At 37.5% G+C, this 72089-nt stretch overlaps 2 protein-coding genes and 1 pseudogene across 2 annotated transcripts in view; all 3 read left to right on the forward strand.

Moving 5' to 3' along the window:
- The first annotated feature begins 631 nt into the window (after window positions 1-631).
- On the forward strand, window positions 632-22357 carry LOC141279834 (leukocyte immunoglobulin-like receptor subfamily A member 3; annotated as a pseudogene).
- An 8001-nt stretch (window positions 22358-30358) lies between these two features.
- LOC135733731 (Fc receptor-like protein 2) lies at window positions 30359-50945 on the forward strand. Its single transcript, XM_073813704.1, has 10 exons — window positions 30359-30389; window positions 31623-31658; window positions 36550-36813; window positions 37662-37928; window positions 38114-38383; window positions 49473-49598; window positions 49682-49867; window positions 49982-50260; window positions 50485-50736; window positions 50821-50945. The coding sequence occupies exons 1-10, from the start codon at window positions 30359-30361 to the stop codon at window positions 50943-50945; spliced, it is 1836 nt and encodes a 611-aa protein (XP_073669805.1).
- Window positions 50946-61948: 11003 nt separating this feature from the next.
- LOC135733732 (leukocyte immunoglobulin-like receptor subfamily A member 1) overlaps window positions 61949-72089 on the forward strand; it is a 15642-nt gene continuing 5501 nt past the window's right edge. Inside the window, exons 1-4 of the mRNA XM_073813705.1 lie at window positions 61949-61985; window positions 66464-66730; window positions 67198-67464; window positions 67638-67910. Coding sequence (XP_073669806.1) covers window positions 61949-61985; window positions 66464-66730; window positions 67198-67464; window positions 67638-67910 — 844 coding nt within the window. The remainder of the gene's footprint in view (window positions 61986-66463; window positions 66731-67197; window positions 67465-67637; window positions 67911-72089) is intronic.

The following is a 72089-nucleotide window of genomic DNA, read 5'->3' on the forward strand; positions in this document are numbered from 1 at the left end:
TGTGCATCTTTGGATAACTGTAAGAATACAGTTTCTTTGAAAATAATAAAGTTTTGAGAAATAATAATGTTGTTAGGATATTTATTGCCATATTGCAGTTGAATACTCTCGTCTATAATATGGAAATCACATAGTAAGAAATATATAGGCTAATGTGATACTGCAAAGTTACCCTTCTAATTTTTATTTATGATATAGCCATATGTGCTGATTTGATCCATTCATGTACTGACCACCAGGCTAGAGATTTTAAACATCCTTAATCCAAACTTACTATCAAATAGAATATCAGCTTGATTGATCAATCCGATTGCATATGTACTGCACAGTCATTCGTCAGCGCGACTTTTTACATCAAAGGCCGACAGGATATGCCATTTGGGGAGGGGCCGTTCAATGATCCCCCTATATTTTAAAAAATCCTAAACATGGTTGGACCTGCCAAACAGGTTGAGCACTTTTATATACTGTGTTGAGCAAAGAGGCTGCACAGTTTTACCAGAGGGAAGCGGCCGCACATCAGGCTGCCAGACGGGGTTGCTATATAACTCGCAATGAAAACCTATTATCAGACCGGCCCTCGCAGCCTCAAAACACTACCGGCCCACCGGGAAATGTCCCGACTCTCCCGATGGCCACTCCGCTACTGTCGCGGACATACCTGGAGTTGCGAGGAGGTGTGGAGCTTCCCAGTTTGCAGTTGTTTTCAAGCCTCATCCGCTTGTCTTAGTTTGTATACAACACTGATGTATAACAACCACAGACATAATTACAATGTCCATGGTGTTTGCTGTATTTTCCTCCTTTTTGTTTACTTTTTGGACTCCGCTGGAATTTCCTGCACGTTGATTCTCACCAATTGAGAAGCAGTTTAAGAAATATGTTCCAAGCATGTGGCCAATGAGTGATGTGAATGTATCACATGACCGAATTTTGGTTAATTTCAAGTGGTGCAGACCAGAGCGATCAGTGTGGAATGAAAAGGAACCAAAACTACTAAAAAAGCTATAATGTATAATTTTTTTGCTTTTGGTCCGGACCAAATGAACCGAATTACAGATTTGAAAACCCCCTTAGAACGGGAAGAAGATCTACAGTATTTGAGCTAAGCAGTGATGATACATCGCCACTTGATAAATGGCTATTAACACTCTGGGGTCGACTGCGGTGCGGGCACCGCAAACTCTTTATTTTTCAATCACTCCGCAAAGAGACTTAAATTACACTGCTGATTTTTGACATACAGATATGATTTATACATAATTTAAAACGTTAAAGTGTTTAGTAGGGGTGACCCCGAATAGTCGAAGATTCGATGCATCGATAGGAGAAGCCTGATTCGACTACCAATCTCACAGTCGAATCGTCGCAGATGTGTTATGAAATGAGGATCATTCAATTTTGGCCGTATATGGGTGCACACATTATCTGATTTCACATATAACAGCTTTCTCACAATATATTAATATACTGCATATTATGATAATGCTGCAAATAATATGTGAAGTAGCAGCTTTCAATAAATATTTTTAAAGCGCGTTAATAAATCCAACAACCCCTGTGACCGGGCTACACGTCCATAAGAGGTTTCTATGTTAATAAACCATTGCCTCTTTGTTTCTACATTTAAAAGACAAAGCTGGCAAATTATATTATGCCTTTCGTTATTTTAATAATTTCTTTATTTTATTTTATTTATGAATCACTTTGGGTTATCTGATTTAACTATTTGGCTTGTGTTTTGTTTCCGTGCACTTGAGGCATTTTGCATATTTGTTCTGCACTTTGTTACTTCTGACCTTATTTTATTTAAAAAATTGTATTTATTATAAATGTAAATTCTGATCTAATTTAAGTATGTTAATTTTGGATAGCTTTTCGTTGTATTGATGTTGCGCTATTGCGTGCTGGCCATGCTTGCGCATGTAATTTAGCCGAACGGGCTAGGTGCTCTGTGTCTCATATTTAGGAGTTCATCAAACTAATCATTAAAAAACGGATGTTTTTCGACGAGTATAAGTTTTTAAATGTATTTAAAACAGAGGAGTTATCTTGTCAAAAGTTAAACTACAAAACAGGTAAGCCGTTTTTTTTTTCGGTGATGAAACAGAAACTAGTATCTGCACCGAACCTATTTCTGCCTGACACGAATGTCTTTCTAGTGATTTAATATTATGGTCGGTCGGTGTTCACTTTCAAATGATAGCAAAGAGATTCCTGAAATAAATAATATCATCCGGTCTTTCTGTATCTAAAGTTAATACAGAGATGATCAAAGTCAAAGCAAGCAAGCAGATATTTCTGTGCTAAATAATAATGTGTAGTGTCTATAAAATCATTAATTTCAGTGTTTTTCTTGTTATAAATTAACGTTTAATGAATTGTATATAAAGATTAGTTTTTATCATTTACAGTCACAATCACAAATTATTTGTCATTTCTCATTTGTCGGGTTTTTTTGGTCATGACTGCTTTGACGCGCTATCTTCAAATTAAATAAAAACACTTAATTGTAGCCGGAGTTTCCAAGGAAGGATCACCTTTGTTATTTTTTTAGGTTTAGTTATCAAAATGTATTTTTGTGTGATGTTCTGTAGATCGTGGCTTTAAAATGTTATGAGGAATAATTAAACAAATGTTGCCTTACATTTGACCTTAAAAAAATATATATATAAATGCATCGTCAGTTTTGTCTTTGTTTATTACTTGAAAGACAGTTTTGGTCACTTTATCAGAAAGTTGTTTATGTGTGCTGCTTGTGAAAGAAAATAAAAGTTACCAATTTGTACCTGGTCTGGCCCCCTCTCAACCCATGCACACAAACATACAGGATTCGACTATCGGTCGACTATGGAAAGATTCGACAATTCTGATTAGAATATGTAAATCCTTAATCGAGGACACCCCTAGTGTCTATTTTTTTTCTGTCCACTCCCAATAAAAACAGAATGTTGTGCTTTTCGCAAAATTAAGAAAATAAACATGATGCGCGTTTTGTTCTCTCTCCCTCAGTGAAGTCCTTTCAGAAACGCGTCAGAAAAATTAACTGTAACTTAACGAATACTTGTCATAGAAACAAAAGATAAATGTCTACATAATGCTTGGAATGTCTACTTTTAAATGATGTAAGTGAGATTGAAAACAAATATTGTCATTCGGTGTAACCTGTATGAGAAGTAGGAGAGGTACCGTCTTTCTTCTGTTACCTCATTATCTGTAATGAGATGAGATCGCCACACCCCCGCGCCATTGAAGTGAACGAGCAGAAACATCCATATGCATAACTCGTGCCTCCTGCAGTCAATGGATATGCAATCCTCAACCCAGTCTCTCTATTCCTTGTTATGCTGAGTTGTTTCATCCGAGTGCATCAAACATGACATCTAAATCCTTATTTACTTGCGTATGTGTGTCACTATCTCCAGACACAAGTGTTTTCTTTGTTTTTCCGTCAAACACATCACGCGATGGGAACGCACATACACAAATCCACGAGTCAGGAAACTCGGCGCGCTTTTTGGTATTCTTATAAAATACACGATTGCAAACAGTACAATCCTTATTTAGTTGCGTCTAAGCATATGTGACCAGTTACGGAAAGTAGGGACACAAGTCGGATCTGGGGCATTTTGAGTTATTCATAGATTCTGTAAGTGCAGTTTCTAAGCTTTCTAACGATGTGTAACACATGGAAATCTGATAAGATTTGGAGACGTTGTGGCCATTTGAATGTACTGTAACACATTCAAGAAAGAGAATGCTGAGAAATTTGAGAAAGAAAAAAGTTAACACTTTCCCTTTTCCCTGGCTGGAGAGACAATAGGGCTCATTTACATCTCATTTAGCTAAGCCATACCCCCTGTAAAGCCGTTTTGAGATACAGATTTCTAGCATCATGTAGTATTTTATTACAGAAGTCCGAATGAACAACATGCAAAAATAAACAGGACTTTTACCTTTGTGGGATCACAAGTCGAATCCAGTCTGTTTCAGATGTGTGAATCATCCAATGATTTTTGTCCACAAATGCGTATAATCCGTGAAATATAGATATATAGTCTATTGTTTACATCAGATTTCGCATGAACTTCTGGTAATACAATATAATATACAATTTGAGGACTATTTACATCGTAACATGTAAGGGTATATTAGATTACAGTCCGGTATTTGCGTTCCGTTAAACACATGAACCCGCCTTCAAGTTTTGTATTTAAAATAGGGTCTCTGTGTAACTTATGAGTTTGACTTCATGCTGCGCTGCATGACGTCAAAGTCCCGCGAGAGGGAGTCGAAATTAAACTACTCCGTAAGATTTCTTGAAGAGCTCTCGCGGTACTTTGCCGTCATCCGACTGCGGCGCCCCATAAAGTCAGTGACGCGGCTGACGTACGATGCGGCTGACTATTATTTGTTCCGCCCCAGCTTCTTTTATCTTTCTTTTGTTTTGTGCGCCCGAGCTTCATTTACAGTCTGGGGAGACGCACGCTATAAGTTTGAAAAAATATATAAAACTAAGCAAACATGTCTGAGGAACAGGGCAGCCGCGTCACTTCAAGTCACGTGACTTCACGCTCGAGCCGGAAGAGAAGACAATGCTGAATAAAGTTGTAATTCTTGCTATTTTTGGACCAAACACATTCTTACTAACCCACTGATGTCACATGGACTACTTTGATTTTGTTTTTATTACCTTTCTGGACATGGAAACCATACATAGATTAGATTTTCAATGGAGGAAACAGAAAGCTCTCGGACTAAATCTAAAGTTAAAACATCTTAAACTGTGTTCCGAAGATGAACGGAGGTCTTCCGAGTTTAGAACGACATAAGGGTAAGTCATTAATGACTTTATTTTCAGTTTTGGGCGAACTATCCTTATTCAGTAGTCACGCTGTTCCTTTTGGGGGCGGAGGCGAAAACACAAGCTTATCCAGTATGTAAATATACACACAGACAATGACGCCCCCCGCTGCACGCTAGAATCTCCGGAAAAACAGGCCGATTTCAACCGCAAAATGTACGCTTTTAAATATACATAAACTTCTATCTCAAACATGGAGAGGCTTCTTCGTGATCTCAACTAACAGATTCTGCAATAAAACGAAAATCACAAATTTTGAAAAAAAAACTTTGATTCTCATTTTCTCGAATCTTGTGCTGCCGACTTGTGTCCCTGGTTTCCGTGACGGGTCACATATATCTCCGCACAGCAAGTTTATTAAAAACAGGATCACTCGCATGCGTACACATTCACTGCTTTCATGATCAACACGTGAGGTAATGGCGGTGGCTGTAAACAAACATTTATAAGTTTATCACACGTGTCCCTTGTTGTGTTTCTACTATAATGATTACAAAAACACAAATAAGAGTCCAGACAACAATAGGCAGTTGTTCTTTTGAGCTTTTTACTGCACAAAAGTAAACCTCTCGCTTGCCAACCAAACACTAACCCTGTGTTGAAGTGTGTTCATTTTACAATGGCCAAACAGTATCTTTACCATGATTAGGCTACTATGTTTTTAAAATGTAACTTATATTTGTGAAATTAATAGAAAATATTTTAATAGAAATATATATATATATAGTGTGTGTGTGTGTGTGTGTGTATTTACATTATATTGAAAAGTAAACCTTATCATGATTTTACTACAGAGAAAGTTACATTCCTGTTGAACATCCCCACAAGGCTCATTGGCCCTCATTTATCATTCTTGCGTAGGAACGGGCGTATATGTTGGCGTAAGATTATGCTTACACTCCTCTCACCGCCTGATTTATGAAGCTGTGCGTACCTCTGAAATTCAGGTGTAAGCAATATCTGCCCTTCATAAATGCCGCGGCTGAAAACGATCGTCATTAGAATAACACGCCCATATAAATTCAAGTCTCCACCTCACCCACGCCCTCATTTTACGACATTGACACATGGAAGACGGCAAGGACGAGAAACCAGGGAAGTGGAAAGAAACAAAATTTTTTATTTGGGAGTTTAAAGAGCGGTATTAAAGACACATTAATAATTGCATGACGTTTTGTAATATTTGTATTATTATTTTTTATTATTAAAGACGCTTCATTGATATTTAGAAGAATAATTATTTATTATTATTATTATTATTATTATTATTATTATTTACTGTTGCCTACATCTAAATTATATGTCTGCTTAATGGTTCGGTTAAGTTTTTTAAAAATAATATTTTAAAATGATGTAGTAACTTTTGTAGTGTGTTTTTCTGTATTTACATACAATTGTTTGTTAGCTAAGATCCAGTTTGATACGGAGCTCCGGATTTAATTCAAATTAACAATTTGTTTCCACGACATCCACATGTTTAACTAGGCTAATTCATAATTTGAAGTAATAATAATTGTAATAGTAATTACGAAATATTATAATAATTAATTCCAAGGAACAAACTGTTGAATATTGGGAACGAATTTTATATTTATGGCCATACTTTAGACTAAATAAGAAAAAGAAGTGTCCATAATGTAGCATAAAAGATAATTCGTAGCCATGATTTTGTCCGCTTGTCATCATTCAACACAAGCATTTTACCTTACCTATTCATGTGTAGCATTTATTTATCATCGAATGGTATGTAACTAGCTTACCTTTTGATGCATTATTACCATGTTTTCGTAGCACATCCTTGTGCTTTCTTGCAATGTGCCGCTTCAGATTCCAGGATGAATATTGAATTCCATAACTTATTGTAGACGTTTTTACAGATTCTCGAACTAGAAAATTATTAAAGGGCGTTCTGGGTTCAACGAGCGGTGCTGAGCGAGCGGACTTTTTAGAGTGGCGCTTTGATGGTAATATTACCGCACCGCTCAAGGCTCCGCTCCGCTCACATGCTTTGCCCTGAAACATCAGGTAAAGCGCCCAGGCTCTCAACTGAAGGAATACATATGCCTTCAAATCAAATGCTTTGGTAAAGTCTCTCAAATTAAACATTGAAGTACATGTTGCATAAAAATAAACACTGACGTTTATAATTACTATGTTTTTGTTTTTTTACAGTGGGTCATCATAATATATCATATTTTAGTTTGTCATTGCGTTTTGTGGTGTTAGGAATTGTTTGCGCATTTCTGCACTAACTCAAAATGTGCGTACACCACCTCCTGAGCTGGCGTAGGATTTGAGCGTGCCGTACGCCAACGTCCATATTGATAAATCTCAAAGTCACCGTGGTTTTGGGTGTACGCCAGGTGTACGCTGGAAATTTGGTGTACGTACTTTTGATAAATGAGGGCCATTATGTGGCTCATTATTCAACTCTTTTGTTTCTCATCTGTCAATCACTAATTATTCAGGATCTTTCCCGCCTCCACGCATACGGTCTTTCCCAAGCAAAAGTGTCTTAGAAATTGTAAATCAATATATTGTTTTATGTGAATGAGTAGGCCGAATGATTTTCGTATAATTTTGAAGAAAAAACTCTAAACTACTAGATCCTGTTTAGAAAAGTCTTGGGAAAACATGTTTAGATTGAGTTTTGTGGACTTATATCAGTGACTTAAATATTTCGCTTTTTCAAAAACCACGCATAAACATTTTTCTCTTAAAAATACAAACATGTATATACATGTTGATTATATGATATTGTAGCCCAGTTTGTGCTGAACACAGTGTTGTGAGACTTTTGCCATTAATATGTTTTTAAGCAACTGAAAAAAGCACAAATGTCAGTGTATGTCAAAACTTCCCCAGGGCCCTAAAAACCCTTTAGATCCCAGAGGGTTAACAGTCCTGGATTACTACAGTAAAAGTTTGATTTTGAGTTTGTTTGCCCCCCCCCCAAAAAAAGTTTAGCATCATCCACTAATGCTGCTTGCTTACAATTTAATAAAATATTTTGTGTTCATAAAAAAAAATTCATACAGGTTTACCACAACATGAGGATGACAGAATTTAAATGTTTGGAAAATTATCCATTTAATGTTATCTGCCTGTCGGTTCTTGCTGTGCAAGCACGAATCCTGACACCTTAAGGAGGCTGATGAGTAGAATCTTTATATAAGGAGACATATCAAGCATTCTGGGTAAGCAAGGCCTAGAAATGCATCCTTAAAGTTGGTACTTTGTCAGTAAAACAGAGAAGCGTTAAAACATGGTAAAATATAAATATCTGGATATAAAAATGCAGAATTTTCTGATAGAGAGCGTTGGCCATTATTACAGTCCCTTCAATATTACTGTGAAAGTGTCTGTTTATAGTTATGTGATGTGAATACTGGTATAAATCTTCATCTGATGCAGAGATTAACAGATAATGGCTAGTGTTAGCTATCTAGTCTGTTTGCACACTGTTCTTGATATAATTTAATAATTTTAGTACATTTATGAACAATAAATTAAAGCTCTTAAACACAGCCTCACTCACTGAAATAAATGTTTTTCAAAATTGGAGACAGCACAGTTTAGGTGAGAGCATAAAGGACATTAGCTGATTGTCCGCTTTTATCGGATATATATTTTTTTATTATTGTGATTGCCTTTGGTTGACAGCACAAAGAGGTAGACAGCCAGAGAGAGAGAGAGAGAGAGAGAGAGAGAGAGAGAGAGAGAGAGAGAGAGAGAGAGAGATGGAGCAGGATGGAGTCCAAATCCGAATAGGGTTTGGGAAATTTCCCTTATTTTTAAATCCCAATGTTGATGGGTATGTTAATACCAAATTTAAAGGGGACATTCCATGAAAATTAGACTTTTTCCATGTTTAACTCTTTCCCCGCCATTGACGAGATATCTCGTCAATTAAGAGAAAACGCTTCCCCGCCAATGACGAGATTTTCCGTCTTTCCCCAATACCGCTATTATCCACCAGGTGGCGCACTTCCGAACTTTTTAAAACCGGAAGTATTGCCCTATGGCAAGCTGCTGCATGTCCGTGTCTGTTTTAAAGATCGCTCTGAATGGGATCTCTATGAAAAGTCCGTCACAAAAATGGAATTATCTCTGCTTTTTGCTCAAAATATGGTATTTTTGCAAAAACCTACCCATATTCAAAAGCTGATTGCAAAAGAACCACTAAAGGTAGGATGAAACGGTTTTTTTTTTTTGTTTGAAAGCAGAGGGTCTGTTCTTTCATTTGGTATATTGTATGTTTATATATTTAAAGAAGAAAATTTTCTGGAAGGCATTAAACTTTGGTGAAAATCATTAAAAACGCTGGCGCTGGCTGGCAACTTTTTTTAAAAACGCTGGCGGTGAAAGAGTTAAGTGCTATAATCGGGTCCCCAGTGCTTCTACCAACCCAGAAAACATGAAACATAGCAACCCTGTAACTTTGTTTTGGTAAGGCTCTCTCTGCAAGCATGTGAATATATAGGTCATTCGGATTTTGCTCCCCCCATGACGTAGGTAGGGGATCTTATTATATTGATACCGCCCCTTCATCTGCGCTATCCAACCATGACGCTGCCTCGAGTGCGAGAGTCAGAGAGAAAGAATGACTGACAGCATGACGCGTTTGTATTCCCTGAAACACAAACAGTAGCCTACAATCTTATAACTTGTAGTTTTAATAATCTTTCTACGTTGAATTAACGTTCTAAAGGATTAATTTAACCTTAGTGCAAGAGAGAGAGCGAGAGTGTGAGTGAGCGAACGAACAAGATAGAGAGAGAGAGAGAGAGAGAGAGAGAGAGAGAGAGAGAGAGAGAGAGAGAGAGAGAGAGAGAGAGAGAGAGAGAGAGAGAGAGAGAGAGAGAGAGAGAGAGCAACGCGACGGTTCAATTTCATCAAGTATGTTGTTTAATATGTATCTCTGAAGTTTATATGAATAAACACGAGGATTAATGCACTGCACGAGACAGAGTGAGAGAACAACATGTATTCACTATCATACACAATAAGCATAAATATGTTGTTTAATGTTTCTCTGAAGTTTCAAATGAATACGAGGAGTTACAGTACAAGATAGAGAGTGAGAGACTGACAGAAACGCGAATGTGTTTGTCATGTACTGAAATGATGTTCTGTTTCTTTAAGAAAGAATCCCGATTGGCGTGTGATTAAGTTAATAAGACAAACAATATATATATATATAAAACAGATACACAACAGTGTTCAATCACAATAAACTTAAACATGTTATTTGATCTGCTTCTCTAAAGTTTAAGCATTAAACGTGTTGTTTTATTACAGATCATTTAAATGTGCTCGTGTGGTTTGGTAAAAGTAAACTTCTGAGTGTTTGTGGAAGTGTTTTTTATTGTAACATGCTGAAAATCATTGTGCCTGTTTAAAACACTGGAGCATGAGACCTAAAAGTCTTTATTTTTATCCCACAATGTTCCCCATCTGCTGATAAACATGTATTTAGGATGCAGAAAACAGATGATTGACTTTTTAAACTTGTTCAAATATATAATGCTGAACATCGCCTACTAACTTCTTTTGTGAGAATTTCTCCCTGATGCTCTGTCATGTCTACAGGGCGGGCACTTGAGACTCCGCCCACCTGAGCAGCTCATTTGGATTTAAAGGGATACACACAAAAACGGTGCATTTTTGCTCAGCCCCATATTTGTGCCTATTTTAACATGCCACAATAAATTACCTATAGGGTATTTTGAGCTAAAACTTCACATAATGTACTCTGGGGACATCAAAGATTTATTTAATATCTTAAAAACATTTTGTGGAATATCCCCTTTAAGTAACAAACGGGAAGATGGGAATGGTGGTGGTGAGTTGCCCAGGGTGGGTGTGTGTTCACAAATGCAGTGTGTTTGTTCACTACTCACTACTGGTAAAATGCAGAGGTCACATTTTGAAGTATAGGCTACCATACTTGACAATCCCGTTCACTTTTACAAAGATCTTGTTTGGAAAAACTTTTACAACTCTCAATGATTTTATATTGGCAGATAAACCAACTCTGACTGTGCAGCCACAGACGTCTGTGTTCATTGGAGACTCAGTTACTCTGACCTGTGAGGTTCATCAGTCCACTGGATGGGAGTTTATCTTTATCACACCACAGACTCAATTACCTGAAACAAAAGGAAATGAAACAATCAGATCTGTGCAAGTCTCTGATGGAGGAGAGTACAAGTGCATAGGCAGAAGAAAAGAAAACCCTCAGGTTTACACACAATACAGTGAACCAATAACAGTGACAGTACAGGGTAAGTACCTATACCCATATACTTTGTTCTAAAAACTGGGGGTTGACCGATTATCGATCTGGCCAATTATCTACATCGATATTAAGCATTTTGCCGATTATCAACATCGGCCATTTTAATTGCCGATTTGCTGATAAAGTAATAAAAATTTGAAATGCACTATTTTGGCTCTGATGCAGCAAAGAATTTAGTGAGAGCTGTCGGAACACGGAACAGGGCACTCTAGGAACACGGAAAAGGGCACTCTAGTCATCAATAACCCCATTCACACAGACCTCTGGTCCCAGAAAATACCCGTAAAATTGCCAGACAAGCGTCTGTGTGAACAAAAACTCGTTCCGTTAATCTTCTGGGATCGTTGCCGGAAAGAGGACCTAGTAAGATACGCGGGTAACCCTCTGTGTGAACAAGAATGCCGTAAAGGGCGTGTCGAAGTGAGGACGCACGCGTCATCATCACAACACAAGTTATGGTTCAGCTCCTTACAACGACAGATAACATGGATATAAACATTCACCACGAGAAATGTTGCAAACTAGATTGAAGCAGTTATCAGGAAATGATAAATGAGACGCATAAACAATGACGCACGTGCTGTAGTGAGTAGAGTTCTCAACGGGCCTGAAAATTACAACCCGACCCGACCCGGCCCGTGGCTTTTAAAGCCCGGACCCGATGTAACCCGACACATCAACGTGAATTATCTGTCCGAACCCGACCCGCGGCCCAACGCCGCCGACCCCCCCCTGCCTTTTTTTTTCTCATACACGGCTATTATCATGACCAGCAGACGGGAATTCAAATCAAGCTTTAATGTTCACGCCTTTTAACAATACAAACAACTGAAACAATAAACTTTAAATATAGGCTATATAAATATGCCTAAAAATCACACAATAATAAATATAAAGAACTCAAACATGTACCCAACCAGCGGCTTTTCCTCCTGTAGTAGCAAGCAACGGTGAATTCACCCACGGCAAGTTTATTTTTTTTTCCATCTCTTCTTCTCCAGGCAACAGGCGTGCACGCAGTGATAGCAATAAGCTCCGGGGCGGATCCGCAACGGATCTGTTGCTGATCCGCCCCAGAGCTTATTGCAATCCCCCGCGCCCTCTCTGTGATGCACGTTGCAGCAGCCAGATCAGACTTTCTTTACGTTGAACAGCAGTGATGATTAATAATTTTTTTTCACGGAGCCTAAAAGATTAAGCCCGAGGTCCGACCCGACCCGACTCAGTTGCTTATATTTTTGACCCGAACCCGGCCCGAATTCGCGGGTCCCGTCGGGTGTGTCGGGCCAGCCCGACCCGTTGAGAACTCTAGTAGTGAGGACGCGCGTGTCATGGCAACATGAAGTTGGTTCAACTCTTTAAAATGAGGGATTTACAACATTCACTACGAGAAATGTCAGCAAACTGGACTGAAGCAGATATCAGGTAAGTTAGCTCGTTACTTACTGCGTTGAAACGGAGATCATTCAGCAGCATAAAAGAATATCGCGTCACGTGCTCATTTGAGCTATAATACAGGAAAATACCCGCGCATCATCCTAACAAGATATATCGTTCAGCTCCTCAAAATGCGGGTTTTAAATGCATATAAACAATCACGATGAGAAATGTCTGAAAACTGTATCAAAGCAGAAATCAGGGAGCTTGTCAAATATCCACTCTGAAGCTGAGATCATTCACCAGCGTCCAGCATAGAACTGTGCATTCACGCGCTCCTTTGTAGTCTTATTATAAACAAAAATGCCGTTGTTTCTGGAGAGAGAAATAATATATAATATGCAAACTTCAGACGCTGCGTAGAAGAGAGGGCGGGACTTTCAACATGTCACGTGTCTTTCCGGGACCATCAGATGCCGTGTAATCTTGGCAGTGTGAACGAACAAAAACTCTAACTATTCCGGAAAAATCCAGGATGCATTTTACGTGTATTTTACGGAATTTCTGTGTGAAAAGGGCTAATGACAGCCCATCTGATTTGTTAGGAGTCACGAGTCCGGCCAATCAGCGTAGGAGGCTGAAGACAGCGATGAAAGCACTTGCTAACTGTAGCTCTTTTGTATAGATGGTTTCAGCAGTAACAACATAAACAAACAGCTTTCGTGGAACACACGTAACTCAAACTCAGCTAAGAATCAATAACAACAAAGTCCTTTTAGAGTAGTTTATTTCTAATAACAAGCAAAATAAACAACAAGTATATTACCTTAGTTCATATTTCATAGCTAAAGCATATAAAAAATAACACAGAGCTAACGTTGCTGTGTAAAATGTATATAATGTTAAATACAAACTGGCTGCCAAACCTCCCTTTACATAGTGATGCATGATTGCCTTTTCCCCTTTCTTTAGGAAACCAAAGTTTAGTTAGTTATTTTTGACAAGGTATTTGTTCCAGAGTTAGCCACTTGACCATTAAACAAACAGAAACTGGAAGTAAAGTTCCGACCAGATACGTAACCGCGACAATATATGCGCGTGCGATTAAACCGTCTATAGATGGTATGCAACGATGTCACTTTTCCACGTGACCACACGGGAGCTCGCCCTGAGTGGCAAAACATTCAACAAAATGGCTGGTTTTCATAGCGCAGCTGTAAAACTGAATATTATCAGCTTAAATTGAATTTAGTTGGCCCTAACAGTGACCCTAACCACTTGCCAAACAATCAGTAGTCTTTGGACATTGGCATATGACCAGACATTGCTTTTCCTGACATATATGTTTGTCTTGCCTAATGCTGTGTTCACACCAGCCATGGCAGATGCGTCAAGCGCGAGTGATTTCAGTGTTAAGTCAATGTAAGTCGCGTTGAAGCACGTCTGGAGGTCTCACGGCACGAATGAGGCGTTTAGTGCGGCACAGTAGATGGGATTCACAATACAAATTGAAAAATCTGAATTTGTCATCATACCTACATAAATGTTTAGATAAACACAGATGTATGCATATATGCCTGTATTGGCATGTATACTTAAGGAATAGGCTTTTCTACCAACTAAGTGTGCCTAATATGATATTACTATCATAGTTTCATGAAAACATTTGAGGTCTTTTCAACAACATACACAATGAAGTTTTAAAGCCAATTAAATTATTTACACTTATTATATAAATTCAAATTGTTTAGTAAATCGTTAAATCCATAGGGGAGTTAATCCATTGATGTGCAAGATGATTAACTGAATAGTTTACTATTGTATGTAATGATTAAATAATCAGAAATTAATTAATTTAGTCAATTCAATATTTTTTTAATAGTTTTAAGTAGTTTATGGGTGCTTCCTGCTTTTTTGTTATTATTAATATGATTCTTATAATTAAAATTTCTTAGAGTCAGGATTAAACATGTTTCAAACATTGAAAATTTTTGTCAAAGCCTGTGTCTTAATTTTGACATTAAATTAAATTTTTACACCAGACATATCGGTTAAAAATATTGGTTATCGGTCTACTCGAGCATCAATAATCGGTATCAACCTCGGCCCTGAAAAACGCATATTGGTCAACCTCTACTTAAAATTATGACACTGTGGCAGTTACACTTGGATAATTTAAACCAAAGCACTAAGTCTGTTTATGATAAATGTATTTAATACATTATCCTCAATAATTTTCCATGTTCTAAATAGTGGCAAATATTGAAGAAATCTAAAAAAAGGCCTTAATATTTTGATTACAAATATTTAATGTATGTACTTTTAAATGTAAAAGATAAAATACTAATTTTTACCATTTTATTTTTTATTTTAAAGGGATAGTTCACCAAAAAATGAAAATACTGTCACATTTTTACATCCTCATATGAACCCTGCATGAGTTTTTTTTATTCTGTTGAACCCATAAGGTATTTTGATAATAAATGATGGTAAACACACAGCTGACTGTACTCATTGACTTTCATAGTAGTAATAACAAAATGGAAGTCAAAGGTTACATTCAGTTGTGTGCACATTTATCAAAATACTTTTTTTGTGTTCAACAGAGTAAAGAAACTCATACAGGTTTGTAACAACATGATGGTGAGTAAATGATGACAGAATTTTTTTTGGTTGAACTATCCACTTAAATTCATACACACACATAAGTCATATGAGTTTTTAAGATTTATCTGTGAAATAAAAATATACTATGTACTATAAATTTTATCACCTACAGCAACATCTTGTTGATAAACTTTCACAACTTCTATACTGCAGATATAACCCCGACTCTGACTGTGCAGCCACAGACGTCTGTGTTCATTGGAGACTCAGTTACTCTGACCTGTGAGATGAATCCGTTCACTGGATGGGAGTTTGTCTTTACCAAACTTCCAGACACTAAATACTATGAAACTACAGGAACTAAAACAATCAGATCTGTGAAAGTCTCTGATGGAGGAGACTACAAGTGTATAGCCAGAAGAAGAGACCCTCAGGTTTATACAGAATACAGTGAACCAATAACAGTGACAGTAAATGGTAAGTATTTATACTCACATAATACACTTTGTTCTGAAAACACATTAATTTTTTTTCATATTCAATTCAATTCAATTTTATTTATATAGCGCTTTTCACAATTGTTAATTGTTGCAAAGCAGCTTTACATGAGTAGATGTAGAGGAGAACACTGAAAATCAATACATAGTCTAAGAAGTAGAATAAAGCGGCTAAGGATAAACCGTGTAAGCGAGCGTATTAATAATGTCACATATACAGTAAAGTGCTAAGTTAAGCCAAAGTTGGCTGACTCTCCCTGGGACTAAAAAACCCCCTAGGAGAAAACCCAATGGGAAAAAATCCTAGAAGGACAAAAAACCCTAGGGAGAGATTAATATATATATATATATATATATATATATATATATATATATATATATATATATATATATATATATATATATATATATATATATATATATATATATATATATATATATATATATAGACACGGTAGGGATAGGAGGCAGATAAGCGGATTAAACTGGTTCAGCCGGTGGTCGTTGGTCGCGCATCGGTTGGGCATCACGTTGAAGGACAGCTAGTAGATCAGTGGTGCGATGACCTTCCCAGCAACAGGAACTGGGTCTGTTTGTCTTATTGTCCTCGGGGTCGAGGACGAGACAGGGAGACAAAAACAGAATTCTATTAGCGTAGGGGCCGTTCGCATGTAATGCAAGTGTCATACATTATAGTGGTTTAATTCAGCTCGGTTCCAGACAGGCTAACTATTGCGGCAAGAGTAAATTACCCATATGAGGTATGTGAGTGCTTTGTTCTAGACAAAATAACTACTGCGGGAAAAGTACATTTACTGGACATTCTATGTGAATGCTTTGTTAAAGAAGAATGTCTTAAGTTTAGATTTAAATTGCTCGACTGTGTCTGATGCTTGAACATTTTTTGGTAAGTCATTCCAGAGCTTAGGGGCCAAGTAGGAAAAGGATCTACCACCTTTAGACACTTTTGATATTCTAGGGATAATTAAGTAACCAGAATTTTGTGATTGCAGTTTACGTGGTGTATTGTATTCTGATAGTAGTTATTTAATATATGATACTGAACATGTGACAGGATAAAACTTTACAAGCTTTGAAATAAACGAGACACTTTATAAAACAATGGTTATGATTTTGTTTGTAATAAACAAAAAATATTCTACTAATAATTTGGTAAATGATGGTAACTAAGCACACAATTGATGGAACCCATTGACTTCCATAGTATTTGTTTTTTCTACTATTGAAGTCAATAAGTATCATCAACTGTGTGATTACCATCATTTATTAAAATATCTTCTTTCTGTTCAACATCATATAACAGCTTGAAAGATTTTATTGGTCATTCTTATGAATTTTCAGACTGATCAGAATCGTTTCAACAGTAGATACTTTAAATCTACAGTAGATTCATACTTATTGCACTTTTATTTCAGTAATTTTATATTTTTTTAAATACACTTTAAAACCGTCTTATTAAATCCAATTTTTCCTTTTCTTTTCTTTTCTTTTAAATGTGTATGTATTTCTCAACAGTAATTTTAAATATATTTACTTTCTTTACTGTTTTTATATCTTTACTGTTATTTTATACCTTTTTTCTCTTTGTAAAACCTTTCTATGTAAAGCACTTTAATTACCTGTGATTATGCAGGTAATAAAATCATATAATGTTTTATATTGACAGATACACCAACTCTGACTGTGCAGCCACAGACGTCTGTGTTCATTGGAGACTCAGTTACTCTGATCTGTGAGGTTCATCAGTCCACTGGATGGGAGTTTATCTTCATAAATCCTTCAAACACTGAATCCACTGAAACTACAGGAACTAAAACAATCAGATCTGTACAAGTCTCTGATGGAGGAGAGTACAAGTGCAGAGCCAGAAGAAAAGAAAACCCTCAGGTTTACACACAAAACAGTGAACCATTAACAGTGACAGTACAGAGTAAGTATTTAATACACTTTGATCTAATAGCATGATTAAATTATTTCCTAAGATACTGAAAGATCAAGTAATTGTTTATTCAATATGTAACACTGTTTTCAATGTGAATTTTCCGTCATTGTGCAGAAAGAACAACACCACAAGTGTCTGTTTGGCCTGCTGTACGTGCATTCAGAGGAGAAACTGTCACTCTCAGATGTGTCATCAATGAAGGAGGAGTCAGCAGCTGGCAGTACAGCTGGTATAAAGATTCAATCATCCAGCAGAATAAACTCCAACAATACACAATCAGATCTGTTAGTGAGTCTGACGCAGGTAAATACACCTGTAGAGGAAATGAAACCAGAGGATCACGATACTCACACATCAGTGATGCAGTTACACTGACAGTATCAGGTGAGTCTGTTTATCTGTATTCATCGTCATCCACAATATACAGTTGTTTTCAACGTATCATGACAAACCTTATTTTAACCTGTAGTTTGCCAGGTTATAGACAGTTTCAGCAGTAACAACATTAAAAAAAAAAATTGTGGAACAAACATATATTCCGGTAACAGAGTTATTTTAGAGTAGTTTAGTTAGAGTAGTTAGAGTAGTGTCCATGATCTCTGAAAGCCAATGTTGATATTTGAAATCACCTAAACAAACACGCCTCTACCCCAATAGAATCTGGACCTTCTTTTGATAGACCCGCCCCACACATACGCAACCCAGGCACGCCCCTTACTGTTAATTGGCTCCAAGTGTGTTTTGGTAGTCGGCGCGACTCTCTTTTCCAAAGCGTTTTTCATTAGCGTTGATATTGTGCACTCCGCCTTTAAGTCTATCAAAAACTACATTACTGTGTAAAATGTGGAGTATTGTCATCCATGTTTATTAATCTGAAAATATATTTAAGTACAGCTTTTTTATAAATCATTAATCTTATTAAAGTTTTTATTTACTTGTAAGCACAGTGTAATGTTCAAACTCTGTAATGGTTGGCTGACAATAATAAATATTCGGATAAGGAATAAATGTTCTTATTAGGTATAAAACTTTGTTTTTGAACTGTGCATAGCTCTTAGGTCTACTACACTTCTGGATTTTAACGGCATTATGGTGGTCTTGGAGAGCCAAATATTTTCTGAGGTGGTACTTGGTGTAAAAAGTTTGAGAACCAATGCCGGGCTGTAAAGGATCCATTCGTTCTATCCTTAGCAGTGCAGCGCACATTTTAAGTCTTAATTTTAAACATCCTTTGAATTGGGATGGCCTTACTGATCTTCAGTCGCGCTGCTGTGACGCAATCAGTCTTATAATACGTCCTTACGGCGCATTCACACGGGGCGAAAGCGTTAACGCTTGACGGAAGGCTTGTCTGAAGCGTGGCCAACAGCCAATCACAGTGGCTGCAGCACATGCTCTGGTCTTCCATAAACGTAATTGGCTGGCTCTGCTTAGGTTATTTGCATAAGGAAATCTGAATGGCTGACGCTCGCGTTGCCACTTGAAAAGTTGAGAAATGTTCAACTTCTGCTGTGAGCAACGGCAGTGACGCGGCACCGACGGATCCACAATTCAGCCAATGAGAGCCCAGATTAAATATGAACTCCTTCTATACTCTTTTAAACGTGTATGGTTTTGCAATTTCTAGGCAAAGGATGACTTTAATGTATGCTTGACATTAGGCCTGTCACGATAGCTACTTTTCAAAGGTCGGTTAATTGCCCCAGAAATAATGTCAGTAGTTGATAGTATTGTCTTTTTAAGACCATTTTATGTCACTGATTAGATATGCGAATAAAATAACATAATGATGTAAGTACATCCTTTCTAAGAACACAACTTATTATTTTTTTTAAATTAAGATTAAAAACATTAAATATTAATATGAAATTGGTATGTAAGAAAAAAATATTCTAAATATTTAAAACATAAATAAATATTATAAAATATGCATTTCAAATGACAGTTAACAGTCATTGTTCTGTATAAATCGCAGGGTAAATTGCTTTAGATAAATTATAGATTCTGATCGCATATGTGAGTATACGTTATTAAGTGCAGTCATGTTTGTAATATCTACACCTCAGATCTAAACACTAGATGTTATGGTTATGTTTCAGATGACTTTTTTATTTGTATAACTCTTTTTCATTCCCTCAGTTTTTGAACAGAGTAGACATGCTGGCTCGTTTCCATTAATTTCCTCTCATCAGAAATGTAGGTTGTAACTTAGCTTTAAAAACCAATTTCAGTCAGATTTATTCTTCAAAATATATTTTACCATAAAAACACGAAATTTCAGCTTTCTCTTCGCCTGTCACTGTCTGCTCTCTCTCTCTCTCTCTCTCTCTCTCTCTCTCTCTCTCTCTCTCTCTCTCTGTCTCTCTCTCTCTCTCTCTCTCTCTCTCTCTCTCTCTCTCTCTCTCTCTCTCTCTCTCTCTCTCTCTGTGTGTGTGTGTGTGCGCGTGCGCGTGCAAGTGTGTCCACTCTTCCGAGACATGTTAAACTATAGTTCGGTATAGTCATTACCGTGACAGGCCTAGTAATTTGTTACTTTTATAATTACAATAAATATTCCCATTACTGAGTGTAACATGTTATTCATGAGAGATTGATCACTTTCAGATAAACCACAGACAGTTTTAAGTGTTTCTCCACAGCAGTGGTTGACTGAAGGAGATTCAGTGACTCTGATGTGTGAGGTTATAAATTCATCTACAGGCTGGACATTCAGCTGGTTCACTGTACAGAAACATTCCTCAGGTAAAATATAATTCATTTCATTACATCTACATCAACTGGTTTTATTCAAAACATTGTTAAGGGTTAAATGAGATTTTGACTCTACAGTGAATAAAGATGTTGATTATGAGCTGGTGTCAAACAGCAGTGGAGGATCTAAAGGCATCTACACAGTGAGTTCAGTGACTGTGAAGCACACAGGAGTTTATATGTGCAGAGCAGAGAGAGGAGATCCAGTCTATCACACAGAGTACAGTAACACACAAACACTGTGGATCACTGGTGAGTTCATCACACACAACTAAACAACAACAATCTCTTACACTCTATGTCTGATATCATTCATTTATTCATTTATCTCTTATAAAGATGATTTTCTGTCATTTTCTTCTCAGGTGTTTCTCCTTCAGTCTCTCTGATCATCAGACCCAACAGATCTCAACACTTCTCATCTGAATCTCTCTCTCTGAGCTGTGAGGATCACAGTAACTCTACTGGATGGACAGTGAGAAGATACACAGACAAACTGAAATCTTGTTCAGACTGGAGATCTACAGGAACAACATCTACATGTACAATCAGATATCTCAACACATCTGATACTGGAGTGTACTGGTGTCAGTCTGAATCTGGAGAGAAACTTCATCCTGTTAATATCTCAGTACACTGTAAGTTTATCATTCTGTATTTATTCATTTTAGAGGCAGAAAATCTTTACCATTAGTGCATAAAAACAACGTAGCTTTAAACCAAATGATGCTCTTTTATTTTTAAGAATTTAACTTAATTTATTAGCATCTGGCAGATGTAACAAGCTGATATAAAATAGTAAAAATCATTCTGATATATTTTTATAATTAATAATCATCAGGCATTTCTTCTGTTGTGTAGATGTTGATGTGATTCTGGACAGTCCTGTTGATCCTGTCACTGAAGGAGATCCTCTGACTCTATGCTGTTTATATCGAGATAAAAACCCCTCTAACCAGAGAGCTGAATTTTATAAAGATGGATCAGTGGTGCAGAATCAGACTACAGGAGACATGATGATCATCACTACAGTCTCAAAGTCACATGAGGGTTTCTACTACTGTAAACACCCAGAGAGAGGAGAGTCTCCAAAGAGCTGGATCTCAGTCAGAGGTGAGATTCTAGAGAAATGATGTCAAGTGATTTTGTTTGTTGTTGTTCAGATATACTGCATGATAACATGTGTTTCTGTGTCAGGTGTTTATCAGGAGGAGGTGTCTGGGCTCAACGTTCTCACTTTTCTGCTGGCAGTTTGTCCATATCTGTTAGCGACAGTTGTGCTGGTTGTCAAATGCTACAGATTGAGAAGTGAAACATCTGTCTGATTTATTGGGTCATTATATTTGATACTGAATTCAGCAAATTAGCCACTTTGACAGGTTGGTCTTTATATACAGTATATATTTGGTGTGTTTGATGTCATATGAAATCAAATCAACACAAAAGTGACTGGAGGGCAGACTGGTATATTCGAGTTTATGTGGAGCCACAAGAACAGACAGGCGAATGACATTAAATAACGCAAGAGCGATTTGAGAAATCATATGGAGGAGTTTCTTTTCACATCGCTCTCTCTGTACTTTGAGATCACTAAGCGGTCTGCATAACGCCAAATGAAGTCAAACCTGCACACGGTGTGTTGCTCACATGATACTGTAAACAAAAAGTCCCTTTGGAGAAGTCAATGAGTGGTTTCTGATATAATCCAGCAGCTTTTAGTTCCTCTTTCAGCAGTTTGCTTGTGCTAAAAGTCTGAAATGTGTTATTTTTTTTAAATCTATGTTTAAGATTTTAATGTATTTCATCTCAGAGGTAATTCATGGGCATCTTAAATGTGCATTAATTTAAAGCATTTACACCATTAAATTACTGTCTGGTTATGTTAGTTAGCGTTACTATTAGATATTGAAAGAGAGAATTTTTTTCTCCTTTCATGCACAGGTTTGCCATGGACTGAAGATTGTAAACTGTTTATTAAATACTTTAACAATACTGTAATAAAGACTTATAATAAACTGAATGATCTCAATTATATGTAGATCTGGGATGACTAAGTATAAGGGTGAGAAGGCGAAATGACAGTATATTCACTACCAAAAACTAGACTACACCACTGTGCCAGACTGAGCAGGGCTTTTCCTGTTTATTTTCTGTTTATCTACTTAAACATTGTTGTGCTGGTCTCTGTCACCCTCAGCTTCCTCACTGAAGGATTTAGGTTTAGGTTTAGGTTTATTTGCACAGATACAAAAATATATACAATAAAAACAAAATACAATCCATATATTGTGCAGGGAGAGGCAAAAAACCCAAAGGGCTTATTTAAAGCCTCCACCTAAACAAAACAACAACAAAACTAAACAAAATATAAAATTAAAAAAGAAAATAATAAAAATAAACGTCAAAACTATACAATTTGTCAGGGCACTTTTCATCATAAAGTATATTTGACATTATTTGCATTAACGTGAAAGTGCTAAACAAAATAAATTAAAATTAACCTGTCTCTCTGCTTCAGGATTTTTCAGTTGAAATACATTAACAGACAGAATAGAATATTTAATGACTTTTGTAGCTAAATTTGTATCGTAGCCAATGGTAGCTTCAGAAAATGAATTACTGTCAAAATAATGATGAGATAAGAAGACTTTAAAACATTTTTAAGATCATAAGAAACATTTCAATCTAGTGACTCTAAACTAAACGGCGATTTATAGTCGTGCGTAGGTCCTACGGCGTAGCAGCGAAACCGTTTCATTTATACTTGTGCGTCGCTGTCCGCGTCGACGTGCAAACACACGCGAAACCGCTGGTTGGCAGTAATCACGCGTGTAACCACAGTAGCAGCAGAAGTCGTCAGAGAAGAAGAAGATAAGCAAGTTAACCCACAAACGAAGAAGAAATAGCAATTTGTTGTGTATAATTTGAGAAGACCAGCAATGATGGTAGTAAATAAACAGCGACTTATGTTTCAGTTTGAGTTAAATCACTCCTCAACTTGGCTCATCTTTGTTTTCACCGTCTCAACCGGAAATACCTATGACGCAGTTTTTTTACCTGACGGGAGGGGTTCTGGTGGACCAATCACAGAGCTTGCGGTCCGCGTAGAGCCGACGCGCTGTTAGGAATTTTGTGAGGTGCGCGTCAGGCTACGCACAGGCTACGGATAGCCTACGCCGTAGCTACGCCGTAGCACCTACGCACGACTATAAATCGCCCTTTACTGTAGTTAAAGTCAACATGAAACAGAAGTAGCCATTATCTAATTTTCCCCGTTGTGACATCCGAGTAAAATGGCTTCTGAAATGAAAAGGGTAGGGCTGGACTTGAATTCGTCCATCGAGAATTGATTGGATATTGTGAAGTTGGGTCATGATGCTAATTGCTAATCACTGCAATATATTTCCAGATTCTGCTTACAATATGACCAGAAGAGAGATCATTTTGAGAAAGGGAAGGAGATTTGTGCTTTTGACTAAAGATTAAAGGGCACATGAATTTTATAAAATATATACAGTATATGAAGTTCACAGATAAATTATTGTAAAAAACATCACAATATTGCAAAAAAATACAGATTTTTACCGTTTTTTTTTATTTAATTGTATTTCAACTTTAATCTGAAGGTGGTAAACAAAACATCTTTCTTCAAAAACAAAAAAATTATTTAAAAAGGTAGCACAGACAAAATGTCTGGAGCATATTTTATCAAAATGGCGTGTGTGGTTTGCTGACTGCCACAGTACAAAGATCACACCATGAAGTCTCTGTGTTATTCTGGTCTCAGATACACAGTAGCTCAGGTTCCTCCCTTAAAGTTTTTTTTATATTAAATCTAAATATTTGGAAACATAACATCCTTCCTCAACAAGTTTGATCTTGGGTATCATTTATATCTATAGCACAACTGATGCAGGATGAATTTTGCTCTTATGCTCAATACTGTGATGAGTTTATTTAGATTTCTAGACCTACGTATAAACAATAGATATAGTTATTGTCCTCTTAAGCATCAATGATGTCATTCGCAGGTTCATATATAGCAGCACACATAAGTGTTAGACGTCTAATGGAGGTAATTTTCAGTGTGGGTTTAGTTTCAGTTCTGTGATGTTAACTAATGTGTGAAAAACAGCATTTGTTTATCAGCTTCTAAAAGATTTTTCCATGACAAACACTCGACAACCATTACTATGTGCAGTTGATCAATGTTGTTTTGCTCTATTTAATGTACAAAAAAGTTAAACAACAAAACATTTGTGTAATGCAAGTGTGTAATTCTTCATTTGTAAATTATTTCAAAACATTCATGTTGTAAATGTTGTGTTAGATCCGTGGATCTCGATTTTTTTTTCACTTTAAGTCCCTCCACTCTCCACAACAGTTTGTAGGCCCCTCATAATTTATACTCAAATAATGCACCCCATAGCTTGGGATAACTAGAAAGATAAATATTTGTTAAAAAAAAAATCACTGACAGAATATTATGATTTATTTGTACTTAAATGCTTTTACAGTTGATCTTATAATAAATAATTTCAAGCCACCATGAGGCCCCCTAGTGGGCTGCCAACCCCGGTTAAAAAACTGTTACCAAGGAAGTCTTAAGGTTGAGTGTTTATTGTTTAAGTGTCAGTCATCAGTAGATCAGTATGGAGTTGATTTCTCTTCCTCTAGTTCTCTGTGAGTATTATCTTCTCTTTATGGATTTAACTACACATCAATTACTGTCAAAATGTCTACAGCAGGGGTCCCCAACCTTTTTAAAACCACGGACCGGTTTCAGCTTTAAAAAAAATCTGCGGACCAGGGGTAAGATGGGGGGGGGGGGGGGGCTGGTCGATGATTTGCTGTTCGAACAAAGTGCTGAAAATTGTTATCTTTACGGAAATAATAATTGAAAAATTCGAATAATTAAAAATTAATAATTGCTTTATTTATAGTATATTTTCTATAGACGTGTAAAACCATATTTTGGCGGAATATTGCTTTTTTACTTTCATTGTTTCACTAGTTTGCCTGCCCATTTAGTCTTAATAATAACGGTAAACAAACTTGTCTTGCTGTTCTCGAAAGCAGCTCGAATCTTCGTCGGGCTCGAGCCCCAAGTCCAATTAATAGAACAGAAAAAACAATGCAGTGGAGGATATGATTTTAATAATGATTGACACAGGACTGTTTAGGTTCCTTTCAAACCTACGTTAAAAGTGTAGCCGTTAAAATATTATTAATAGTTTATTTTGATCATGGTGCCAAAATTGTTGCATATTTCTAAAGTTGTTTTAAAGAAGAATAAAATAATTACCTTTCTGTCATTTGCAATGTGACACAGTTGAACGTCTCCACGTATTTACATGATTTGCGGGGTACATTTGCAAATGATTCATAAAGTAATAACTCTGCAATTCTCTGATCGATTGTGTTTTAAAAGTACTGTATGCTCAAACTCTAATGACAGCAATGTGATCACTGATGTGCTGGTAGAAAGAGAGAAAGACCGAGCAAAAGAGAGAGCGCGACTCTGTACAAAAGTGGAAATGATTGATGTTATTTGAAGTCGGCACTTAAAGTACAAAATAGCCAATTAAGCTTTTACGTGACATTATACAAATTCTTGCGACCATCAATGAAGAAGCAGCATGGCAAGTTTAACCCACAAATAAAGTAGAATCAACAACTTGTTGTGTATGTTTTGAGATGACCGGCAGTGATGGAAGTAAATAAACAGCGACTAATGTTGCAGTTTGAGTTAAATCCCTCCTCTACCTGGTCCATCTTTGTTCTCACTGTCGCAACCGGAAATACCTATGACGCAGTTTTTTTACCTGACGAGAGGGGTTCTAGTGATCCAATCACATCGCTTGCGGTCGGGGTAAACTGATGCACTGTTAAAAATTTGGCGCGGTGCTCATCAGGCTCACAGAGGCTACAGATAATCTACGGCAAAGCTATGGTGTAGGCCTTACGCACGATTATAAATTGGACTTTTTCTCCCCAACACACACGCACACATTTATATATATATATATACAAAAATGACAGGACCTATACATCAAAGTATTTTACTTTCAGACAGAGGTGTAAAAAGTACTCAAAAATGTTACTCAAGTGAAAGTACAAGTACTGAGTGTAAATTTTACTCAATTAAAAGTAAAAGTATCTGGCCAGAATCATACTTGAGTAAAAGTAAAAAGTACCACATTAAAATTGTACTTGAGTATTAAAAAAGTAAAAGTAACAGGAAAAATTTTAAATTTAAAAACATGAAGTGAATGCACCACATACAAGGTTTTATCCTGCTTTACAACTGTTTGTATTTAATTGTATTTAATTGTATATATAAAATTAATTTCAGTATCCAACATGCTACTAAAGATTTTGAAACCTCGAATTTAACTAAAGCAGAAGCTGATTTTCAAAATTGAGTATCAAGCATCTCACAGACAGCCAGTGCAGAAAGAGTTTTATTAGTTCTTGTTCACACTGTCAGTCCAAATCTGATTTTGGTGCATATTCGATTGGAACCCAATCACATTTAGAACGTGTGAACGGCTAAAAACCGCATGAAATCTGTTTTTTCTTTTCTGTTTCAAGCTATATCCAGAGGTGGTTTGAAATACTTTTCAAATCACATTTCCAGAAATACATTTAAGTCTGACCGCTCTGATCGTATTTTTGTAGCTTTTCGGTTACGTCATGCTGTTGCGTCACGTAAAATGTAAACAAGATTGTTGTGCCAGTGTGACGTCATTGCCATAGAAACAGTGCAGATAATCCAGAAAATTGCAAAACCCTACAGGACGCACAGATCGGATCTAAACAGTTGTGATACACAATGTGGACAGTGAGTCTGTCCAGTCAGACATGCAACAAAATCAGATTTGGACCGACAGCGTGAACAAGGTCTTAGTCTTGATAGAGAGGCTGCAAATAGCAGTGAACATGAGCAGAGACTCCCTGGTGTCTGAAACTCAGGCCATATATCCATCCAAATCTTTGCTGGCTTAATGTGTTGTCGGTTTCAAAGAAGCGAAAAAAAATTATTTCGACGAGCCCACTCGCGAGTCTCTAGCCCTTTCTCGGGCCGAGATATGGTCAACCCTTCCCGGATTTTTCCTTGGCATTAGCTCAGGCACCTTAAGTCCAGGGCGTTCGCCCTTCGGGTCCCTTATCCTACCCAAGAGGGCCTTTCCAACAAGCCACCCACGAGTCTCTAGCCCTTTCCCCGTCCAAGATACGGTGGTCCTTTCCCCGATTTTTTCCACGGCTGTAGCCGGGCACCTTAAGTCCCCTCTGGTATAAGCGACCCAAAGGCATCCAAGCTACGGTCGTGGGAAAATCAGGGGAATGACCACTGTATCTCAGCCGGGGAAAGGGTTAGAGCGTCAGGGTTGGCTCGTTGGAAAGGCCCTCTCAGGATAAGGGACGCCAAGGGCGAATGCCTAGGACTTAAAGCGACCGAGCCACGGACGTTTGAAATTCAGGAGACCGTCGGCCACAGAAAGGGTTAGAGAGTCGGGGGTTGGCTCGTTGAAAAGGCCCTCTCGGGTAAGATAAGGGACCCGAAGGGCGATCACCCCGGACTTAAGGTGCCTGAGCTACGACCGTATGAATTTCAGGGAGTGGCACGCTGTATCTCGGCCAAGGAAAATAAATGACATTTAAATTAAACTGTCCGTCAGCACAATTCAATTGGTTTGGTAAGAGTAAGGGAAAATAGAATAAAGTGATCTCTAAAAAATAAGTACTTTTTGACTGTAAATAAAAATGTAAGGAGTAAAAAGTACTTTTTTTTCTTAAAAAATGTAATTAAGTAAAAGTAAAAGTACTGATTTTAAATTGTACTCAAGTAAAGTAAAAATCCCCAAAAATAATACTTAAGTACAGTAATCAAGTAAAATTACTCAAGTACTTTACACCTCTGCTTTCAGATGGTTTATCAGCTTCATGGTTAACTGTAAGTTTTCTTTTTTTTACAGTGCTGATTTCAAACATCCTCTCTCAACAAACTGCAGGTGATTCATTTTTATTCATTAAAAAAACTGGTTTTATTACATTTGTGTATTTTGCTGGACATAATGCTTAATCAAATATGTAATTTTATTCTAAAATAATACAAAAACTTTCATCACATAGCATGAATGATAGGCCTATATAGTTGTATATATCAGTTTTTTGGCTATGATGCACTTAAATAACAGGCAAAATAAAAGTAATCCCAGTGGCTCCCAACAATATATTGATGTCTTATGAAGTGAATCGATCGATCTGTGCAAGAAACTGAACGTTATTTACAACAGCCTCTGTCAAATGTCATTAAAGGAATAGTTCACCTAAAAATGAAAATTCTGTCATAATTTACTCTCCCTCATGTTGTTCTATGGATTTGCATGGGATGCTGCATAATGTGGACCTATGTAAAATACGGGACAAATCAAATCAATACGGGATGCGTCATTTTGCCTGTAAATACGGGACGATTCCGTATTTTACGGGACGGGTGGCAACCCTACGTGCCATGTGCTTCAGAAAATTAATTGATCAGAGTCATAATAATGAGATTAGAAGACTTAAACTACAGTAAATTTAGAGTCACTAGATTGAAATGTTTCTCATGATTTTAAAAATATTAGTCACCATGAAACGGAAGTAGCCATTGTCTAAATTCCACCCTTGTGACATCCGAGTAAAATGGCTTCTGAAATGAAAAGGGTAGGGCTGGACTTGAATTCGTCCATCGATAAATTATTGGATCGTTTGGAGTTGGGGCGTGTTGCTAATTGCTAATCTCTTTGATATATTCCCAAACTCCAAACTCCATACAATATGACCAGAAGTAAAGGGAGATTGTTTGGAGGAGGGCAGGAGATTTGCGTTTTTGATTGAAGATTATGAGGGCACATGAATAAAAAAAAATGAGGTTCACAAATAAGTCATTTGATAAAAATACCACAATATTTAAATTTAAATTTGTTTTGACTTTAATCCGAAGGTGGTTAACTAAATTTCTTTCTTCAAAATCACCTTAATGTCTGGAGCATATGAGTTCAAAATGGCGTGTGTGGTTTTTATGGTGTCCTGAATGTTTGCTGACTGCCACAGTACAAAGATCACACCATGAAGTCTCTGTGTTTTTCTGGTCTCCAGATACACAGTAGCTCAGGTTCCTCCGTTAAAGTTTTTTTATATTAAATCTAAATATTTGGAAACATAACATCCTTCCTCAACAAGTTTGATCTTGGGTATCATTTATATCTATAGCACAACTGATGCAGGATGAATTTTGCTCTTATGCTCAATACTGTGATGAGTTTATTTAGATTTCTAGACCTACGTATAAACAATAGATATAGTTATTGTCCGCTTAAGCATCAATGATGTCATTCGCAGGTTCATATATAGCAGCACACATAAGTGTTATATGTCTGATGGAGGTCAATTTCAGTGTGGGTTTAGTTTCAGTTCTGTCTTATTCCCCAATGTGTGAAAGACAGCATTTGTTCATCAACTTACCGGTATAAAGATTTTCCATTACAAACACTCTACAACCATTATGTGCAGTTGATGAATGTTGTTTTGCTCTATTTAATGTACGAAAAAGTTAAACAACAAAATATTTGTGTAGAAATGCAAGTGTGTAATTCTTCATTTGTAAACTATTTTTAAAACATTCATGTTGTAAATGTTGTGTAAGATCAGTGGATCTCAATTTTTCTCTCTTTAAGCCCCTCCACTGACCACAACAGTTTATAGGCCCCTCATCATTTCTACTCAAATAATGCACCCCATAGCTTGGGATAACTACAAAGATAAATATTTGTTAAAAAAAATCACTGAGAAATAATTAGATTGTATTTTAATGTGTGTACAGTTGATCTTATAATAAATAATTTCAAGCCATCGTGAGGCCCCCTAGTGGACCCCAGCCCAAAACTGTTACAGAGGAAGTCTTGAGGTCGAGTGTTTGATGTTTAAGTGTCAGTCATCAGTAGATCAGTATGGAGTTGATTTCTCTTCCTCTAGTTCTCTGTGAGTATTATCTTCTCTTTATAATTTGATTACACATTAATTACTGTCACATTGTTTACAGGATCAAGAGATTTACTGCTCCTGTATTTTTACTAAATCGTTTCATGCTTTTCTCATTATATATGTAAGCAATAAGGTACGGGAGGCTGTGCTGTATCGTGAATAAGTAACAGCTGAAGGGCGTTATTAGGCACGATGCGGAGCGGAGTGCCTACAACCCCTACAGCCGTTACTTATTCACGATACAGCACTTGCCTCAAGTACCTTATTGCTTTTATAAAACGGTAACCACACAATATTAAAGTTAAATAAAAATATTAGTGCAACTTTCATGAAGTTAAATCAATAAAAAGCATTTCTTCCGCTAGAAAAAAAATAGTCCCTGACCATGAACAAAAATGTGTTCCAGTGTGTGATATGCATGAAAGCTCAAATAGAAACAACAAACCGATACGTGTGGTTGCTAAGGGTGTTGCTAAGGGCGCAGTGATTAACAGAACCGTTGGGTGAAGCAGTCATAGCAGTGTTTTATCGTGAATAAAGCACACCTATTGACCAATCAGAATCAAGGATTGGAACTAACTGTTTTATAAACGTGAATGATGTTTGTATGAAACAGTCAGTCAGTGTGTAGATAGTGTTGTGTGTGTGGTTGAAACAGAAATGTATCTGTTGTGTTGTGGGTGAAGGAGAGAGATCAGCTGTTTGTTCAGTTATCAATGCTTTATTAGCTTTATATAATCCTGTATTTGCAATGTGAAAGTTTAAACCAGAACAGTTTAACAGAAACTTTATCTGGTGTGATATTAAAATCTGTAAACAGCACAAACAGCAGAGGTTTTCTGTAATAACAGCATTAAAGATGATCACAAAACAGCGGATGTTGTTGAATTTGTCATTGTAGTTCATAAACCACAGAAGGCAGCAATTTAGAGTTTTCGGACGCAGCCCTTGTTCAGCAGGGGTGGTCTTTAACAGCACTATGATATCATACTCAGACAAAAGAGATGAAGTGTTTTGGCCGCTTGGTTTGAATAAATGCTGTTTCTGTTTTTAAACAATTGAAGAAGTTTGTTTAGTTTGTTTTGGCTGATGCCCACTGTTACCGGTCTTATAAGCACCCGACCTGAGCAGGACTCGAACCAGCAAGATCTATACATCAAATTATTTTACTTTCAGAGGGTTTATCAGCTTCATGTTTAAATGTAAGTTTTCTTTTTGTTTTTTTTACAGTGCTGATTTCAAACATCCTCTCTCAACAAACTGCAGGTGATTCATTTTTATTCATTTAAAAAAATGGTTTATTACATTTGTGTATTTTGCTGGACATAATGAAAATACTTAAAATGCTTAATCAAATATGTAATTTTATTCTAAAATAATACAAAAACTTTCATCACATAGCATGATAGGCCTAATATAGTCGATATAGTCGAATATATCAGTTTTTTTGGCTAAGATGCATTTAAGTAACATATACAGGCAAAATAATAGTAATCCCAGTACCTTCTGACAATATATTTATGTCTTATAAAGTGAATCAATCAATCTGTGCAAGAAACTGAATGTTATTTACAAAAGCCTCTGTCAAATGTCATTAAAGGAATAGTTTACCTAAAAATGAAAATCCTGTCATCATTTACTCTTCCTCATGTTGTTCTAGACCTGTATGAATTTATTTCTTTAGTATTTGTTTCTCTATACTGTGAAAGTCAATGGGTTGCCATTATTTACCAAAATATCTTCCTTTGTGTTCAAAAGAAAGAAACTCATACAGGTTTAGAAATAAACGATGACAGGATTTACATTGTGTGAACTATCTATTTAAAGGTACAGTAAGTTTGTCCCTCTCTGCTAGTATAGTTTATCAATATGGCGGAAAGACATGGAAGCCTCCTTTGACTTCAATGTAAGTAAAGAGAAGAAATTCTAAGCTTAAAAAGAAAATTCAGATCATTAGCAGAGGTCATTTGACACCAATGAGGATATATTTATGAATAAAGACATTAATTTTGATTAATAAAACACTTAAAATCCTACTATACAGTCCCTTTAAGGACAGGCAAATTCTAGTACGACCACTAGTCGTATGAGCTTGTTGTGCTTGCCGGTGTGTGCAACTCAGAGGGATTGCTACGCGAGCACCGGACTGCCTGTACTATACTGCCCTACAAAGGCTAAGTGCAGTAACTACACAAACACTGAAAAAATGCCCTTAGAGTTTTTTACACCAGTCAGTCAAACATGTAATTGCAATTTTGGCACACACGTTTCTCTGAAATGGGACAAAATTGAACCAGGAGACTTTGTCACAAGACACAACAGATCTCACCAAGCCCATTTCAACCCTTAACTCAATTTTGACCAAATGCTTAGAATGTGCAAAAACAAATATTCTCATTCGGTGTAAACTGTATGAGAAGGAGGAGAGGTATTGTCTTTATCCTGTTACCTCATTATCTGTAATGAGCTGAGATCGCCACACCAACGCGCCATGGAAGGGAACAGGCAGAGACATCCTTATGCATAACTATCGCCTCCTGCAGTCAATGCATTCTACTCAATCTCTGATCCAGTCTCTCCACTCATTGCTATGCTGAGTTGTTTCATCAGAGTGCACCAAACATGACATCTAAATCCTTATTTTACTTTATTATTATGTTTTTAACCCTTGTGTGGTGTTCGGGTCTGTGGGACCCGTTTTTAATGTTTACTAAAAGAAAAATTATGCAATTAATTGTTGTTTCAACCTCAGATTCATTGGCCTTGGCTCATTTTCTATAAAGAACATAAAAATAAACAACTTGATAATGACTGTACACTGTACACCCCCCTACACATTTATATTACATATATGCTGTTCGGCTCCACTGGACCCGGGGTTAATGAGAGTGTAAAAATTTAATGTGCTATGTAACTTTACTCAGTTTTTCTCCTATCTGGGACTCCTGTGAGTGCATGAGTGTGTTTGTATATATGTCTGTACATAGGTGATGGATGCATGTCAGAGTTTTGTCCTTCTGCACTTGCTGTAGTAGCGCAAGGATACATGATGTTATATATCAAGCATGAACACTTGTCTGCCCCCCACTGTCCCAAACACTTTACCTTCTGTCTAACAGGAACCATTCTACATTTTCTCGTTATCTCCCTTACAAAAAATAAGAATGGTTGTATTATAGTAAAAGTGTAGTAATCATGGTAAATTGGTGTATTGATTACCATTTGTAAAACCATGGGTTTACCACAAAACCTATGTTGTGTGCACGCACGTGTGTGTGTGTGTGTGTTTGTGTGTGTATGAGTGCGTGAGAGAGAGAAAGTAAATAGAGAAAGTAAAATTTTATATCCAAGCATTTTCATCATTTTAGGGTTGTAGCCAATAGCAACACATTGTACTGCAGTGTGTGTGGACATAAGATGGACAGGAAAACACAGTATGTCTATAAAATGTAAGAAATGCATATGCAACACAACTACACAGTAAAAATCTTCTTCTTATGTGTTGTGTAGGCTTGCATGAACAGTTTATGTGTTCAATGTGGATGATGTGTTATGATACCGCATCTTTTCAGATGGGGCTTGTGCTATGTAAACTGACACAAATGTGTACAATTTCAAACTAAGTTCGAAGAATTAATCATCAAAGTGATGAAAAACTTATTTGAGATGAAAAAGTGATAGATACTTATTTAAGATAAACATGTTTTTCCCCAATATCTGGGGGAGAATAGAATTTTCTTCTCTTATTTCATATTATCACAAAAACGAATAGCACTTTAATCTATAAATAGTCCTCTACTAGTGGTAAATGACAAATATTAACCATAAATTCTGTCTATATAACTTGCAATAAGGCTAAAGTAAACATATGTAAACAGTTATACATAAGTTTGTATGACTGCATTGTTTTAAGATACGGATAATGCAGTGGGTCCACTAGACCCACAAACATTGTCTAAGTAACAGAAATATGAACACCACACGAGGGTTAAGCAACTGAAAAAGCACAAATGTCAGAGCAGGTCAAAACTTCTCCAGGGCCCTAAAAACCCCTCAGACCACAGAGGGTTAAACAGAGTGAGAGGGGGTGTTTTTTAAAAAGCCCCAAATCTGTTCACGTTTTTTTTTCAGTATACATTTTAAATATCTCCTATATATAAACACCTGATTCAACCGATTCATCAGCCTCCTTTCAAGATGTTTGAAATATAACCCCAAATCAGAAAAAGTTGGGACACTGTAGATATTGTGAGTAAAAAAGGAATGGAATAATTTACTAATCTCATAAACGTACATTTTATTTACAATTGAATATAAATAACATAAATGTTGAAAGTGAGACATTTTGAAATGTCATGCCAAATGGCTCATTTTGGATTTCATGAGAGCTACACATTCCAAAAAAAGTTGGGACAGGTAGCAATAAGAGGCCGAGAAAAGTTAGGTGGTCAACTCGCCCTAAGACAGCTGGTACAGGGCAAAGACGTGCTAGTCTACTAGGCATACTTCAAATGGCAAGGTGTTCAACTCGCTCACCATCTCCTTCTGTGCAGTCAGGAGCATCTGAGGTCGTCTCTTGACATTGACATCACAGGCATGCTAAATCGAGCAGCCAATGAGTTCTCGTGAGCATCGCTCCCAGGCAAATGGGTCTCAAACCCCGGGTGATCCAGCTGATTTGGAGACAGTTTGGAGTCACACAGATAGCCTGTTTTAGTCTCCAGAGGCTGTTCACTGCCAGCTGTTGGCACACATCTGGCCGCAGGGTATTCGCAAAAGTTGTGCAAAGTCAGGGAGGACGAGGAGCAGGTATTGCTGGTAGGACCCTACTGGCCCAACCGAACCTGGTTCCTGGAGGTGGTACTTTTTGCATTCCTCTGAGGAAGAACCTCCTCTCTCAGAGACGGGGCATCCTGTGGCACCCATGTCCGAACCTCTAGAAACTCCATTTGTGGTCCTTGGACAGGACATAGATGTTCTAAGTGGCCTACTTCAGCAGGTAGTGCACACTATCATTTCAGCATGAGCACCGTCTACGAGACATGCTTACAGTTTGAAGTGGAACCAGTTCATCGACTGGTGAAACACTCTAGGAAGCCTCCTTCAAACGTTTGCAGTAAGTGCAGCTCAAGTTTCTCATAATGAAAACTTTGCTCCTGGCTGCATTGGCCTCAATAAAGAGGTTAGGGGACATGCATGCTTTTTTGGACCATAGGATCTTAGAACAGCTCTTTGTCATCGACATGAGGTTGAAGAGACAGACTTAAAGGGAATGTCTCGGTTATGGATTTAACCCTCATGCCCTAAAGGTAGGGAACAGAGAAGTCACGTCCCCCTCACAACGGTTACTGAACAACTGCTTAGGCAACAGGTCTCTTATGCTTGGTTTCTCAGGGAAATAATGCAGCACACCTGCCATATATTTACACTCCTCTGACAGGGCGTCGCCAGCAGATGCAAATACAGCATGCAAATACTCATTACCAGCTATTATGGCAACCCCTAACTGCACAAATTATGCTGGTCTGAATATTATAATAATTTGCCACCACTTGCAGCACCCGCACTTCCCGCCCCATGCCTGCTTCCATATTTTAACCTTTGAAGCTTAAACAGATTTACGTGGAGGAAAGATGACATGCCTGAAACACTCACTTGTGATTGGGTTAATGCCATTCTTGTAAACCCTCCCGTTTTTCCAGGGATTCTGCCATATTTTACCATTCTATCTCGCCATCATCCGGTTTAAATAATTTCTCGTATTTCTCCCGTATTTTGTAATCTTTCTGTAAAAAATACCACTGGCCATATTTGATGTTTGCTACATTCCCCCGCCGATAAAGCAGGCCTCAGAGTATTTGTAACATATAACTCGAACGACACCCACCAATAAAACAAGAAGAGAAAGAACAGCGAATAAGAAAAGTTTTACGAGGAATCCCGCAAGTATACTATGCCTATGTCTTTAGTAAGGCACATTTCCCCCAGTTGGTGGGTGTTCATAAGTTGCAGTGTGTGTGTTTACTACTCACTGGGATGGGTAAAATGCAGAGGTCACATTTTGAAGAATGGGCTACTATACTTGACTTCACATTCACTTCACAAAGATCTTGTTGGGAAAAAACTTTAACAACTCTTAATGATTTTATATTGACAGATGTAAAACCAACTCTGACTGTGGAGCCACAGACGTCTGTGTTCATTGGAGACACAGTTACTCTGATCTGTGAGGTTCATCAGTACACTGGATGGGAGTTTATCTTCATAAACCCTTCAAACACTGAATCCACTGAAACTACAGGAACTAAAACAATCAGATCTGTGCGAGTCTCTGATGGAGGAGAGTACAAGTGCATAGCCAGAAGAGGAAACCCTCAGGTTTACACCCAATACAGTGACTCAGTAACAGTGACAGTACAGAGTAAGTTTTTATACTCACATAATACACTTTGTTCTAAAAACACATGAAAATGATTTAATAGGACAGTGAACAAGTGGTAGTTACGGAGGATAAAACACTAAGTGCTTTGGTTTAAATGGGGCAAATTATCTAAGACTGAATATGTATTTAATACATTGTCCTGAATAATTTCCCATGTTTTAAATAGTGAATACTTTTAAAGAAAGCTAAAAATGTCTGCAGTATTTTGATAATAAATAGATTTTAATGTATGTACATTTAAATGAAAAAGATCAAATAAAACTTTTTAACCAAGCTAGTTCCTTTATTTTAAAGTCAGCCACCATTGAATTTTGTTATTTAAAGGTGCAGTGTGTAATTTTTAAAAGGATCTTTTGACAGAAATGCAAAATAATATACAAAACTGTATTATCAGGGGTGGATAAAGACCTTTTATAATGAACCGTTATGTGTTTGTTAACTTGGAATGAGACGTTTTTATCTACATACACCGAGGAATGGAAGCCGCCATTTTGGGCCGCCATTTTTCTGCAGAAGCCCTTAACAGACAACCTTTTTTTACTAAGATGTCTCCGACGATGACATGTTTGTCTGGTGGTGGCTACAGTAGCTTCTCTATGTGTTTCAAAAGCGAGGTTTGAGTTGTGGACTGAGCCATTGGTTGCAATTCAACACTTCACCACTAGATGCCGCTAAAATTTACACACTGCACCTTTAAATCCACACAAACAGACATCAGTCATATGAGTTTTAAAGATTTATCTGTGAAATAAAAATACACTGTTGATGATTTATAACCTACAGTAACAAGATCATGTTGATAAACTTATACAACTTCTATACTGCAGATATAACACCAACTCTGACTGTGCAGCCACAGACGTCTGTGTTCATTGGAGACTCAGTTACTTTGACCTGTGAGGTTCATCAGTCCACTGGATGGGAGTTTATCTTCATAAACCCTTCAAACACTGAATCCACTGAAACTACAGGAACTAAAACAATCACATCTGTGCAAGTCTCTGATGGAGGAGAGTACAAGTGCAGTGCCAGAAGAAGAGAAAACCCTCAGGTTTACACACAAGACAGTGAACCAATAACAGTGACAGTACAGAGTAAGTATTTATACTCACGTAATACACTTCTTATAGAACTTATTTTTTATTTTTTTCTAAAACACTGAATGAGTGGCAATAACATGAGTTATAAACAATAAATCACATCTACGTTTTACGATTATGTAAGTGTTCATACAATATTAAACACTGTTTACAATGTGAATTTTTTTGTCAATGTACAGAAATACCAACAGCTCAAGTGTCTGTTATGCCTGCTGATCATGTATTCAGAGGAGAAACTGTCACTCTCACATGTGTCATCAATGGAGGAGGAGTCAGCAGCTGGCAGTACAGCTGGTATAAAGATTCAATCATCCAGCAGAATAAATTTCAGTATTACACACTCAAATCTGCTACTGAGTCTGACGCAGGTAAATACACCTGTAGAGGAACAGAGACCAGAGGATCACGATACTCACACATCAGTAATGCAGTTACACTGACAGTATCAGGTGAGTCTGTTTTCATTATCTTTTCATTATCAATTCATGATTTGTTAAGTATGATTAGGTCATGACTTTACTTCAAGGGACACATCAATAATAACTCATCATTAACTTATAATAAACGAACATAAATTAATGATTTGTTACTGTATTATTGTGTAGTTAATGACATTTCTTGGAGGGGTACATTGTTAAAAAGTTATCAAGTACACATTCTATACATATTCAGCTCATCTAAATCCTAATTTTTGGTGGTTTGTAATGGGGAGGAGCAGAGGTGAAAATGGTGCAGGCATTTGGAAGGGGCAATAATGGCTTAAAGGGATACTTCACCGATTTAGCATTCAGCTTTGTATCTGTAGAAACCCGGCAGTATTACTGAATGACCATGTTTCCCTCCATCATTTCCCCCTGAGAGGAGAGATATCTGCATTTTGGTTCTGCAAAAAAGTCCTCCGATGATGCAAAAATCGTCATATTACATCATCGGAGGACTTTTTTGCAGAACCAAAATGCAGATATCTCTCCTCTCAGGGGGAAATGAGGGAGGGAAACATGGTCATTCAGTAATACTGCCGGGTTTCTACAGATACAAAGCTGAATGCTAAATCGGTGAAGTATCCCTTTAAAAGAAGAACAAGAACACAAGACAGATACTGTATGTGCATTTTGATAATAAGACAAGCCAGTTCACACAATAACCACAACAATAACCATTATCTGTAGGCTAACACTGATTTAAATTGATAAAGAATAGCTTCCGTCACTCTTAATGGCAGCAGTGGAATAACTCATTTTAATTATGAATGCATAATTGTACATTTAATGATTAAGGTTAACTGTAAATATTGCAAGAAATCCAGTGCCACTCAATTATGTTTGTAGCTCAGCTGCAGGAGCAAATGTAAACAGTTTTGCATTACAAACCTAAAAATTTTGCATAAACAAGTTATTTACGTTCTTCTAGAGAGCATGTTTGATTTGGGTTACCCAAAGTGTTAATTAATGCATTAACTAACAAACATGTATTAAAGTGTAGTTAAGGTGGCTTTAATTCATGCATGAATTCATATGACTCATGACATAGTTATTGTTAGTTATTGATTAGTACATAGCTTAACTCATCATTAGTTCATAGTAAAGGGATTATTAATTTATGTATTAGTATTATGTATATGTATTATGATTATTCATTCATTATTCATTATTGTAAAGTGTCACCATGACGGATAACAGCAAAAGAACACTCACGCGTCAATATTTTATTGACAGGACAGCTGCCTTCATGGTTGGCTAGCAATATAAATAGCCGCTCTTACATTTCCAAGCATTTAAAGGTTCTCTAAGCGAATCTGCGAGACGTTAGTTATTGTTGACTTTCGAAACTGTTTTCAAACAGACGGAGCGTAGCTAACTCCTCCCCCTCCCCCTCCCTTCCGTGCTTTCATGAACGCGCCCAACCCCCACCCCCAAATCCTTTTTGTCGTTTATTGGCTGGAATACTTTGTTTTGATTTGTGATGCTAGGTTTGGCCATTTGTTGATATTGCCGTTTGTGAAGCCTGGGCTGTCTACAAAGATCGCGTTTTTTTACAGTTTGATCAGCGGACAGGCAGCAAGCAGATAGTGAGGAGATGTTTCCGGTATGTAACAAAAAATGTTTTATGGTCTAAAACGCTTCAATTCGCTTAGAGCACCTTTAAAACGCATTTGGTGTGATTGGCCCCTTGTGTGCTGACTTTCCAATACAAATATTTAAGTTTTATTCTGGGTCTCTAAAAAGACGTTGTTGTATGTGGAATGAAACTAATTAATATCTTTGTGTCAGTTTATTGTTTAAAATGATCTGCAAATGTGTGCTTCATATACGTAACACGTGACCTTATGTCATTACGCAATTACGTGAGGTCACGCTGGCGCGTCACACAGCCGGAGGAAGAAGAGAAGTTGTGGTTTAAAAGTGCATATTTGTAATTTTTCTTGTCAAAAATGACAATCGTTTCGCTAGATAAGACCCTTATGCCTCGTTTGGGATGGTTTAGAGTCCTTTGAAACTGCAATTTGAAACTGCATTAAAACTGTTAAGTGTTGGGGTCCATTAACGTCATATAAAAACATAATTTCTTCTCGACTGAAAGAAAGACATTAACATTTTGGATGACATAGTGGTGAGTAAATTATCTGGATTTTTGTTAAGAAAATTGACTTATCATTTAAGATCTCATTCATGGTAAACTTCATATTTAAAGGTGCAATTTTTCGTTATCCCATTTTTCAAAATTTAGTTAGTGTGTAATGTTGCTGTTAGAGCATAAATAATACCTGCAAAATGATAAAGCTCAAAGTTCAATGCCACAAAATATTTTTTTTTTACAAAATTCACTTTTTAAGGACTACAGAAAACGTCTGGTTTGGAATAAAGCCCTCTACTTCCCAGCTTGATGACGACAATATTCAGTATTTTTGACTACCATATTTTTCATTCTATAAGCCACGTTTTTTTTCATAGCTTGGCTGGTGCTGCGTCTTATAGTCAGGTGCGCCTTGTAAGTCAGTATGAATTAATTTTGACATTTATGAGGCAAGAGACAACATAACCGTATACAGCCGGGTGAGTCCGCAAAATGCTGCTTCTGTATTTTTGTAATTCAATGGATTCTGTAATGTGGAATGACGAGTATGCGAGCTTCACGCAAGTTGGCTTGTCCGGTTAATTTAGCCTATTCAACCTTCCAGGTAAGTTCTACATGCTATGGTTTATCGTTTAAATAACTGATAATATTACTTTAACGTACAGACATCTATTCAGCCTGCTGTTCTGTCTGCTATTGTTTACTTGAATAACTTGCCTTTCCAGATTAAATGTCTGTTCTTCGGCTTGGATTTTGTGAAATAATTTTCTAAATAAACGCGACATATAGTCTACTGTGACTTATATATGTTTTTTCGTAATGACTTATGACGCATTTTTGAATGATGCTGCTTATACTCCGGTGTGGCTTATAGACCATTTTACTGTTTGTACACAATGATGATGTGGCAACGTATGCGTGCGCAGTTTGGAAACGGAAGTGTAAGGACAATTTCCTGAGTAAAGATAGCCGCTCCCCAAAGGACACTGCATAGGGGCAAATTGAGTGCCCGTGAAAACAAATCTCTACGATTCACAGTGGACTTCCTACTGAGACCATTTGGTTTTCAAAGATCACACCTTAGGGCATGATATATCTGTACTCTCATTCTCATAAAGCAAACAGTATGTGAAATGCCACATTCTACATGCACAAAGAATCTTTTCTTATTTGTTCTTCATTGAAATATATCATTGCAAGTGGTTACAATGGTCTCACTCTTATAACAACAGAATTCAATGTTAAATTGTTAGCAAACTTCACTCAATGTTAATAGACACCTCGCATCTTAGACATAAACCAATCACCCCCTGTATGCAAATAAAGGACAGCCCTGAGTTTTACAATAACCAATCAGTATCAAATTCCTATATGCTTTGTTCTTTGGTTATTTAAGGAGATGTGTAAAAGATTCAGGTGGGACTTTCTAGATCTAGAAATGCACCCCCAGCATCATGTATTTTATTTTACTTTGAGGAGTCTGTAAACAGATCTTCATCAATTGGTATGCAATATTCTCATTTGATTCTTCATGTTTTAATTGGATTGTGAATTGACTTTGAATTATGACCTTCCTACCTGGCTAATAAATTGTGTGTAGATTTATTCTGTGTTGTTACGAAAGTTATATGACTAGTAAATTACGATGTATTCTTGTTACCGCAATGATTGAAATCAGGCTAGTCCCAGTCTAGATGGCATAGTAGTACATCAGCGACGGATTTTGGAGATCCGACTAGCACTTGGCGTTAGTTTAAGTTAAATTAGATGTGTGAAGGTTAATAGTGTATTTCCTGTTTAGAGTAACACATAAATGTTGTCTGACCACGCTAAATCAGATGAGCCTCAAACTCTGGTTATTTCAATATGTGACCAGTCACGGAAAGTAGGGACACAAGTCGGATCTGGGCATTTTGAGTTATTCACAGATTCTGAAAGTGCAGTTTCTAAGCTTTCCAACGATGTGTAACACATGGAAATCTGATAAGATTTGGAGAAGTTGTGGCCATTTGAATATAGGAACTCAGAAATACTCAAACCGAGAAAATCGAGACGAAAGGGACTCTTCTTTTCAGCTGGGGGAGACAATAGGGCTCATTTACATCTCATTTAGCTAAGCCATGCCCCCTGTAAAACCCTTTTTGAGATGTTCTAGCATCATATGTAGTATTTTATGATCAAATGACAACCCGCAAAAATAAACATGACTCTTTTACCTTTGTGGGGATCACAAGTCGAATCCAGTCTGTTTCAGGTTATCCAATGACCATTATTTGTCCACAAATGCGTATAATCCGTGAAATATAGATTGTTTACATCAGATTTCGCATGAATGTCTGGTAATACAATATAATATATAATCTGAAGACTATTTAAATCGTAACATGTAAGGGTATATGAGCTTACACCCCGTTAAACACATGAACCCGCCTTCAAAGTTTGTATTTAAAATAGGGAAGTAGTATAATAGATCATCCAAACAGCGCCGTCGAAAACGTGACATCCTTTAGAGAGGTTACCAATGGCTCGCTCGTTCCTCCATCAGCCAATGACTTCATGGAAAATATTGATAGACAAAACATGTAGCCAATTATATGAAGAATACAACTATATCTGTGTAACTTCTGTGTGTTTGGACTCATGCTGCGCTGCAAGAACTGACATACAGATGACGTCAAAGTACCGCGAGAGCGAGTCGAAATTAAACTACTCCGTAAGATTTCTTGAAGTGCTCTCGCGGTACTTTGACGTCATCCGACTGCGGCGCCGCATAAAGTCAGTGACGCGGCTGACTGTTATTTGTTCCGCCCCAGCTTCTTTTATTTTTCTTTTGTTTTGTGCGCCCAAGCTTTACAGTCTGGGGAGACGCAGGCTATAAGTTTGAAAAAAAAAAACTTAGCAAACATGTCTGAGGAACAGGGCAGCGCGTCACTACAGTCACGTGACTTCACGCTCGAGCCGGAAGAGAAGACAATGCTGAATAAAGTCGTAATTCTGCTATTTTTGGACCAAACTGTATTTTCGATGCATCAACACAATCTTACTGACCCATTGTTGTCACATGGACTACTTTGATGATGTTTTTTCTGGACATGGAAACCATACATAGATTTTCAATGAAGGGGAAAGCTCTCGGACTAAATCTAACGATAAAACATCTTAAACTGTGTTCCGAAGATGAACGGAGGTCTTCCGAGTTTAGAACGACATAAGGGTGAGTCATTAATTACATTATTTTCATTTTTGGGCGAACTATCCTTATTTAGTAGTCACGCTGTTCCCTTTGGGGGCGGAGGCGAAAACACATGCTTAGTATGTAAATATACACACAGACAATGACGCCCCCCGCTGCACGCTAGAATCTCCGGAAAAACAAGCCTATTTTAACCGCAAAATGTACGCTTTTAAATATACAAAAACTGCTATCTCAAACATGGAGAGGCTTCTTCGTGATCTTAACTAACAGATTCTGCAATAAAACGAAAATCACAAATTTCGAAAAAAAAAACTTTGTTTCTCATTTTCTCGAAACTTGTGCTGCCGACTTGAGTCCCTGGTTTCCGTGACGGGTCACATATTAATCTATCTAAGTTGGATATTAAATTATGGCACGATTATAGAAAGCAATCATTGAAGAAGACGGTCAGTTTTCTTTTATGATAGTGGTTGTGAACTTCTGGTTAGAAATAACTATTGTAATAATTAAGTTGCACCTCTATGGGGACTTAATAAAGTATGTTCAGAGATGAGCAAGCATAAGGCAGCCTTCTGAACAAATGGTTAAACCTCTAGCAGCAACCAAGCCTGGTTTGATTGTGATCGTGGGCCCGCATGATTATTAAAAATTAATAAACGGCCGGTGCGTGAGTCCAAAGCGACATGTGTAGCCAAACGAACGGATGCAATAGTAAGTAGGGCTAAACCAGAATAACTAAACATCCACCCAAATTCTGCAACGGTTAAAAGTAATTATCAATCCGATTTATATTAACTTTATCTTTGGAGTCAGATAATAATACCAAATTGCGTAATGCCAAAACGTCATCTGCAAGTGCCGGAAAAGGCCAAACGCGCTAGAATCCTTCGCCATGCTGTTGGTTACCACCATTGGGCCTACGGATGGATGGGGATTATATTTGTTCCAGTTAAAGAAGTATGGCAAGAATCAGCAGTGAAGCAACACAGACAGAAAAAGTTATTTTAAAAAGTTGACTTATCAACTTTTTCAACACAGCCACCACATTCGTGTACTATAGTGGAGTGGATAGAAGACGTTAGCAGATGCCCAAATATGAAGTGGCCAGATACATATATACGTATATTAGTATATTACTGTATAGTAGTGCAACCAAATGCAACAACCAGAAATTTTGATGCTGGGAACCAGTTTTGCTAACATGTTAGAACCAATGGGGAATAACACGACTTCTATTGCCAATTTTGATCACGTGGGCTGTAAAAGGATCTATAGTCCGGAGAGTACGGTAAGCTCCGCCTACAGAAAACGCCAAAAAGATGGCGTGACTGTCACAGGCCGGAGCGGACCCGAGATCTCTAAAGGGTCACGCCCCTCTCTAATTGCCACCTCGAGGAGTTTCCCAAGACCACCCCAATGACCGGACAGACAAGTATACTACAATTAAAATATATCTTTATTTAAATATCTAAAAGCAAAGGGGGAAAGGGGAAAGGGCAGTTTAAAACAATTCGCTTCTTCTTGCTTCCAGGGCAATTTGGACCATGAGACGGGGGCTGGGACTCCTTTCTGATTTGGTCCTTTAATCCGTGGCGCCCTCCGCTTCTTCCTGGAGGCAAAACAGGGGGAACACAATTAGTGGCTTATTTCCGTACTTGGTTGCTACTTGCCTAATTCCTTCTGTCTCTCGTTCACCCTTAGGTTTCCTCGGCTGGGACACAGGTAAGTAATTCATACTGTTGACACAATTCGTTCCTCCTTAAGGCGTTGCTGTAAGCAAAGGTAGGCAACACATCACCAATGGTAAGTTACTCACAAGACTTGGGCTTTCCATTCACTTCGGGGCATTCACTGGGGCACAGGTAAGTGATTCACACGGTTAACACGGTTCGTTCCTCCTTAAGACGTTGCTATAAGCAAAGGTAGGTGACCCATCACAATGGTAAGTTACTCACAAGACTTGGGCTTTCCATTCACTTCGGGGCATTCACTGGGGCACAGGTAAGTGGTTCACACTGTTTACACGGTCCATTCCTCCTTAAGACATTGCTATAAGCAAGGGGTGTTTAGTTTTCCTCTGCTCGTGGGGCTCGAACCACAGCGTGTCCTTTCTTCTCACGACCCGTCTGGGGCCAGGGCAGTTCTGGTCGCTACAAGCACAGCATACACAGCAAGCTAAGTGTAAACACAAATGATAATCACAATTCACCCACGGCACTCTGCACACACACTTTACGTGAATTTATGGACTGGACCGCCTGGCTTCGACTACCTCGTGAGGCGGGTTGAGCGTTGTTCTTTCCACAGAGAAGACGGGTTGGTACACAAGTTTAATCAATGCAGCCCCTGTATGTTTATCGTTACCTTTTCGGCTCACCCACGCTTCTTTTATCCGCAGGGGCAGATGACAAACAGCACACGGTTCCCCGGTTGGGTTTTTCCTGCCCGTGTCTCCGGTTGATCAGCAGCTCGCCCACGCTTCTCTCTTCAGTGGGGCCAGAGACCTTTAACACACTCAGAAAGTACACCAAGCAGCTCTTCTTTTAAATACTTCATCAAACACACATCCACTGTTACTCACTCTTTGTTGTCAACACCGTCCTCTAACAATGCACTCGATGACTCAGTAGTAGCCCATACACAAGTGAAATCGCCCAATAGTCTCTTCACCCGATCGTCTTCTATCTCTTTCTTCCCCAAGGGATCAATGTAGGTTGAGAACAGCGGGTCTGCACAGCAGCAACACAGCGCACACAAAGTACACCAAAAGCACGTTCCGGTGCAGTGCTCCTTTAACATCCACCGCTCCGTCCTTTTCGCCTTTCTTGGCTGCCGCACTCTTTCCATGCTCTATAAGCGCTTCCGTGGATCAACGGTGCCCTCCGGCTCCTCTAAGGACGAAGCGTGTGATCGGGTCTGCCCTAGGCAGTGAAGCAGCTCGTGCCCGAAACGACTCTCTCCTGTGTGTTGCTACAGCTCTATTTATGTGGCCCGTCCTCATTTCTTCTTCCAATCGTGGATCGCCCCCCTTAATCCTGCGCACCTGTTTCCAATAAACCCTGATTGTGTTGTTAGGGAGATCAGGAAGTACAAATGATTAAAAATCGGGTCCGGGCGGAAACCATACTCAACCGGAACCCTTCTCCGCCACTTTTGGTTCCTGCCCTACCATAGTCACCTGGTGACATGACCTTGTTGCACTTCCAGGGAGAAGATGAAGAGTTACATCACAAAGTGTTTTGTTGCCATGCCATTGAGACGCTGTTCTTTTCATCCTGGAGTCAAATACCATTTGTTTGGCCTTTGCTGATGCGTCAAACTGCTGCTGTCAAATCACAATACACTAAACAATCTACACAATCAGAACTCATTGCGTATTTCTGAAGGAGGGACACCACAAAACAAGGAAGACATCAGCCCGTTTTTATAACAGCAAAAATAGCGGTATAAAGCTTCAGTTTTTTTCACGCAGAAAACATAAACACATGTTATATTGCACACCGTAAACACAATCAAAGCTTCGAAAACATGCCATCTTTAACTCTTTCACCGCCAGCGTTTAAAAAAAAAGTTGCCAGCCAGCGCCAGCTTTTTTCATGATTTTCACCAAAGTTTAATGCCTTCCAGAAAATTTTCTTCTTTAAATATATAAACATACAATATATCAAATGAAAGAACAGACCCTCTGCTTTCAAAAAAAAAAAAAAACGTTTCATCCTACCTTTAGTGGTTCTTTTGCACTCAGCTTTTGAATATGGGTAGGTTTTTGCAAAAACACCATATTTTGAGCAAAAAGCAGAGATAATTCCATTTTTGTGACGGACTTTTCATAGAGATCCCATTCAGAGCGATCTTTAAAACAGACACGGACATGCAGCCGCTTGCCATAGGGCAATACTTCCGGGTTTAAAAAGTTGCGGTATTGCGGAAAGACAGAAAATCTCGTCATTGGCGGGGAAGCGTTTTCTCTTAATTGACGAGATATCTCGCCAATGGCGGGGAAAGAGTTAATATGACAGTCTGTTATGGGTTGTTTAAAAAAGTATTTATCTTAACACAAAAATATTTTTATCACCATTCGCTTTCCTCTATGCCAGGGGTGTCCACTCCTGCTCCTGCAGGGCCAGTGTCTCTGCAGAGTTTTATTCCAACCCTAATCAAACACACCTGATCCAGCTAATCAAGGTCTTACTAGGCAGACTAGATACTTTGAGGCAGGTGTGTTGAGGGAAGTTTTAGCTAAACTCTGCAGGACACAGGCCCTCCAGGACCGACTTTGGACACCCCTCCTCTATGCTAATCCAAATCTTTATAACTTTGTCTATCGCTTACCTGTTACACAAAATAAGAAATTGTTGAAGAATAGCTTTGAAGAATTGGAAAGACTTGGAAGATTATAATTTAATGCTTATATGTGTCACGATAGAGTTCTCAATGGGTTGGGTCGGCCAAAAATATAAGCAAATGACTCGGGTCGGACCTCGGGCTTAATCTTTTCCGCTCAGTGAATTTTTTTATTAATTATCGCTGCTGTTCACCGTAAAGTCCAGCTGCTGCGTGCAACGTGCATCACGGAGAGGGGCGGGGGCAGACCCGACTCCCCTGCGTGCACGCCTTTAGCCAGGAGTTGGTGAAAAGTAAACTTGCCGTAGGTGAATTCACTGTCGCTATTACAGGAGGGGTAGCCACTGGCTGGGTACATGTTTGAGTTCTTTTTATTTATTATTGTGTGATATGTATTTAAGGCATATTTATATAGCCTATTTATATATTTAAAGTTTATTGTTTCAGTTGTTTGTATTGTTAAAAGGCGTGAACATTAAAGGTTGATTTGAATTCCCGTCTGCTGGTCATGATAATACGTGTATGATAAGAACAAAGGGGGGGTCCGCGGCGTCGGGCTGCTGGTCGGGTTCGGGCAGATAATTCATGTTGATGTGTCGAGTTACATCGGGTCCGGGCTTTAAAGCCACGGGCCAGGTCTGTAGATCATTCTCGTGAATGGTTGTGTTTGCATTCTGTATGGACACTGAGAGACACCATACTAGAGGAAGTGCGCATGAGTCCTGTTGGCGCTGGTTTATATTCCCCTGCCAGGTTGAAGTCGCTTTCGAAGAAATTTCAAGGGTATGACAAACTTCATAAAAATCTAGCAGTCACAGGATCACAAGAAATAAAAACAGGGTTCTGAAGTGTAACCAACATGAGGGTACTTCATGTCTAATTTTTACAACTCAGTTTGTGTACTTTGAAATCATTTGGCTTATTCTCTGAAGGTCTGTTATTGTTTGTATAAACCAGATCAAGTGTTTAAAAATGAAAAGTTGTGTACATGTGTTTTGTTGAATTTTCCTTACATGGTGATATAATGAATTAATTATGAAAAATGCATTATGTTTTATACAGAGAATCTTAAACCTGTAGTGAGTGTTGATCCTGACAAACAGCTGTTCAGAGGAGAAAATGTTACTCTGAGATGTGACATACAGGATACAGGAGACACTGAGTGGACATACAGCTGGACTGTGAAGCCAAATACCACGTATAGACGGTTGTCCTGTGAGACACAAGAGTGTAAAATCAAGATGTATAATTATCATAATGGTGGTAAATACACCTGTAGAGGAAAGATACGTGAACAAAACACTGAGATGAGTGATGCTGTTACACTGACTGTATCATCAGGTGAGTTTATATGTTTGTTCATCATTATTAGTGTGAAGAGATGAAGTGTAACATGTTATTCATGAGAGATTGATCACTTTCAGATAAACCACAGACAGTTTTAAGTGTTTCTCCAGACCGGTGGTTGACTGAAGGAGATTCAGTGACTCTGATGTGTGAGGTTAGAAGTTCATCTACAGGCTGGACATTCAGCTGGTTCACTGTACAGAGTCTTTACTCAGGTAATATCTCATTCATCTCATAACATCTACATCAACTGATATTATTCAAAACATCTTAAGGGTTAAATGAGATTTTGACTTTTCAGTGAATAAAGATGATTATGAGCTGGTGTCAAACAGCAGTGGAGGATCTAAAGGCATCTACACAGTGAGTTCAGTGACTGTGAAGCACACAGGAGTTTATATGTGCAGAGCAGAGAGAGGAGATCCAGTCTATCACACAGAGTACAGTAACACACAAACACTGTGGATCACTGGTGAGTTCATCACACACAACTAAACAACAACAATCTCTTACACTCTTATGTTTTATATCATTAATTTATTTATTTATCTCTTATAAAGATGATTTTCTGTCATTTTCTTCTCAGGTGTTTCTCCTTCAGTCTCTTTGATCATCAGACCCAACAGATCTCAACACTTCTCATCTGAATCTCTCTCTCTGAGCTGTGAGGATCACAGTAAATCTACTGGATGGACAGTGAGAAGATACACAGACAAACTGAAATCTTGTTCATCATCAGACTGGAGATCTACAGGAACAACATCTACATGTACAATCAGATATCTTGAAGCATCTGATACTGGAGTGTACTGGTGTCAGTCTGAATCTGGAGAGAAACTTCATCTTGTTAATATCTCAGTACACAGTGAGTTTATAATTCTGTATTCGTTTTAGAGGCAGAAAATCTTTACCATCAGTGCATAAAAACACATGTAGCTTTAAACCAAATGATGCTCTTTCATTTAAAGTCTATGGAATTTTACTTTATTTTTTAGCATCTGACAGATGTAACAAGCTGATATAAAATAGTACAAATCAATCTGATATTTGTATAATTTATAATCATCAGTCATTTCTTCTGTTGTGTAGATGCTGATGTGATTCTGGACAGTCCTGTTCATCCTGTGACTGAAGGAGATCCTCTGACTCTACGCTGTTTATATCGAGATAAAAACCCCTCTAACCTGAGAGCTGAATTTTATAAAGATGGATCAGTGGTGCAGAATCAGACTACAGGAGACATGATGATCATCCCTACAGTCTCAAAGTCACATGAGGGTTTCTACTACTGTAAACACCCAGAGAGAGGAGAGTCTCCAAAGAGCTGGATCTCAGTCAGAGGTGAGAGTCTATAGAAATGATCTCAAGTGATTTTGTTTGTTGTTTTTCAGATATACTGCATGATAACATGTGTTTCTGTTTCAGGTGTTTATCAGGAGATGTTTGGGCTCATCATTCTCACTTTTCTGCTGGCAGTTTGTCTATATCTGTTAGCGACAGTCGTGCTGGTTGTCAAATGCTACAGATTGAGAAGTGAAACATCTGTCTGATTTATTGGGTCATTGTATTTGATACTGAATTAAACAAATTAGCCACTTTGACAGGTTGGACTTTATATACAGTTTATATTTGTTGTGTTTGATGTCGTGTGAAATCAAATCACCATAAAAGTGAATGGAGGGCAGACTGATATATTTGACTTCATGTGGCGGCACAAGAACAGACAGGTGAATGACATTAAAGTACCGCAAGAGCGATTTGAGAAATCATATGGATGAGTTTCCTTTCACATCTCTCTCTCTGTACTTTGACATCACTAAGCGTTCTGAATAACGTCAAATAAAGTCAAACCTGCACACGGTGTGTTGCTCACACGATCCTGTAAACAAAAAGTCCCTTTGGAGAAGTCAATGAGTGGTTTCTGATTATAATCCAGCAGCTTTTAATTTTTCTTTCAGCAGTTTGCTTGTGCTTTAAAGAGTTAAACTTTTCATCTGAAATGTGTTCATTTTATATGTAGGTTTAAGTTTTAATGTATTTCATCTCAGAGGTAATTCATGGTCATCTTAATTGTGCATTGATTTAAAACATTTACACAATTAAATTACTGTCTGGTAATGTTAGTTATCAATAGTTATAATAGCTATTGAAATATTGATTTTTTTCTTTCATGCATGTGTTAGCTATGGACTGAAGATGTAAACAGTTTAGTAAATACTTTAACTATACTGTAATAAATAATTATAATAAACTGACTTGATAACACATAAGCAGTGTTTCAGATTGATCTCAATTATGTATATGCAAACTGTATGCATTTGTGAGTGTGGTGCTGCTTATGGGGTGTCTCTATGGGAAAGTGAGTATAAGGGTGCGAGTGCCTTGGGGAGGGCTTATTCTGTTGAGTCTCTGTTTTTCCAGTGTTTCTTCTTCTTTTACTTGAACATCTTTTAAGAGGTTGTGCCCACCAAAACTTTTAAACGCGTCTGAAAATGCGTGGACAACGCTGAATGCCAGCAAATTTTCAGCTGAGTGCCAGCTTTCTTCAGCTGAGCGCTTTAGTAGCTGTGATACTTGAGCTGTGAGCCGGTTGGTTGTTGTAATACTTTTCCCGCCCCTCCTCCACGGTGATTGGATGACCGTGTGAGAACTGACATTGATGAGCTGAGCTTTTCACCCAAAGTTGAATCTCTTTTAACTCTCGACGCTCAGCCCCTAGAGTGGAAAAACCCCAGAGCATCAGTTTTCAGTGCGGAAAAAAACGCTAGCTGCTGGCTTATTTGAAAAACGCAGAGCCTCCATTGGAAAAAATTGAAAACATGCGCCGGCCGCGGGCGTAAAAGCTTTGGTGTGCATGCTCCCTCTTAGAGTTGTTTTGCTGGTGTCTGTCACCCTCAGCTTCCTCACTAACGGACAGAGGTGGGTAGTAACGAATTACATTTACTTCGTTACATTTACTTGAGTAAATTTTTTGTGTAACTAGTACTTTTAGAGTAAATTTAAGGATAGGTACTTTTTACTCTTACTTAAAGCTCCACTGTGTAAGATCTACTCCCATCTAGCGGTGAAAGTCTATATGACAAGCAACTGAATGTTACTTTCTAGCCCTCCCCATTCGGAACGCGTTTTAACTCGTACGGTGGCCCGGCCGTGTCATGCCAAGTTTAACATGGCTTCCAGTAGCTACAAAGCAAAAGCAATGAGAAAAAATGAACAATTTGCAATGTCCTTTGCCTGTGATCCATCAAAGCACACAGATTTATGTTTAACATGAAAAAAGTCTGATTGTCATGATATGTCCGCTTAAAATCACATACAAAAAGCAACCATGACGGGTTTAAATGGACGCGAACTAATATTATGTCAAAGTACAATGCTTATGTTTTAAGTAAACGTTACATGTCCGTGTATATGTAAGAGCTTTCTCTCAGATTGGTGAAAAAAGATCGCGCAACTTTCACACGCTTGTAAAATGAAACGAAAGATGCGCAGATCAGACGCTTTTATCAGAGTATTATGTCAGACATTATGTCAGAGTACAATGCTTATGTTTTAAGTAACGTTAAACGTCCGTGTATATGTAAGAGCTTCTCTCATATTGGTGAAAAAAGATCGCGCAACTTTCACTTTATCAGAGTATTATGTCAGACATTATGTCAGAGTACAATGCTTATGTTTTAAGTAAACATGTTACATGTCCGTGTATATGTAAGAGCTTTCTCTCATATTGGTGAAAAAAGATCGCGCAACATTCACACGCTTGTAAAATGAAACGAAAGACGCGCAGATCTGACGCTTTTATCAATGAAAGGCTAAAAATAGCGCTGTCACCGTGTGTTTGTGCTAGACTTCAGAAAAGATGAAAAACATTTATCTCAGTACCTCAGATTACATAAATGGGCGGAGAGACGGCGTGTGTCTGTACGAACACGTTAAAACACATGCATGTTTACACTAACAAGTGTTATGCATAATCATGCTAAAGTTAGCCAAGGAACTATAAAACCTTAAGTTTACAACATGGACTGTATAGATGTAAACGAATATGCTGAATTACCTGTGGAGAATATAGAAAGTGCAACTTCAGTGTCCCTTGAGCCCCATCTTGGAAAACTAACTCCAATAGTGACTTTGGTCTTGATGTTTTTCCTTTCACGTTGTCGTTTAAAATCCCCGTTTCGCATCCTTGGCGATTTGTTTTAATGTCCTCGAGAATATGTCTTCAACAGGCTTTCAAATCAAAGCATTAGATCGCAGGTTCATCACGGTGTGCGGTTGTTGTAAAATCCGAAGGATTCAGCTACGCAGGTCACAAGCTGGATACGTCATCAAGGCTGGTTTATTTAAATTAACTGAGCATTACATTCGCAAGTCATACGCATATTACATCAACTTACAATTAACTAAGAATAATTGTCAGCTTTATAATTGTTAATATTCTGAAATAAGACTGTCTTGATGACGTATACCGCCTACACATGAAACCTCCGGAGGCTTCAGCTATCGGACAGCGTGAGTGTAGAGTGAAAGCGCGAAAGGCGGAGCTTGAATTTCAGGAATGTCCCTCGTCGGCGAATGTATTTCAAAGATGGAGGCACAACATGGATTCAGCCAGAGAGCGCTTCGACGGTATGCATTTTAAATAGCAGATTCTACACTTACGAGAATACTTTGATTAGTGGGTGGGAAGTAATTACACATGAATGAGCACATACTTTTGAAAGAAAACATGGGTTTTTGTTAAGAATCAACTCAATAAAGTACACAGTAGAGCTTTAAGTACATTTCTAGTGAAAAAACTGTACTTTTACTTCGCTACATTCGGCGGCGTTACTGCGCTACTTTCAAATGGTAATAATTAATGAATATATATATTTTTAAAAGTTTATAGCGCGTGTTCGAAAGTTTTGCGAGACAGGCTGCGTCACCCTTTAGCGCGCGCGACCGCGCGTAGATGATAGGAGAAGCAGATGAGGGCGCGTGTGCATTGTGCGAGATATCGGAGGCAGATCATGCATGGCGGCTTCAAGTTCGGTCTATGTTTTCACTCCAAGAGGTCAAAAAGAATAGTTTCATGATGCGATGCATGCTTTGTTCAATAAACGAGCTGACATCTCAGCGTACAGGAATTCAAGATCCAACCAAGTAAGTGTCAGTAATGTCTATTTGAACACTATTAATGGTCATTTCACACACTGTCCGAGTTCTTTTGCCATATGCGCTCTTGTGCAAGCGATGACAAAATCTAGTGTAAGTTAAACCTGTGCTGTGGTGCAGATGAACCACAGCACGTTCATCTGCACATTTCCATATAATTTCCCAACAACTAAACAAACTGAACAGCAAAATGTAAGGACGTCTTGCATTTATACACAAATCCGGACACCTCACTAATGTGTAGAAAATACATTCAAATAAAAACGGGATTGTATTTTATTTAAATCCTTCCTAAAGAATGAATGAATAAAAAAAAATGAATAAAGTTTGATTTTAAAGAAACATGTATTATATATTATACTAAATGTAGAGTTAATTTGCACAAACAGATTAGTTCCATATAAAAAATTCTAAAATGATCATTTTTATTAAGCTTGTGTTTATGTTCAGTAATTGCACTTTAATGGCAATGAAAATAACCTATTCATATAAAAACATGATAACAAACAGACATACACGTTCTTTTTTGTTTACTGTTTGCATGTTTAAAGGCAGATGCTGACAAGTTTGTGTTGTGAACATGAAAATAAATACAGTGTTAACCGTCAGAAAAACATCTGTGTGTGTGTTTGAGATGTTTTCTCAAATGACACGTCATGTGATCTTAATGTACCCATTGCAGGACGGAGATAGGCTTCTTTACTTATATATAAGCAGAACAATGTGACTTTTAAGGCGAGGTTTGTGAAAACCCTCCAAGTAGTCTGAAATTTCAGTGCTTTTGCGCTACTTCTTTAACAGATCGGAAGTAACGAGTAACTAACTACATGAGTAGTTTTTCCATCTAATACTTTTTTACTCTTACTCAAGTAAATAATTAGATTGATACTTTTACTTTTACTTGAGTACAGATTTTGGGTACTCTACCCACCTCTGCTAACGGATTGTTAGGGCACTTTTCTTCATAAACTATATTTGAAATTATTTGCATCAAAGCTGCGGTAGGCAACTCTGGAGGATTGAGTTGATTTCGAATGTTTACAATTTTCATGCCCCTCCCACACTACAACCGAGCAACCTCCATTCAAGCTCATCCTTGTCAGTGTGTGTGTGCACCAGTATTTTTGTGAACACATACTAAGCAAGCATTACTTACAAACTTAGATTAGATGGGCACGGTTGCTTTTCCTCTGGTTGTTAACCGAGGAATCTGAAGTTTGTTAGTTAATGTTTTCTCCACCATCACGCTGCGTTCAATCCAACACACCTGTAAACTTACGGCAAATTGGCTGATTGGACCAGATTGACTGGGAGCGGTGGATTTTTTGCAAACCAAATAACAGGCTCTAGGTGGAGGTAGAAGCGCAGAGTTTTTGTTTTCTTAAACAGTCTAATTTGTGTTGTTTCATTGGAGCATAGTGTTGGTTTCAGTGAATATGGGCAAAAATATCTTACCAACCTTTGACATGAAAAGCTCTATAAAAAAATCAAATTTAACCCATCTCTCTGCTTCAGGATTTTTCAGTTTAACAGTTACTGACAGAATACACATGTAATGACTTTTGTAGCTAAATTTGTATGGTAGCCAATTTCTGCCATGTGCTTCAGAAAATTAATTAATAATAGTCATAATAATGATGAGATTAGAAGACTTTAACTACAGTAAGTTTAGAGTCACTAGATTGAAATGTTTCTCATGACCTTAAAAATGTTTTAAAGTCACTATGAAACGGAAGTAGCCATTGCCTAATTGTCCCAGTGACATCCGAGTAAAATGTCTTCTGAAATCAAAAGGGTGGGCTGACTTGAATTTGTCCATCGATAACTGATTGGATCGTTTGGAGTTGGGTCATGTTGCTAATTGCTAATCTCTGTGATATATTCCCAAACTCCGCCTACAGTACCTGCCATACAATATGACCAGAAGTAAAGAGAGATTGTTTTGAGGAGGGCAGGAGATTTGCATTTTTGATTAAAGATTATGAGGGCACATGAATAAAAAAATAAATAATGAGGTTCACAAATAAGTCATTTGTAAAAAAAAATACCACAATGTTCGAAAACAAATAATAGTTTCTTATTTAAATTTTATTTCGACTTTAATCCGAAGGTGGTAAACAAAACTTATTTCTTCAAAAATTTTATTTAAAATAGTAGCACAGCCTAAATGTCTGGAGCATATGAGTTCAAAATGGCGTGTGTGGTTTCACACCATGAAGTCTCTGTGTTTTTTCTGGTCTCCAGATACACAGTAGCTCAGGTTCCATCCTTAAAGTTTTTTTTATATTAAATCTTATAAATATTCAGAAACATAACATCATTCCTCAACAAGTTTGATCTTGAGTATCATTCAAATCTATAGCACAACTGATGCAGGATGAATTTTGTTCTTATGCTCAATACTGTGATGAGTTTATTTAGATTTCTAGACCTACGTATAAACAATAGGTATAGTTATTGTCCGCTTAAGCATCAATTATGTCATTCGCAGGTTCATATATAGCAGCACACATAAGTGTTAAATGTCTGATGGAGGTAAATTTCAGTGTGGGTTTAGTTTCAGTTCTGTCTTATTCCCCAATGTGTGAAAGACAGCATTTGTTCAGCTTATATAGATTTTCCATTACAAAACTCTACAACCATTATGTGCAGTTGATGAATGTTGTTTTGCTCTATTTAATGTACGAAAAAGTTAAACAACAAAACATTTGTGTAGAAATGCAAGTGTGTAATTCTTCATTTGTAAATGATTTCTAAAACATACATGTTGTAAATGTTGTGTTAGATCCATGGATCTCAATTTTTATCACTTTTAGCCCCATCACTGTCCACAACAGTTTGTATACCCCTCATCATTTCTACTCACATACAGTAAAGCACCCTATAGCTTGGGATAACTACAAAGATAAATAAATATTTGTTCTAAAAAATCACTGAGAAATAATTAGATTTTAATTTTAATGTGTGTGCAGTTGATCTTATAATAAATAATTTCAAGCCATTGTGAGGCCCCCTAGACCCAGCCCAAAACTGTTACAGAGGAAGTCTTGAGGTCGAGTGTTTAATGTTTAAGTGTCAGTCATCAGTAGATCAGTATGGAGTTGATTTCTCTTCCTCTAGTTCTCTGTGAGTATTATCTTCTCTCTATGGATTTAACTACACATCAATTATTGTCACATTGTTTACAGGATCAAGAGATTCACTGCTCCTGTATTTTTACTAAATCTTTTTATGCTTTTCTCATTATATATATGTAAATGATGTTTGTATGAAACAGTCAGTCAGTGTGTAGATAATGTTGTGTGTGTGGTTGAAACAGAAATGTATCTGTTGTGTTGTGGGTGAAGGAGAGAGATCAGCTGTTTGTTCAGTTATCAATGCTTTATTAGCTTTATATAATCCTGTATTTGCGATGTGAAAGTTTAAACCAGAACAGTTTAACAGAAACTTTGTCTGGTGTGATATTAAAATCTGTAAACAGCACAAACAGCAGAGGTTTTCTGTAATAACATTATTAAAGATGATCACAAAACAGCAGATGTTGTTAAATTTGTCATTGTAGTTCATAAACGGCAGCAATTTAGAGTTTTCGGACGCAGCCCTTCTTCAGCAGGGGTGGTCTTTAACAGCACTATGATATCATACTCAGACAAAAGAGATGAAGTGTTTTGGCCGCTTGGTTTGAATAAATGCTGTTTCTGTTTTTAAACAATTGAAGAAGTTTGTTTAGTTTGTTTTGGCTGATGCCCACTGTTACCGGTCTTATAAGCACCCGACCTGAGCAGGACTCGAACCAGCAAGCGGGACTTAGATCTATACATCAAATTATTTTACTTTCAGAGGGTTTATCAGCTTCATGTTTAAATGTAAGTTTTCTTTTTGTTTTTTTACAGTGCTGATTTCAAACATCCTCTCTCAACAAACTGAAGGTGAATCAATTTAATTCATTTTTAAAAAAATGGTTTATTACATTTGTGTATTTTGCTGGACATAAGGACAATACTTAAAATGCTTAATCAAATATGTAATTTTATTCTAAAATAATACAAAAACTTTCATCACACAGCATGATAGGCCTAATATAGTCGAATATATCAGTTTTTTTGGCTAAGATGCACTTAAATAACATACAGTATACAGGCCAAATAAAAGTAATCCCAGTGGCTTATGACAAAATATATTGATGTCTTAGGAAGTGAATCGATCGATCTGGGCAAGAAACTGAACATTATTTACAACAGCCTCTGTCAAATGTCATTAAAAGAATAGTTTAACAAAAAATGAAAATCCTGTCATCATTTACTCTTTCTCATCTTGTTCTAGACCTGTATGAATTTCTTGGTTACACTTTATTTTGAGTGTCCACTTTAGACATTCTACTAACTATAAATAACTTTGCAACTACATGTCAACTAACTGTCAATAATTAGCAACTATACGTTAACTAACTGTCATTAGAGTATGAGTAGACTGTAAGGGTTGGGGTTAGGGAAGAGGTTTGGGTTAGTGGAATAAGTTGACATGCTCCTGCAAAGATACTTATAGTCAGTTGAATGTCTGTTGACATATCATCACAATAAAGTGTTAGTAGATATTAACCAGGCAGTCTACTAATTCTCTAAAGATTGGTAGATGATAAGTAGTTGCAAAGTTACTTATAATTAGTAAAATGTCTAAAGTGGACTATCGAAATAAAGTGTTACCAATTTCTTTCTTAAGTATTTGTTTATCCTACTGTGAAAGTCAATGGGTTGCCATTATTGATCAAAATATCTTCCTTTGTGTTCAAAAGAAAGAAACTCATACTGGTTTAAAAATAAATGATGACAGGATTTACTTTGTGTGAACTATCTATTTAAAGGGACAGTAAGTTTGTCCCTCTCTGCTATTATAGTTGATCAATTTGACACCAAGTTATGAATAAAGACATTGATTTTGATTAATAAAACACTTAAAATCCTACTTACAGTCCCTTTAAGGACAGGCAAATTCTAGTACGACCACTTGTCGTATGAGCTTGTTGTGCTTGCCGGTGTGTGCAACTCAGAGGGATTGCTACGCGAGCACCGGACTGCCTGTACTATACTGCCCTACAAAGGCTAAGTGCAGTAACTACACAAACACTGAAACTGAGAAAAATGCCCTTAGAGGTTTTTACACCAGTCAGTCAAACATGTTCTTGCAATCTTGGCACACACGTTTCTCTGAAATGGGACAACATTGAACCAGGAGACTTTGTCACAAGACTCAACAGATCTCGCAAAGCCCATTTCAACCCTTAACTCAATTTTGACCAAATGCTTAGAATGTGCAAAAACAAATATTCTCATTCGGTGTAAACTGTATGAGAAGGAGGAGAGGTATTGTCTTTCTCCTGTTACCTCATTATCTGTAATAAGCTGAGATCGCCACACCCAGTTGTTTCATCAGAGTGCACCAAACATGACATCTAAATCCTTATTTTACTTTATTATTATGTTTTTAAGCAACTGAAAAAAGCACAAATGTCAGGGCAGGTCAAACCTTCTCCAGGGCCCTAAAAACCCCTCAGACCACAGAGGGTTAAACAGAGTGAAAGGGGGTGTTTTTTCAAAAGCCCCAAATCTGTTCACGCTTTTTTCAGTATACATTTTAAATATCTCTATATAAAACACCTGATTCAACTGATTCATCAGCCTCCTTCCAAGATGTTTGAAATATAACCCCAAATCAGAAAAAGTTGGGACACTGTAGATATTGTGAGTAAAAAAGGAATGGAATAATTTACTAATCTCATAAACTTACATTTTATTTACAATTGAATATAAATAACATAAATGTTGAAAGTGAGACATTTTGAAATGTCATGCCAAATATTGGCTCATTTTGGATTTCATGAGAGCTACACATTCCAAAAAAAGTTGGGACAGGTAGCAATAAGAGGCCGAGAAAAGTTAGGTGGTCAACTCGCCCTAAGACAGCTGGTACAGGGCAAAGACGTGCTAGTCTACTAGGCATACTTCAAATGGCAAGGTGTTCAACTCGCTCACCATCTCCTTCTGTGCAGTCAGGAGCATCTGAGGTCGTCTCTTGACATTGACATCACAGGCATGCTAAATCGAGCAGCCAATGAGTTCTCGTGAGCATCGCTCCCAGGCAAATGGGTCTCAAACCCCGGGTGATCCAGCTAATTTGGAGACAGTTTGGAGTCACACAGATAGCCTGTTTTAGTCTCCAGAGGCTGTTCACTGCCAGCTGTTGGCACACATCTGGCCGCAGGGTATTCGCAAAAGTTGTGCAAAGTCAGGGAGGACGAGGAGCAGGTATTGCTGGTAGGACCCTACTGGCCCAACCGAACCTGGTTCCTGGAGGTGGTACTTTTTGCATTCCTCTGAGGAAGAACCTCCTCTCTCAGAGACGGGGCATCCTGTGGCACCCATGTCCGAACCTCTAGAAACTCCAATTGTGGTCCTTGGACAGGACATAGATGTTCTAAGTGGCCTACTTCAGCAGGTAGTGCACACTATCATTTCAGCATGAGCACCGTCTACGAGACATGCTTACAGTTTGAAGTGGAACCAGTTCATCGACTGGTGAAACACTCTAGGAAGCCTCCTTCTAGTGTTTGCAGTAAGTGCAGCTCAAGTTTCTCATAATGAAAACTTTGCTCCTGGCTGCATTGGCTTCAATAAAGAGGGTAGGGGACATGCTTTTTTAGACCATAGGATCTTAGAACAGCTCTTTGTCATCGACGTGAGGTTGAAGAGGCTGACTTAAACGGAACATCTCGGTTATGAACGTAACTCTCATGCCCTGAAGCTAGGGAACAGGGATGTCATGTCCCCTCGCAATGGATACTGAACAAGCCAGCAGATGCAAATACAGCATGCCAATACTCATTACCAGCTATTATGGTAACCCCTAACTGCACAAATTATGCTTGTCTGAATATCATAATAAACATTAACTAACCAGTCAAAACGGCACACTCATGTAACTCGCAATGCGACTGCCATTGGCTTTAGTGGCTTAAAGGAAATCTTACACAAAGGAGCTCAAAGATGGTGGCCAGATTTACATCAAAATATGGTGGATAGTGAAGTCAAGATAATAATTTGTTCCTGATTGGTAAGTGACAGTTCTGCGCTGTTCCTGCTTCCAGAGGCACGGGAAGATATTTTTGGTTGGGGGTGTGGGGGGGAGGGGGTTATAAAACGCAGATTTATAAAATTCTAAAGCATTGAGAACTTTGCAAGTGTACAGGCAGTTTATTAAAAATAAACACTTACCGTTCACGTCTGGATCACATATCCATGCGGGCGCCATCTTGGGAAAACTGAACTCTCGCGTGAAAGCACAACACCTGTTCCACAACAACGGGCAACAACGTTTCACGCGAGAGTTTAGTTTTCCCAAGATGGCGCCCGCATGGATATGTGATCCAGACGTGAACGGTAAGTGTTTATTTTTAATAAACTGCCTGTACACTTGCAAAGTTCTCAATGCTTCGGTTTACATATAGAGACCCTCATTGTGCTACAGTGTAAGTGTGGGGTTATTTTGAGCATTATTAGTAGTATAGACATAGCGATTTCGTTTTTAATGCACTGATGCCCCGAAGGCTACCATAACATGCTAATTTGCGTTTAGCAATAACACTGGTCACGTTAGACTAACATGAAAACAAACTCCAGTGAACGGTCGAACTCGGTACACGTTTGTTATTAACCCTAGGATCATTTCAAGGCGGAATTTCCCTTTAAGTAAAGTTTTAAGGTGAGTGCGACTTTATGCGGAGCCGCCGCTGCAAGAACCGCAGGCTGATAACATCAAAGTAACGCAAGAACGATTGATAAGCAGACCCCTCTATATGATTTCTTGATTTGCTCTCGCAGCGCTTTGATATCATTCACATGTTGGTTCTTTCAGTGCCTCATGAAGTTAAAGAAGCCTAGATGAACAGCATTCAAATCTCTGCAGCTGACCGACTTTGAGTGACGCTGAAAGCAGCTATCACTTGATTCCTGCTTAGCAAAAGCAGCATGCAAAGACCGTTTAGTGCATGATGCAGGTATTTTGAAATAAAAATTAACTTAGCTTTGTTCTGTGTGTCAACGTCATTTCAGGACAGATCAAACTTGAGAGCTGTTGACTTTGTTTAGACACTTTTTATCGCGTGTGCACGATAGCATCGCTTGGGGAGCTGAATATCAAAATAGTCAAGTTAAAAAAGTTTGTATTTAAATCAAACAGCAAACAAAACTTGCGTTACCTAAAATAAACTGTCTGTATTTCTTGGAAGTCCTCTACACTTTATTTTAGTTTTCAAATCATGAAAACATGATGCATATTTATTGAAAAAAAAAAATAATTATTCTGCTTAGTAGTTTGTCTGTTTAACTTCCAGTACATATACATATGAATATATCCATAGTCTAATAACTTTATACTGTATATTGGTTCATTAAGAGAGGAATTCTTCTTCATACCCAGCTCAAATAAAAAAAAGTTTTCTAGGAGGTGTTAATTTGTAGTTTTTTACAGTTAGGGTTTTTGCAATGTTGTCTTAGTATTGTGTTTGTGTTATCCTGTGTTATCTTAAAAAGGTGGTGTTTTAAATAAGTTACTGCATCCACAACAACAACAAATGTCTCAAAATGTTTAACACATGTGGTTTTGCATAATTTCTAATTAAATTTTAACATAAATTTAATCAATTTGTTAACTCAATAAAACAGAAAAGTAATAGGGAAAACTGTTTAATAACTGTAGTGGTCAAATGAATTCTTACAGGGTAGAAAAAAGCACTTTCTCAGATTATTCTGAAAATTTATTTCTAAATTCTAACATGGAAACTTTATTGACATTAAGGCGATTAGTGGACCTTTCATTTCACAGGTTTCATTTAAAGGTCACGTTCTTCCTGATCCCATTTTTTAAACCCTAGTTAGTGTGTAATGTTGCTATAATAGCATAAATAATAACTGTTAAATGTTAAAGCTCAAAGTGCACTGCCAGGCGATATATTTTCTTTAATAGAATTCCCTTTTTAAAGCCTACAGCGATCGGCCGGTTTGGACTACAGCCCTCTACTTCCTTCTTTAATGACGTCAGTAAAACATTTTTTTTTTTACTAAACTCCACCCACAGGAATACGTCAGTCGCAAGCTTTGGCTCAAACGGCTCTGCTAAGCTAAGCTGCTATCAAATCACAACACACTAAACAAACTACACAATCAGAGCTCGATATGTATTTCTGAAGGAGGGATTTCATAGAACAAGGAAGACATCAGCCTGTTTTGAGTACAGTGAAAACAGCGCTATACAGATAAGTAAATTGTGTGAAAAATACCGTGTTTTTTACACATGAAACATGAACACTATAAACACAACCAAAGCTTTAAAATCACAGAAAGAACAGGAAGAAACTATTTTTTACACAAAAATGTAATGATTTTTTCTTAAGTTTTGTTTCAGTTTACATGGCGGTGTAAAAATAAGATATAATTTGACTTTAAAACTCAAACATCATATCCTAAACTGTTGAAATATATTCCATACACTGTAAAAAAATTCCGTAGAAATTGCAGCTGGGTTGCCGGTAACTTACCGTAGATTTAAATGTATGTTTTTTACTGGCAACATTTTGTTCAAAGTTAAATGAACATTAAACATTTACAAGTCTTTGTCTTTACAGAGTAAAACTAAAAAAGAGCATCAAGCAAAAAATTCTGGGAAACAAAATCTGAAGCAAAAAACAGAAAAAGGTTGAGTATGATTTCTGGGGCCGGATTCATGAAAATATTCTTAAGACAAAAAATAAGAAAGTTCTTAAGATAAATTATAAGAAGTGCGTAAGAATGTTCCTAAGTGCAATTCCCAAACATTTCTTAAGAAGTTCTCAATTTTTTTTCTTAAGAATATCTTACATTTGTGTCTTAAGAATAAAATGACAAGCTTTTAAATGAATTAATGAGGTAACAATACACTTATCCATTAATCTTTTGACTACCTTGCGATCATTAACGCGATACAAACGAGTGATGCATTAAGACTTCTACAGGATGTTATTCGCTGTTGTAACACAGGCCAGCTAGTATTAAGGCGGTGCGGTGCGTAAATATAATTCCATAATGTCCCAATCGGTCCGTCATGCAGGTCGAGCGCGCTCCGTGCCCACGTCTTCGTCTCCCCCGACCCGCGCTCATGCATCAAGAGACGGACGCGGAGGGTGAAGCGTGTCTGCGGTTTCGGAGCACTCGACTCACATGATTCAGCGAAAAATTCGCTCCCCTTCTCCCTCTCATAATGGAAGAGGGAGAGTGTTAATGCGCCGAGTCGAAGTGTTTTTCTGTTTTTTTTATTTGGTGTTTTTCTGAAGAATACAGTCAGTTGGTACGAATTCCCAGCGTGTAATGGCCGAAGAGGAACTCCCTACACTGTAAAAAAATTCAGTAGAAATTCCAATGTTATTGCAGCTGGGTTGCCGGTAATTTACCGTAGATTTAAAATTATGTTACTTACTGGCAAGAGTTTGTTCAAAGTTAAATACATTTTTAATATTAACAAGTCTTTATCTTTACAGAATAAAACTATACAATAACACCCTCATGCAAAGCATTCTGCGAACCAGAAATCATCATCAACCTTTTTCTGTTTTTTGCTTCAGATTTTGTTTCCCAGAATGTTTTGCTTGATGCTGTTTTTTTAGTTTTACTCTGTAAAGACAAAGACTTGTAAATGTTAAATGTTAATTTAACTTTGAACAAAATGTTGCCAGTAAATAACATAAATTTAAATCTACGGTAAATTACCGGCAACCCAGCTGCAATTTCTACGGATTTTTTTTACAGTGTACATTAAAGCAATAAGCGTTTCTGTAGGCTAAAGCTATACTTCACCTCTTATTATGTTTGATTTAATTTTGCATTTGCTGGAATTAATTTTTGCTTCAAGTTCGCTGCTGTTTAGTACGGTTCACTTGAATGCTTCCTTTTTTAAATCATAAAGACCTTTCTGTTTGGTTTATAACATCAACATTAACCTATTAACCTATTAATCATAATAATATGTTGTATGGGGGTGCTAGAATAATATAAGACTTTCCCAAACACATTTATACAGGTTCAAAAATAGTGTCTGTTGTAGTTGCCGGCAAAGGATCCAGGTAAGAATTTTTGTCAATATCGCACACCCCTAGGCTGCATACATGCGCAAAGGTAAGCTATTATTAGAGTAATAAGTTATTTTACACTTTTATGCGCATGCCCAGTGACGTGATTGGTCATGTTTCATGCGTTTATGGTTTTGTATAGTGTGGTTGAAGATTCTTTTAAAATGCCAGTATAAACGAGGATCGTTTTCATTTTAAAATGCAGTTTTAAAACGCAAATGCTTCAATTTAAACAGGGCCTGAGTTTACTAGTTTTCCTAGTAAACTTATTCGTCGTTCTATGTGGCTGTGAGTGTGCTTGTCTGTTATGCTTATGCGTATACGCAGAGTATCGGCTGAATCGCAATCATGTCATCAAGACAAATCTGATTGGCTAATACACACTGAAATAAATTAAATCATTTTAAAATTACTAAAATTATCCCCCACTTCAACCCCAAACATGACATACAAATGTTGGAACAGAAACAAACAACAATTAGAGATATTTATAAGCTATCATTTTATTGTCATCACAATTTTAAATCTTTGAATCCCGCAAGTATACTATGCCTATGTCTTTAGTAAGGCACATTTCCCCAAGTCCCCTAGTTGGTGGGTGTTCATAAGTTGCATTGCGTGTGTTTACTACTCACTGGGATGGTAAAATGTAGAGGTCACATTTTCAAGAATAGGCTACTATACTTGACCTTCACATTCACTTCACAAAGATCTTGTTGGGAAAAACTTTAACAACTCTTAAGGATTTTATATTTACAGATGTAAAACCAACTCTGACTATGGTGCCACAGACGTCTGTGTTCATTGGAGACTCAGTTACTCTGATCTGTGAGGTTCATCAGTCCACTGGATGGGAGTTTATCTTTATCACACCAAAAAACACTCAATCCACTGAAACTACAGGAACTAAAACAATCAGATCTCTGCAAGTCTCTGATGGAGGAGAGTATTGGTGCAGAGCCAGAAGAAGAGAAAACCCTCAGGTTTACACACAATACAGTGAACCAATAACAGTGACAGTACAGGGTAAGTATTTATACTCACATAATACACTTTGTTCTGAAACACAATGAAAATGATTTAATAGGACACTGAATGAGTGGCAGTTACGGAGGATAAAACACTTAGTGCTTTGGTTTAAACGGGGCAAATAATCTAAGACTGAATATGTATTTAATACATTTTCCTGAAAAATGTTCCATGTTATAAATAGTGCAGAATTTTAAAGAAAGCTAAAATGTCTGCAGTATTTTGATTATAAATAGATTTTAATGTATGTACATTTAAATGAAAAAGATCAAATAAAACTTGTTTATTTATTTCCTTTATTTTAAAGTCAGCCATCATTGAATTTTGATATTTAAATTCACAAAAACAGACATTGGTCATATGAGTTTTAAAGTTTATTTGTGAAATAAAAATACACTGTTGTTGATTTTTAACCTACAGCAACAAGATGATGTTGTTAAACTTATACAACTTCTATACTGCAGATATAACACCAACTCTGACTGTGCAGCCACGGACGCCTGTGTTCACTGGAGACACAGTTACTCTGATCTGTGAGATTCATCAGTCCACTGGATGGGAGTTTATCTTTATCACACCATCAAACACTGAATTCAATGAAACTACAGGAACTAAAACAATCAGATCTGTGCAAGTCTCTGATGGAGGAGAGTACACGTGCAGAGCCAGAAGAAAAGAAAACCCTCAGGATTACACACAAAACAGTGAACTAATAATATTGACAGTACAGGGTAAGTATTTTTACTCGCATAATACACTTCTTATAGAACTTATTATTATTTAAACACTGAATGAGTGGCAATAACAGTTATAAACAATAAAACACATCTATGTTTTGGGATTAAGTAAGTGTTTATACAATATTAAACATTGTTTACAATGTGAATTTTTTGTCAATGTACAGAAAGACCAACACCTCAAGTGTCTGTTTGGCCTGATTATCTCTTATTCAGAGGAGAAACTGTCAATCTCAGATGTGTCATCAATGAAGGAGGAGTCAGCAGCTGGCAGTACAGCTGGTATAAAGATGATTCAATCATCCAGCAGAATAAACATCATTATTACACAATCAGATCTGTTACTGAGTCTGACGCAGGTAAATACACCTGTAAAGGAACAGAGACCAGAGGATCAAGATACTCACACATCAGTAATGCAGTTACACTGACAGTATCAGGTGAGTCAAAAAAAAATACATAAAAAAAACTTTTTTTTCAAGTTTACAAGTTTATGTAAACAGGATTCAATCACTTCTTCAAGAGGCCCTGCCCTATACAACATATATAAGAAACAAATAGGATATAAACAGTAAAACCTAAATGTTAAGTTGATTATTACAAAAGCTACACTCTTAAAATGAATGTGTTAAAACAGTACCTGTTTTGTCTAGTTAAGGACACATTTATTATCACAAATTTATTGACACATCTATGTGTTATTTTTGGAATAAAACACACTGTGTGTTGTTTTAACACATCTTGGGCCCTATTTTAACGATCTAAGCGCATCGTCTAAAGCGCACGGCGCACGGTCTAAATGGGCGTGTCCGATGCCGCTTTTGCTAATTGGAAAAATGGTTTGTGTGCCGAGCGCAGGGTCGAAAAGGGTTGTACATATTTTCCTAATGAGTAATGGGAGTATTTTGGGCGTAACGTGCAATAAACCAATGAGAATCAGCTCTCATCCCCTTTAAAAGCCAGTTGCGCTGGCGCTATGTTTAATCCCTATTTAGATGACCGACTTTGTAAACTGAAAAACTAAGCGGAGGAAGAAGACCCCCAGTTTAAGATTAATGTTAAATAATTGTGTTGTTTTTCCACTTGTATTGAAATTGTTATTTTTTTATTAAAACCTTTAAAATCCGTTTTCTTTTAGTCATGGAAGTAAAAAGCAGGCTTTTAATTGCCTTAAATGTATGGCTATCCAATATCATTAAAAAGTATGTAAGAAAAGGTTTTTATGCTAAAAATAATTTATTTGTAACAAACAGGAGATAAAGAATTTACTAACGGCTCTCCGCACGTTTCATTACTTAAAAATGTTTCTCATCTCACCATATCCACAGGTACAGAGTCATCATATAAAATAAATCCCTGAGGTAGCATTAAAAAAAACATTTAAAAACAGATGCATTTTTTTAAAGCAAAGCATTTATTTACTTACCAGGCTGCAGGTGGAGCAGCTCTTTTTGTCTTCTAAGGTCTCATAATTAGTCCTCATTTATGTCCAAGAGACTCAATAATAATCTTTTACATTCAATCCTTTAATCTTTCATATTTAAAAGCATTTTTGTGCTGCTGCGCATTTATGTTTGTGATAAGCAAACCCGCGTTGTCGTCCCATTTATGGGCGCATATTACTAATGCGCTCTTTAAATAACAAAAAACATATTGCGCCAGGTTTTTGTTGGTCAATGGCGAAGTCTATTTTAGTTGCCTCAAAATAGCAACGCGCCAACAATGCGCCTGAACACACCTCATTTTCAGACCAGAACGCCTATGGGCGCAAATGCATTTGATATTTAAACAACGTGGCGCTAAACGTGAAAATGATAATTGCGCAGGATGGAAACTAGCAAAAGACACTTGCGTCACACATTGCGCTGCATTGCGCCGGGTGTAGGATAGAGCCCCTTGTGTTGTCCCTTTTATTTATTTGAACACAAAATCAACAGGAAATGACACATAATGTGTTAAATAGAATAACACAAAACAATGTGTAAAACTTAACACATCCTTTCTTAGGGGCTTATAACACCAAACGTGTTTATGCAGGCACCTTTTTTGAATGATTTTCTACGGGCAGTGAACATATGCGGTTTAGTGCAATTAAAACTCAATCGTGCTTTTTTCTGCACTAAATGGCAGTGCTGTGGTTGGATAGTGCAGATTAAGGGGTGGTATTATGATAATAAGAGCTCCTTATGACACCATAAGGAGAGCCAAATTTCAACAACCTATTTTTCTATGTGCTTGTAGAGGATGGTTTACCAAAACTAAGTTACTGGGTTGATTTTTTTCACATTTTCTAGGTTGATAGAAGCACTGGGGACCCAATCAAAGCACTTAAACATGGAAAAAGTCAGAATTTCATACCATGGCCCCTTTAAAGTTTCTGCTAATATGACAGTTAACAGCAAAAGAACACTTACGCGTCAATATTTGGTTGACAGGACAGCTGCCTTCGTGGTTGGCTAGCAATAATGTTTTTTTTTAATATGACCAATTAAAAGGCAATGTGGGCCCCTTACGTTTTCAAGCGTTTAAAATGTGTTTAGTGTGATTGGCCCCTTGTGTACTGATAACTTTCCAATACAAATAGAAACATCAGTGTAGAGAGATTGAAGTGTGAGATAGAGAATCAGTACAGTAACTGCTGATATCTGTGGTATAAAGGCACAACTGAAGTATTACACTGTAAACAGAGACTCTGTGTTTTATTCTCCTACAGGATCAAAACCTAAACTCACATCAGATACTGAAGGATCTGTACTGACAGGTAACACAGTGACTCTGAAGTGTCACATTGATCAGTCTACTGGATGGAAGTTTTACTGGTACAAACACACACAAAACACTGAGAAGACGACAACAGAAACAAACTCTTACACAATCAACAGTGTTAAAGTTTCAGATGGAGGTCAGTACTGGTGTAGAGCTGGAAGAGGAAAACCAGACTATTACACAGACTACAGTGATGGACTGTGGATAAATGTTACAGGTGAGAGACAACATGGATTTTAAAGGATTAGTCCTTTTTAAAAAAAATCCAAATAATTTACTCACCACCATGTCATCCAAAATGTTGATGTCTTTCTTTGTTCAGTAGAGGAGAAATTATGTTTTTTGAGGAAAACATTCCAGGATTTTTCTCATTTTAATGGACTTTAATGGACCCCAACACGTAACAGTTTTAATGCAGTTTAAAATTGCAGTTTCAAAGGACTCTAAACGATCCCGAAAGAGGCATAAGGGTCTTATCTAGCGAAACGATTTTAATTTTTGGCAAGAAAAAAAAATGCACTTTTAAAACACAACTTCTCATTTTCCTCCGGCTGTGCGACACATAATACAACATCACGTCAAGAAGTCACGGATTATGTATGCAAAACTATGCCCCAGTGTTTATGAGTGTGGAGAAAGAGGACCGTTCCGACATTGTTGAATGTGGAATGATACTAATTAATGTCTTTGTGTCAGTTTATTGTTTAAAATGGTCCGCAAATGTGTGTTTCATATATGTTACACGTAACCTTTCAACGTCATTACGCAATTACGTGAGGTCGCGCTGGCGCGTCACACAGCCGTAGGAAGAGAAGTTGTGGTTTAAAAGTGCATATTTTTTATTTTTCTTGCCAAAAATGACAATCGTTTGCTAGATAAGACCCTTATGCCTCGTTTGAGATCGTTTATAGTCCTTTGAAACTGCAATTTAAAAACTGCATTAAATGGTTAAGTGTTTTAATAAATGTCCATTAAAATGAGAAAAATCCTGGAATGTTTTCCTCAAAAAACATAATTTCTTCTAGACTGAACAAAGAAAGACATCAACTTTTTGGATGACATGGTGGTGAGTAAATTATCTGGATTTGTTTTTAAGAAAATTGACTAATCCTTTAAGATCTCATTCATGGTAAACTTCATATTTAAAGGTGCTATTTTTCGTTATCGCATTTTTCAAACTGTAGTTAGTGTGTAATGTTGCTGTTAGAGCATAAATAATACCTGCAAAATGATAAAGCTCAAAGTTCAATGCCACATATTTTTTTTTTTCAAAATTCGCTTTTTAAGGACTACAGAAAACGGCTGGTTTGGACTAAAGCCCTCTTCTTCCCAGTTAGATGACGACAATATTCAGTATTTTTGACTACCGTATTTTTGGGTCTATAAGCTGCGCGTTTTTTTTAATACAGTAACTTGGCTGGTGCTGCGTCTTATAGTCAGGTGCGCCTTATAAGTCAGTATGAATTAGTTTTGACATTTTCGAGGCAAGAGACAACGTTACCGTCTACAGCCACGTGAGTGCCTGAATTATACAAACAAATCCAGCATTTGCAAACAAACTCAATCTGCTTTGCAAAGGGAAAACTAGACTCGCAAACAATTGGAAAAAACGCTTTGCAAATAATGGAGAGTTATCACAACGCGTCATCAGAGCGGAAGACGCCATATTGGAGGCACTCCGCATCACAACAGAGCACAGGCACTGAAGTATATCCCGAACGTCGTCAGGGAAAATGGTTAATTGTTGCCGTGTTTGAGGTTGTACCAATTGAGAAAAACATTTGGAATATTATCGACTTCCAAAAGTTATTAAAAACCAGGGAAAGGAATGCAAGAATTTATCAGAGTAGGCG

This window comes from Paramisgurnus dabryanus, chromosome 3 (genome assembly GCF_030506205.2).
Source record: "Paramisgurnus dabryanus chromosome 3, PD_genome_1.1, whole genome shotgun sequence".
Classification (NCBI taxonomy): domain Eukaryota; kingdom Metazoa; phylum Chordata; class Actinopteri; order Cypriniformes; family Cobitidae; genus Paramisgurnus; species Paramisgurnus dabryanus.

Excerpts from the sequence above, each read along its gene's own strand:
- LOC135733731 (XM_073813704.1), top strand. The coding sequence starts at position 30,359 with ATGGAGTTGATTTCTCTTCCTCTAGTTCTCT. Across the intron at positions 49,599-49,681 it reads CAGCTGGTTCACTGTACAGA|ATTTTGACTTTTCAGTGAAT; the intron begins GTCTTTACTCAG and ends GGGTTAAATGAG. Across the intron at positions 50,261-50,484 it reads TGTTAATATCTCAGTACACA|ATGCTGATGTGATTCTGGAC; the intron begins GTGAGTTTATAA and ends TCTGTTGTGTAG.